Genomic DNA, 72,089 nt, shown 5'->3' on the forward strand with positions numbered 1-72,089 from the left:
ACCTTGAAAGGTGTAACTGTTCTGAAACCTCCTGATATGGTAGCTTTTGTAAGAGCTCTTACCTCTGGACATCTAGGCTGCTACGTACAGTGGAGCTACATTATTTCTACCCATTAGAGTTAAATTGATTTCCCACTGTTGAACAATTCTGTTATCTGTAAGTTGCAGTTCAGTTCATCTTATGTGGGGCATTGCGTATATCTGGGGTTGGGAGAAGTGGGTTTAAAATTATGCTGTAGCATGTTCTTGCTCTCATTACACTTGAAGTTGAAAATTCTACACTAAACCCTCTTCACCTCACCTTGTCTGCAGCACTGAAACGCGATGATTCTTCGGAGTTGTTGGAGACAATGCGGAGGAGTTGGAGAACTGCCAATATAAAATGATAGAAAAGAAATGGATAGGGTGCAATGTAGATGCACAAGGATGTTGCCAGGAATGATAGTTACGGCTATGTAGAGAGTCTTCAGTGGGTGTTATTTCTGCTGGAGCTGAGGAGATTAAGGGGTGATGTGACTGAGGTCGTCAAGATTATGAAGGGTTCTGATCATGTAAATAGCGATCGATTGTTTCTACTGTTCAGTGAGGCGTTAACAAGAGCACAAGAATTTAAGATGCTGAAAAAAATAAAGGGCATTTAAAATAGATTTCTTTGCACAGAGGATGATTAGAATGCAGAATTCTTTACACAAGGCAGAATCCATAAATTCTTTAAAAAGGGATTTTGGATGTTTCTTGAAAAAATGTGTGTGGGAGTGAGCAGGGAAGAATTGCCGGCTTCTGTGCTGCAATATTCTGTGATACCCTCATCCATGCTTTTGTTACCGCTAGACTTGAATAGCCCAACGCACTCCTGGCTGGCCTCCCACATTCTACCCTACGTAAACTTGAGGTCATCCAAAACTCGCTACCCATGTCCTAACTCGCACCAAGTCCCGTTCACCCATCACCCCTGTGCTCGCTGACCTACATTGGCTCCCGGTTAAGCAACGCCTCGATTTCAAAATTCTCATCCTTGCTTTCAAATTCCTCCATGGCCTCGTCCCTCCCTATCTCTGTAATCTCCTTCAGCCCCACAACCCCCCGAGGTAGCTGCGCTCCTCTAATTCTGCCCTCTTGAACATTCCTGATTATAATCGCTCAACCATTGGTGGCCGTGCCTTCTGTTGCCTAGGCACTAAGCTCTGGAATTCCCTACCTAAACCTCTCTACCTCTCTTTCCTCCTTTAAGACGCTCCTTAAAACCTACCTCTTTGACCAAGCTTTTGGTCACCTGCCCTAATTTCTCTTTATGTGGCTCGGTGTCAAATTTTTTGTCTTATAATATTCCTGTGAAGCGCCTTGGGACGTTTTACTATGTTAAAGGTGCTGTATAAATACAAGTTGTTGTTGTTGATATTGGCTCTGAATTTCCTGGTAAGTTTTGGTGTAACTATGCCCACAAGTTTAGTGGCAGTAGTACCCTCAGTTAACCGATATCGATGTAATTAAACAGTTTCAGCTTTGAACCTGTTGTCGTCTTCAAAATCCATGTCCATCTTTCCTGCAACTCCATGATTGTATCTCTCCAATCAGGTTACCAGTCCCAAAATGTCCTTAAGCAATGTCACATATGACTTCCTCTGTTACTGTGACCTTGATACATTAACCCTCCTCATTCCCCTTGGCTTCTCTGCAGCCTCTGACATGGTCAACCACATCATTCTCCTCCAATGCCTCTGCTCTGTTGTCCAGCTCAGTGCGACTACCCTCACTTGGTTTCACTGTTACCTATCCGATCGTAGCACCAGAGTTTTTCCAGAAAAGGCTTCTCTTCCTGCTCCGACACCATTACTTCTGGAGTCTCGCAAGGATCTATCCTTGGACCCTCTCCTCCTTTTCCTCATCTACTTGCTGCTCCTTAGTAAAATCATCTGTAGATGAGGTCGGCTTCCACCTGTATGCCGATGACACTCAATTCTACCTCTCCCCTACCTTTCTCCACCCTTCCACTTCCTCTGTGTTGTCAGTTGGAAAGTTTTGCAATTTCCTCCAGCTAAATATTGGTAAGAATAAAGCCATCATCTTCAGACCTGGCCACAAACTGTATACCCTTGCCGCCAATTTTATCATCCTCCTCCAGCCACTATCTCAGACCCACACCTGGCTGTTGACAACCATGACCCTGAGTTGCACTTCCAACCCCATATCCTCACTGTCACAAAGACCTTTTACTTCCATCTCTCGCTACCTCTGCCTGAGCTCATCTGCTGCTGAAACTCTCATCCATGCATTTGTGACCTCCAGATGTGGCTATTCCAGTGCTCTCCTGGCTGACTTTCCATCCTCCGCCCTCCATAAACCATAATTTTTTCGTGGTTTTTCCCCCATCCTATCTACATAGTGTCCTCTTGCCCTATAACCACCTTCCCCAACTCTGTTCCTCTGAGTCTGGCTGTTGTGCATCCCTCCCTCCCTTCACTTCACTATTGCCAGCTGTGCCTTCTGCTGCTTAGGCCCCACACTCTGGAATTCCTTCCCTAAACCCCTCCACCTCTCCTCATTTAAGACCCTTACTATTTCTCTCTTTGGCTCAGCATTCGTTATTTCTTTACTCCTGTGAAGCACTTTGGGATGGATTCTGTATTGAAGGTATTATAGAAATGAAAGGTGTTAATGTTGTGAGTTCTTGTTATTCATTCTCTGTACTGTTTCTGACAATCTTTCTTGATTGTCCTTTATGTTGGAACCATAGGTCAACATTTCTGACCACTAATTTTAGCAAAAAAATAGACAGGAGCAAAATGTGCCTTAATGTAGTTTGACAGTAATAAGGGACTATCGGCACAGGCATGATGAGCCAAATGGCCTCCTTCTGTGCTGTATCATTCTGAGATTATTAACCTTCGCTTGCTATTGCTTTGGGGATTCCTACCCTACCAAAGATGAATTAATGAACATTTTTGATAAGTGAGAGAAAAAGGCAATTGTTAATTATTTTTTTTAATGCTGTAGTCAGGGCATTATTGATGACCTTGTGCAGTATTCTGCAGCTGTATTGTCAAACTGAAATGTGAGTATTTCACTCCAGAAGTTAATGAGCTTAACAAAGGGGACAATTTTACAGTTTCACAGTAGCCTGCTGCTCCACCAGCCTTTGTTTGTTAGCAGGCCCATTGAGCTCTATATCCCAATATAATTTAGGAGGGTCACTCAACATACACCAGCTGTCCCCTCGTTAACCACCACAGCACGGTGGCATAGTGGTTAGCACTGTTGCCTCACAGCGCCAGGGACCCGGGTTCGAATCCGGCTTCGGGTGACTGTCTGTGTGGAGTTTGCACATTCTCCCCGTGTTTGCGTGGGTTTCCTCCGGGTGCTCCGGTTTCCTCCCACAGTCCAAAGATGTGCAGGTTAGGTTGATTGGCTATGATAAATTAACCCTTAGTGTTAGGGGGATTAAAATGTGTGGGGTTATGGAGATAGGGTGGGATATGTGTTGGTGTAGGGGTTACGGGGATCGGGTGGGATATGTGTCGGTGCAGGCTCGATGGGCCGAAATGGCCTCTATCTGCACTGTGGGGTTTCTGTGATTCTGTGTGATTCTGTGATCTGCTATTGTTTCCTCCCGTGTGTTTGCCTCACCCAGTGATTCCTCTGAACACACTACTTCTCTGGAGGTATGCGTGTCAGTGTGTTTCAAAGTGTGGGTGATGGCTGCTCTCCCTCTTCAGATTCCATAGTGGATGTTACATTATTACTACAAGTTCTTGTTATGAACTTGTGCATAATAACTGTGTGTTAATGGGCTGTATTTTCCGATCGGAGGCTTCCCGCATGAGGAGACCTCTGATCTGGAAAAAATGTACGCACTTACCTGACTGCTCCCGAGGTGCGTGTAGTTCCGATCCTGGGCCTCTCCAACTCCAAGTGCGCAGGGCCAATGTATCCCAGGGGCGCATGCGGTTCGCAAGCATCCCTGTGATCACGTGGGCCATGGGGAGCCAGTCAAAGAAGGGAATCTCCCTTCATACACTTGACAGGTAGACCTGTCAAATATATGAATGGAGATCAATGAAAAAATATAGTAACATTTTAAAAAAATTTAAAAAAAAATCACCTTTTTAAAATTAGTTGACATTACAATAAATTAAATATTTTAAACAAAAGTTTTTAAAAACTTTTTTCAACTCTTATCCTGGTAAAAGCAAGCCTTACGCCTGCTTTTACCAGGCGTAAGAATTGTAAGGGTTTTCTGCGGATGGAGGGTCTCCAGAAAGAGCATTCTTGACAGATCGGAAATTCCGGTTTTCAGCGCATGCGCTGTGCATGCCTGAAACCGGTATTTCCGATGTCCCTATGGGTGGGTACACAGCGCGTACCCACCCGTAGGGATCGGAATATCCGGGCCAATGTGTGTGTGGAACAAAACCATGCAAATCACAGAATACCTGAATAATATGGTATTAAACCAACAATTCTGTTTCCAATCTTTCCCTCTTGACCAGATCCACAATAGCTAGCTGATATTGAGGTAGGGGTTTGTGATCTGGGATGCACCATCTGTTCATGATGTGCCCTCTGATCATGTGGAAGTTTTGCCTTTAAACATATGGGCCCGTCATTTCCGATAGGAAGCTTCCTGCGGCAGATGCCTCCTATTGGAAAAAAAATCTACGGACTTCCCTGAGGGCTGACGCAATCTGGACATTTCTGCTCCTGGGCCTCTCCACAGTTGAAATGTACAGGGCCCACATAGCCCAGGGGTGCATGTGGTTCGCAAGCGTCCCTGTGATCACCTGGGCCAGGCGAGCCAATGAAAGAAGGGAATCTCCCATCATACTTTTGAGATAGAACTGCCAAAAGTATGAATGGGGATCACTGAAAAAAGACACTAAAACATTAAATACATTTTTTTTTAAATCATGTTTGTAAAATGATTTAAAATTACATTAAATATTTTAAACAAAAATTTAAATTTTTGAAAAAAATAATTAAGCTTTTCTACGGGGCTAAAAATAAACTTACCTTTTTCAAAAGTATTTAAAAATTATAGATGAGTGAAACTTTTTAAAAACTTTTTAAAACTTATGCTGGTAAAAGCAGACTTTACGCCTGCTTTTACCAGGCATAAGATTTCTAAAGGTTTTCAGCGGGCGGAGGTTCCGCAGAAAGCGGAACTATCCGCCCGCAGAGGCCCTTCTCCAGGGCAGGCGTGCGATCTGTCAAGAGCATTCTTGACAGATCGGAAATGCCGGTTTTCAGCGCACCCGTAGGCATCGGAAAATACGGGCCATTATTGCGACATGGCAGTTTGGCACATGGAAACTCCTTCTACAGTACACACTCTCTTACAGTACATATTGTGTCATCATGGATAATGCAATTTGCATAAACTGATTATTTTTACTTCAACTTGCTGCACTGTTATTTTACAATTACAACAACTTGGCTCATGAGTGGCACCTTTACCTCTGAGTCAGAAAGTTCTTCATTCAAGCCCCACACCAGAGACTTAAGGACATAATCTAGGCTGACCATTTAATGCAGTACTGCCAATATTTATGCCTTAACCACCGCCACTGCCAAAAGAGATTAACTGGACATTACTATTTGTGGAACCTTGCTATTTGGAAATTGACTACTGAGTTTGACTAGCTAACAACATTTCAAGATAATTTGTTGGCCGTGAAGCATTTGCGACATCCTATGGACGACAAATATGCTATAAAAATGAAACACTTTTTCTTTAATATTCATGCCTTATCTTTATGCTGTTTGAACTTCTTTCTCATTTCCTGTCAGGCCCTTTTGAGTAGCTGGCATAAAGTTCATTATCTCTGTCACATGGTTGCCTCCTCCTTCATTTATTTTGAAAGCTATTCCCCATCACTACAAATGTCTTTATGATTCTGCATTGCAAAAGTCGGCTGAGTTTGTAGGACCCGCTCCGTGAAAGTTTGTTATTCATTCTTAGGATGTGGTAATTGCTGGCAAGACCAGCATTTATTGTTCAACCCTACTTGCCCTGAGAAGGTGGTGGTGGGCCACCTTCTTTAACCGCAGTAGTTTGATAAAGCTGAGTGCTTTGTTTGGTCACTTCAGAGGGAAATAAGAGTCAACCACATTGGTGTGGAACTGGAGTCACATATAGGCCAGACTAGGTAAAGTTTCCTTCCCTAAAGGACATTAGTGAACCAGTTGGGTTTTTATGACGGTAAGTGCTAAATTGCCCAGGTGTGTCCTGTCCATAAAAAGCTGGACAAATCCAATCCAGCCAATTACCGCCCCATCAGCCTACTCTCAATCATCAGCAAAGTGATGGAAGGTGTGATATCCGAGTGGTAAGGTCAGAAACTGAGAGAAGCGAGATATTAGGAATAAACCCAACTGTTTATTTACACGGTGTAGCAGAGAGACATAGCTCTTACTAGCTGGAAGCCAGGCACATAATTCTTACTGCATGAGCCAAGATGGAGGATGAACCTCTGAGTCATACCCATAATGCAATGCCACATTACCGTATAAACTGGTGTACCAGGACATTGAATACATGACCCATTACCTTAAATACTGGTGAATGTGAACCCTTAATATTTGGCTCCATCTGGTGGATAACTTAAACATTACATCCCAGATTACTATAGAAGGTGTCATCAACAGTGCTATCAAGCGGCACTTATTCACCAATAATCTGCTCACTGGGCTCTAGACCTCATTACAGCCTTGGTCCAAACATGGACAAAAACGCTGAATTCTATAGGTGAGATGAAAGTGATTGCCCTTAACATCAAGGCAGCATTTGACCGAGTGTGGCATCAAAGAGCCCTAGTAAAATTGAAGTCAATGGGAATCGGGGAAAACTCTCCACTGGCTGGAGTCATACTTAGCACAAAGCAAGATGGTTGTGGCTGTTGGAGGCCAACCATCTCAGCCTCAGGACATAGCTGCAGGTGTCCCTCAGGGCAATGTTCTTGGCCCAACCATCTTCAGCTGCTTCATCAATCACCTTCCCTCCATCATAAGGTCAGAAGTTTGGATGTTTGCTGATGATTGCGCAGTGTTCAGTTCCATTCGCAGCTCCTCAGATAATGAAGCAGTTTGTACCCGCATGCAGCAAGACCTGGACAACATTCAGGCTTGGGCTGATAAGTGGCAAGTAACATTCATGCCACAGAAGTGCCAGGCAATGACTATCTCCAGCAAGAGAGAGTCTAGCCACCTCTTGTTGACATTCAATGGGATTACCATCACTGAATCCCCCATCATCAACATCCTGGGGGTTGGCATTGACCAGAAACAAAACTGGACCAGCCACATGACTACTTTGGCTACAAGAGCAGTTCAGAGGCTGGGTATTATGTGTCGAGTGACTCACCTCTTGAGTCCCCAAAGCCTTTCCACCATTTACAAGGCACAAGTCAGGAGTGTGATGGAATACTCTCCACTTGCCTGGATGAATGCAGCTCCAACAACACTCAAGAAGCTCAACGCCATCCAGGACAAAGCAGCCCGCTTGATTGGCCTCCCATCCACTACCTTAAGCATTCACTCCCTCCACCAGCAGCGCACCATGGCTGCAGTATGTACCATCTACAAGATTCACTGCAGCAACTTGCCAAGGCTTCTTCGACAGCACCTCCCAAACCCGTGACCTCTACCACCTAGAAGGGCAAGGACTGCAGGTGCATGGGAACACCATCACCTCCAAGTTCCCCTCCAAGTCACACACCATCCTGACTTGGAAATAGATCGCCGTTTCTTCATTGTCGCTGGGTCAACATCCTGGAACTCCCTCCCTAACAGCACTGTGGGAGTACCTTCACCACACGGACTGCAGCGGTTCATGAAGGCAGCTCACTACCACCTTATCGAGGACAATTAGGGATGGGCAATAAACGCTGGCCTTGTCAGCGATGCCCACATCCCATGAATGAATAAAAAAAGCCAATCTATCACTTTTACTGATACCAGCTTTTTATTTCCAGATTATTTAACTCAAATTCTTTAAATTTAAAAAAACCTTTAAATTCTCAAACTGCCAGAGTCGGATTTAAACTCGCATTCTCTGGATTATTAGCCCAGGCCGCTAGATTAGTTGTCTACTAGCATAACCACTACACTATACCCATGACTTTCTCTGCTGGCATTCAGACATTTTCCATTACAGTTGCACATTCCACATATTTATACTCCAATGTGATTTGGTGCTATTTTTCATAATCAGTAACAAAATCGCATTGCACATTAAAATATGCATTCTGGTTCTGTTAGCAATTTGTTAATTGAACGATCACAGCCATTTTGTTAGTTTTTCAAAAATTAATGCGATGATTACCATGTCCAATGCTTACAACATTGAGCTATGATTCAGCTGCATTCAAGTGTGTGGTGGATGACACCCATTTTGAGATGTATGATATTGAAAAGGAAAGCTCTTACTCTGATCTCTCTCTATTGATGAGTTTTATGGACGCACATAATCATCTATGTTACGTGCAATTTTGGATTTTGATGCATCCCTTATGTACAATATTTAGTTTTCCTCTGTAGAAAATGTTAAACATAAAACATTTTGAAAAGAAAATTAGATCATGGAGAGTTAAAGTCAAGTGGACAAATTGAAAGTATACGGAGAAATTGCATGCATCTGCTAATTCATTGGCTGCCTTAAGCGTTTTTTGATCCTAATTTAAATTTCATTTCAGGCTCTGAGTCCTTTTTTTAAGTAATAAAATTATATTCATTTTCTTCTCTGGATATATTTTTCTAGACTTTCATGCCAAAATCAAATTAAAACTGTAAAAAGTACAGTTATGCAGCAGGGAAACAAATATTCCAGTATGCTCTGCTTGTGCCAACTTGTACCTTTTTGATATAGGATAAGTGGTTGGCAGGAAACTACATGGCAAAATTTAATTGACATCATGATTGCTATGAAATTAAATTGGGGCTGCAAGATCAGTGCAGCTATTTCTTATTTTTAATGAATATCTTGTCTTTATTTTCTTTGGCCATTTTGCAGTCAGCATGTGGATCACAAATAGCAGTGTTGAGGCACAGGTACAGAGGGCACCACAATGGCAAATGGCCAATATGCTGTGCTACTGAGTTATGTGGCATGGATTCATTCCTGTGATTCTCCACATTGTTAATTACTGGTCTAGGATCTGCTATTGTAATGCTGAGTGGCAGTCTGATATTGCTTGACAAGATGGGAAAATAAGAGGGAGGGAGTCACCTTTGAGCCACTCCTGCTGCCTCCATTGCAATGCAGGCAATGCCTGGGGGTGGATTGGCTGCGTACAGCCCATCTGCCATCTCTGCCATCTCTGCCGGGGATGGCATGCAGCCTGCAGAGAGAAAAAAAAACATTTTAGAACTGAACAAAAAAAATTTGAAGGCTAGTACTGTACTGGTAATAGTGTTGTGGAAGCTAAGGGGTATTTTTTTTAACTTGCTGATTACAGGGAAATATGTTACATAATTCTGCAAGGATTGCTGCTGATCTTGATTGGAACTAATGACACTAAATCTGTCAGAACTAAACAAATGAACCTGATGGTATTGCTGGTAATTATGCATGAATATGCTGCATGGCTATAATTTTTTTTTACAGCTCTGCAACCACAACACATCTTGTACAAACAAAAGCAACTCGAAAATAGTAACAAAAGTAAAATTGACTGAAATAAGGAATAACACATGCCAGGGCCTCATTTTGTGATGTAATGCAACATCAGATAACAATGAGTGAAGCTGCCAGGTTTGGTGGTTCAGCTCAGTTTGATGAAAACTGGTTCCAGTCACTAAAACCATCTCCTGCTGTCGCAGAACATCTCTGCCATCTGTCTGCTGCCTGTGTTCGGCTTTGAGTCCCATCTGTGGTCTTGCTGTCCCACTCTCATCACAGCCATCTGCAGCCAGCGTTAGTCCCCCGTGTATTGTTGACAGCTTGTCTCCCAAGTCAAATCAATGGATTGCCCCATAGGAATGAATGTTGATTCAGATTGTTCATGTTTTAATATTGGGCCAATTCAGATGATTTGGATTCAGATCCACTAAACTAATTATATATGCCATGCTTGTGTACTATGAGCAGAAAAATGTCCTTGTGGGGAAAAATGCCTTGGCAGTGGTACATCAAATGTTTTTGTGCCGCAGTGTTTTAACTTTTAGCTGCTTATGTTTGAAAAAGGTTGACAATATGACCAGTAGCTCTTCTAAAAATATTTTAATTTTGTGGTGTGCCCATCCAATCAGTCTGATTTCCATGGTGGTTGGAAACTACAGGGCCAATTTTAACCCCCCTTCCCCCCCCGGCAATGCCCGACAATTATGTGGCGGGGGGGGGGGGGGCGTTAAAATAGAGGCAGCGGCCCAGTAATTCGGGTCGGTGGCTTGCCGCGCGTGCAAGCCCCGTATATGCACTTACCCGACGTGCTGACATTTCACCTCCAGGGACGCCTGGAATTCGTGTTTGAAAAAGAAGAATCCCGGGCAGCGTCTGACGTCACGCCGCCCAGGAGTGCAGCCAGCGCGAAGCCTGGAGCGCGCTGTGCAAGTGAGACACGCCCCTTGAGGTCTCAGTTTAATAGGACACGCCCCCAATGTTTCTCACAAGCTGCAAAGCATTTTTACATGCAAAGCAGCATTTTAAATAGGTTTTTGGTATTTTTATGAAGCTTTTGGTAACTTTTATAAACTTTTAAAAACGCTTACATTATTTTGAAGAATCTGAAGTAGTTTTAAACAGAATTAAAGCAATTTAAAGACTTTTAAAAGCCCTAAAATAATTTTTTTTATTCCATTTATTTATTTACCAATGTCGTCGTCATACGTGTCTTCACACTGTTCCCTGTGGGGAACTGTATGAAGTGGTGGAAGGATTTATGGCCGTGATTAACACTCATTCCGTGACCGTAACCATCTTTGAACCAGCCATTAGGGTGGTTAGTCCTATGGCGGGAGGGTTTTACGGGCTCCCACAAGCTATACAAGGAGGGGTGGCCACCCACACCCACGGACGCAAATATCCCACTGGATGTCAACCCAGAATTTAGAGCCGGAGCTCCGACTCCACTTGCCGGGACTGTCTGGAGCGGGGTTCGAAACCCTACCCCGTCTGGCCCAGCGGCGGGGATCCTACCGCTACGCCAAAGGCCCAATCCGATTAGCAACGTGAAATGGCTGGAATGAGCACAATTCACGGCATTAAAAGAACTCACAATTGAACTGATGATGACCTCAGCAATCTCCTCAAGGAGGTGGAGGCGCAGCGCCTGCTCATCATTGGTAATGAGAAGTCAAAGGCGCCGCAAAAAGGACAGATGATAGCTTGGTCTTTCAATTGGCAGCATAGGGCTCCAGTCACGGGGAGGGAAAAGGCGCAGGAAACGTATGGGTGTCACCTTTTGCGCGGAGTGGGCCTTTTGCGTAGCGGTAAGCATCCCCGCCGCTGGGCCAGAAGGAGTAGGGTTTTGAACCCCGCTCCAGACAGTCCCGGCAAGTGGAGTCGGAGCTCCAACTATAAATTCTGGGTGGACATCCAGCGGGATACTTGCGTCCGCGGGTGTGGGTGGCCCCCCCACCTCAGATGGGTTGTGGGAGCCCGTAAAACCCTCACGCCATAGGACTAACCACCCTAATGGCTGGTATGAAGATGGTTATGGTCACGGAAGGAGTGTTAAGGTGGCCAGAAATCCTTCCACCACTTCATACAGTTCCCGAAAGGGAACAGTGTGAGGATACGTACGACGATGACCTGTTGCGCAATGCACCTCCTTGGACCCTCAGTTGCAGATGCGAGGGGGCAAATCGTGCAATTGTTAAATTTTTCATTTTATTGACATGTAAAATGTTGGCCCAGTAATTCCCTTCCAAACGCGCGAATACGGTCGGGGTACTTACGCGTCTGTCCGGAGGAAATGCCGGTTTTCAGCATGCACAGCGCATGCGGGGAAAACCGGCATTTCCTGTCCTCTGAACGAAGGGGTTCAGAGGCAGAACGCGTGCGACTGTACAGGCAGCGCGTGCGCAGTAAAATTCGCAGCTTTCATTCATGCTTTCAGTGAGGTCAAGTCCTTACAACTTACACATGTAAAAAGCATGAGTACAGTTGCTCCAGAGGCTGCGGTTGTTTGGGAAAGGGAGGAAAGGTATTTTAAGAAATGCTGAGGTAAGTTTTAAAGTTTATTTTTGTTTTTTAAAATGGGTTTTCAGTACTGTAGGTAGAAGGATCAATTGTGGCTATGTGAATTGAATTTGCTGTGTTTATTAAATGTGAAAATGACTCCAACATTTTTAAGAAAGAAACTTTTCATCAGTAATATATTCTTTTAAGTAATTATGTATGTATGTCTGTATATATTCCTTTGCGTGTATGTATATATTCCTTTACTTATGTGTATGAATGTATGTATTTAATTATGACTTTCAGAGAAAGTAACTTATTGGAAAATCATAATTAAAAACATACATTCATACACATATGTAAAGGAATATAAAACATACATACATATACGTAAAGGAATATATGCGGACATACATACATAATTACTTATTACTGATGAAAAGTTTCTTTCTTAAAAGTGTTGGAAATGTTACATTACTCATTTTAGAACACTCATTCTCACATTCAATTCACACAGCCACAATTGCTCCTTCTACCTACCGTACTGAAAACCCGTTTAAAAAAAAAAAATTTAAACTTTAAAACTAACCTCAGCATTTCTTAAAATAACTTTCCTCACTTTCCCAAACAAAAATATTGCCTTTCAGAAGCTCCACGATAAAATATATCTTCCTCCGCAGCCTTGGAACAACTTTACACATGCTTTTTTCAAGTGTAACTTGTAAGGACTTACCCTCACTGAATCCATGAATGAAATCGACGAAGTTCACTGCGCACGCGCTGCCTGTGCAGTCGCACGTGCTGTGCCTCTGAACCCCTTCGTTCAGAGGACCGGAAATGCCGGCGTTCTCCGCATGCACGGTGTTTCCTGAACGCCGGCATTTCATCCGGCCAGATGCGTGAGTACCCAGACCATACTCACGCATTTGGACCCGAATTACTGGGCCGCCTCTGGGTTTGCGCTGCACTGGCACCGATTGCCAATTTAACAGGCATGTTTCGGGCACCACAGGTAGGCGAGGGCCTTCTAAAGTCGGGGTCCGATGTCGCAAATAAAATTCCAACATAATTTTAACACAGTCACGCCCAATACAGGAGGCCCTAGAGAAACCTGATGGCAAGCTGGAGCAGGCCTGAAGAGGGCTGGGAAGGTAAGTTTAAAAAATAAAGTTTTTGGGGGATTTCTTTGTGAGCCAAGAGGAACAGAAGCATTCCTCTGAGCCCTACAAGGAAACCTTGAGCTTCCCCAGCCCCAGGCCTCCCCCTTAACCCTCCCCCTCCCCTGCCCCCGATCGCACCAGGAGTCCCTCGGCACACTTAACCTCAGTGCCAGCGACTGTTCCTGTGGGTCCTTGGGCACCTGAAACCCCATTCTTGTCCGCCGGTCAGATACTGATTCCCGATGAGATTGGGCGGGAGATTGACCTGAGAGATGGTAATGAGACCTGGGGCTAGATTTTCAGTCGCTTGCGCCAGCAGTTAGCACCTTAAGAGAAGTGATTTTCGGGCGCTATGCGTGTAGCGCCCGGGCGCAGCGCAGGTTGCGCCCCACCCCAAATTAAGTTGCCCGTTAGCGCCGGCGCAAAGTTTAGCGCCCGCCCGGATGCGCGCGCAGAAAATGACGTCACACCCTCGTGCAACGCCCTTTGTGCGCCCCGATTCCAAACTTCAGTCGGACCGCCCCATTGTGCGGCTGGCGGCCGGAGCGTTTGGAAAAAGGAACGCAACACAACCAGCGCGGGCCCCGGGGGGCGCAAATTAAAGGGGACATACTCTCCAGTATAAAGGCCAGCCTTTTTTCAGAAAACACTCTTGTGCAACGCATTTCTGGAGACACAACAAGGAGGATAGCTAACTGGTTTCAAGCAGCAAGAGCCAGGTATTTTTGGACTCAGGCCAGAGAGCTGCAAGTGGCCTTTTGGAAATTAGAGTGTTTGCCAGGATTTGATGGGGGTTGTATGGGGTGCCAACGCAGAGCTGCAGCTCCATGTCCGTAGGGCTCGCAGACGCATTGTGAGAGGAGCAGCCCTGGCTAGAGGCAGAGGGGGCTACAGGCGTCGGCCACGTAGGCCTTACCCAGTCAGGCTATACCGCCAGCAGCGCTCCTACCTAAACATGAGTGCCGCGCGATGTGTTAAAAGGCTCCGATTCCGAAAGGAGGTGATTGCAGAGATCTGCCACCTGCTTCGCCGAGAGCTGCGGCCAAAGCTCAGGTGCAGGACGTCTCTGTCGGTGGAAGTGAAGGTGACGGTGGCATTGAACTTCTATGCCACCGGCTCCTTCCAATACGCTGCTGGGGACATAGCAAACATCTCCCAGTACGGCGCGCATCGCTGCATCCGCCAGGTGACCGAAGCACTGTTCAGAAGGAGAAGCCAATTCATCTCCTTCCTCATGGCCCTGGAGAGCCAGCATCAGCGCGCATTGGGATTTTCCAGACTCGGGGAATTCCCCTTGGTGCAGGGCGCCATTGACTGTACGCATGTGGCTTTGCGGGCCCCTCTGGAGCATGGCGAGCAGTATTGCAACAGGAAGGGCTACCATTCTCTGAATCTGCAGCTGGTCTGTGACCACAAGCAGCGCATCATGGCAGTCAATGCCAGCTTCCCAGGCAGCAGCCACGATGCCTTTATCCTGCGGCAGAGTACTGTGCATGACATGTTCCAGGCACAGCCTCCCCCAAGAGGATGGCTACTCGGGGACAAAGGCTATCCTTTGTGCACCTGGCTCATGACCCCGCTCCACGCGCCCAGGACCGCTGCTGAAGAGGCCTACAACGAGAGCCATCAAACCACCCGCAACATCATCGAGCTAACTATTGGGGTCCTCAAGCAGCGGTTCTGCTGCCTTGATCGCTCCGGAGGAGCTCTCCAGTATTCGCCGGACCGGGTCTCCCAATTTGTGGTGGTTTGCTGCATGCTACACAACCTGGCTATCCGCAGGACTCAGGCACTGCCACCTGATGTTGGACCAGCACCTCAGGAGGAGGAGCATGAGGAGGAGGAGGAGGAGGAGCAGGAGTACGTTCCCAGGAGGGAGCGACCAGGGCCAAGGGCCGCACGACGCCACCTTATTACACGGTACTTCTAAGCCCCCTGTCAGGGAATGGCCAGGGGCCATGAGGGAAGATGAATGCAGCCGCTCCGCAAGCCCTCAGCCGGCGAAGCCAACAAACACTAAGAAGAACAACCATGGAGACTGCATGAATAAAGATAATTTTTTATTACACAAAAATGAAAAGCCCTTCCCACATGAATCCCCAAAAACAATAAACGGGCCCCACAAAAAGCCCAACAAACGACTCACTCCCACAAACTGGGGAGGAGTCACTCCACCTTTCTTCAAACCGGGCCTCAACGTCGGCCTAACGCAAAAAATAAGCCCTCCAACAACACAACCATGGGCAAAATAAAGATGGCCACCGCCATATAAAAGGAAAGCTGCCCACACCCTCTACTGAGTGGCCCGCGAGGGCGAGACCTTGCCCAGCCTTTTGCCTCCCCTGCCCGGCCTGCTGCTCCTTCGCAAGCTCTGCCCAGTGGCTGCTGCGAGGCTGGGGGAAGGCGCCTGAGGCTCAGATGCCCTTCCGCCAGATGCCGCTGGGGGGCGGCCTACACGGCGTTTGGGCCTCGAGGGGCCGTCTGCTGAGTGGCGCACCTGAGCCTGGCCACCATCAGCTGCAGCCGCTTGCCGTCGACGCCCCAGAGGGGGAATGGCGGCGACGGATGGCGCAATGTGGGCCAGCTGGCGTCTGGGATGCACTGGCTGGTGCTATGGCGCGGTGGCACTCGGCCGGGCCCGCACTGCAGGATCCGCAACAATCAGCCGAGGGGCGGCTTGCTGGGATGGTCCAGCGCGGCGGCTGCCCTGGCGATGCCTGCCTGAGACAGCGCGTGTGGCAGCAGTGAGTGCCCCTGTGGTCCTGGTGTGCGCGCGCATCACAGCCGCCAGGGTCTTGACGGCATCAGTCAGCATGCGGCCACTCGCGGCAGTTGCTGCCCCGAACTCGCGCACACTGGTCGCCAGCGACTCGATGGCCTCAGGCATACGCCCCACCACGCTCATGAGCTCCGTGTGGCGCCGGTCCGAATCCTCGGCCATCTTATCCAGCTTCCGCACCTCCTCCGAGGTGAAGGTGTCCGGACTGGAGTCGCGACTCTCCCGCTGGGGAGGAGGGGGCCGAACTAGGGGACCCTTGCCGCGTTGGTGGCGGTGAGTGTGCCGAACAGCAGCACTCCCCTCTGATCCTTCCCCCCTTTGGGGGGAAGGCCGCGGGCCACGCGCACGGCTCCTGGGTGGCTGGACACCACTGGTCCCAGAAGCTGCATTGCCCTGCGACAGTTCCTCCAGGCACTCGTCCAGTGAGGAGGTGTCAAGCATTTCCTCCTCTCCTGCGGGACGTGACTGTTCCCCCGAAGGTCCAGCTTGCTCCTCCTCCTCCTCCTCGTCGGAGGTGCTGTCACTGGCAGCTTCAGGGTCCTGGTCGTCACCAGCTGAAAGCAGGAATGCACAAGAGTAGCTTCAGAGTGAGGAGACGGCGTCAGCGAGGGAGTTAGGACTGGTGGCATTCAGCGCATTGGTGGGACAGTGGCAAAGGAGGTAGCTCGGATGGGCCAGTGCGACGCGAGAGGGCAAAAAGGCGAGGTCCTTACCATTGCCGGGCAGTGGAGGGTCGGATACTCCGCACACTGTGGGGACGATCACACGGGCTCCCATGAGCACACACACGCGCTCCTCCAGCCGAGTGAGCTTCTGCAGCTTGGCGCGGCCACCCCTGGCACGCGCCTGGCGATTAAACGCTACTTTAGCCTGCAAGAGAAAGGACGGGCTGTAAGTGCGCAGTGAAGCCCTGATGTAGTGTGCACTGCCTCCCATGGTGGAATAGCGTGGACAGAGTGAAGCCCTGATGTAGTGTGCACTGCCTCCCATGGTGGAATAGCGTGGACAGAGTGAAGCCCTGATGTAGTGTGCACTGCCTCCCATGGTGGAATAGCGTGGACAGAGTGAAGCCCTGATGTAGTGTGCACTGCCTCCCATGGTGGAATAGCGTGGACAGAGTGAAGCCCTGATGTAGTGTGCACTGCCTCCCATGGTGGAATAGCTTGGACAAAGTGTAGAGTGCCGAATGGACATGTGATGCTCATGACTGTCCCAATGCTGCTGGCTGAGGGCTGGCCAATAGGACTTTCAGCTCCCTTTGCCCATCATGTCAGGTGTACATGCAAGAATGAGGAGGAGACTGGAAAGGCTACTCACCTTCACAATCCTGGTCAGATCGTTGTATTTTTTACGACATTGTTTGTGGGTCCTGGGGGCATCGCCGGTGAACGTCACCCTCTGGGCGATCTGCTTCCAGGCTTTGGTGTAGTCGTGGTGGGTTGGCTTCCTCCCACTCTCTGGGAACAAGATCTTGCGCCTCACCTCCAGAGCTGTGACCATTATGTCCAGATCACCCTCTGAGAAGCGCAGGGCACGCTGACGGGCCTTCTCTGGCGTTGCCATGACTCCCTGGGGCTGAGCAGCAGTGTTGAGGCCTCTTTGCAAGGCTGCAGTGTGCAGGGCGTGGCAGCAGACCAATTCGTCCCTTCCCCCTTTAAGAGCTGGTCGGCGCCACGGGGTCTGCTGTTAGTCCAAAAATGACTGCACCCGCGCTGCGCCCCGCCTGGGCGCTATCCCTCTGGACCGCCGGCTTAGCGCCTAAAGATAGGAGTGGAACGCCTCTTTTAGCGCTCCACCAATCTCTTAGGGCGAAGCCACTGAATTTCCGGCAACGGGGCGTTACTTTGGGGCGGGCGCTAACTTCGGGCGGGCGCTAAGGTTAGCGCCCCAAAACTGTCTATACTGAAAATCTAGCCCCTGGTAGTTAAATTGCCTGAGACCTAACTCCAGCGCGGTCACGCGAGCTTGACGCACACCCCCCCATCTTCCCCCACGCTGAACTCGCACTCCGAGTTGAAATGATCTGGGGATAAGAATTGCTTTGGTCACTATTGCATTGATGATATAAAGATGTTCATGAAGATTTCCTCTGTTGGGTACTTTTAGAAATATTGTAAATGCATTTTTTGCAATGTGTTTATGATTCCACTTGAAATACAGAAGAAATCATCATAATATCTATTTACAATGATGCTACACATCGAGCCCATACACTGCTTACCCGGAGGTCAATCCATCAGAAACATCCGTTTTCTTGTCATTTTTGTTTCCTGAATTGAGAGATTTAGACCACCTGGCTTACGGTCAGGTTTAACCCTGAAAATGTTTACCTCAACACTAGCCCATTTACTCTGCATCAATAACCTATTCTCAGCTCTGGGTCTACTTCACTGCAAAATACTGTAGTTTTCTCCTGGATGTAACATAAGACATGGAAACACCAACATGCCCTTTCTGTTCAGGAATGATTTTTTTTTTTAACATTAATCCTTTGACCATCTACATTTTGTATTGTAGTCCAGTGTGTTTTCTAATCCACAGGAGAGTTTCAATTATCCGCAACACCTCCCAATCCAGCAGATGAAAATATTACCACCTTGATAGCTGTGAATAGCCTACTTAAATAAAATTCAGGTCCCAGTATACAGCTTAAGTTCTACAAGAATTACTACTTCAGAAAGGAAAATGGAGAACTACATTCTCTATTTAATTTAACAAAAATATACCATTTAAAAATAGTTTCTTTTCCAGATCATGTGAACATGTATTTTTCAGGCAAGAAAGTGAAACTTATTCCAATCTTAATTTTCCTTTCTTGTAACATGGAAAAGTCACCACCTTATACAAATATATGTATTGAAGGTTGTACAGTGCATAATGTGGGCAGCAGCTTGAACTCAGATTGCAATTCTGGAGCTTGTGATTATATTACCAGCCCTTGGTGGTTAATGGTACCCAGTGAAATATGAATAGCCTGAAGCACTTTCCATGATTTCTCAAGGAGTTATAAATACCTTGGCAAAACTGCAACTTAAACAGTGGAAATATTTTCAATGCAATCTTCAAAAGTATTCCTTAATAGGTTGTCACACTGTCTATGCTGCTTCCACAATTCAAACTTTTCACTTTTTCATTTTAGATTCATTATTTTCTTTATAATTAGCAGTCAATAATAGTGTATCCAGAATTGAGTTCACTGGGCTCACAATTTAGTATTAGAGGTGTGTTTAGTGAAGAAATATAGGCAATATTGTCTAATAACATAATTCAAGCAACAGGAGCTGTTTTCCACAGTTTCCACCTTTGCATGGTCACGTGCAATTCAAGCACTGTAACATAAAATAGATTTTCTTTTTATTTTGGCAACATGTTGCAAAGGGGAATGCTGACAAACTTATTCTTAACGTAACTTTTCATTCTTTTACCGTGTACTAAGTACACCAGAATTATTATAATACACTGACGATGAAGTGGCCTGAGGTAGTACAGGATGTTTAAGGGACCAGTTCCTTTCTGTTGATGCACTTCTCAAAAAAAATGTGAAAAAAGTTGTGAAATAACACTTTAAAAGCCTTACTACTTTGGCATCTATCATCTATAATGTTTTTTGACATTAGTTTACTGAGAGTAATAGCATAGCACCACTTCTGAAAGGGGGACTGGTACCATGGGTTCAAAGCAAAGATAGCTCCTGAAGTTTTAATTGGTACTGCTTCCTGTCGTACACTGATAAACTCCAACCCCTCCAAATACCATAGTAGCATACTGCAAAAGTTCTGTGATATTAATATCATATGAACAGGTCAAGGCTTTTTTTTTGGCTTTTAAACAGATTTATTTGCAAGAAGAAGCTAAACATAATTTGACTACTTGTGCAACAGTCTCCTGTATTGATTTCTTTGTGGGTTCAATGATGAGACATTTATGAAAGAGAATGAATTTTAATCTAAAGTCTGTTCAACTCTTTATACAGCATTCAGGAGACACCATTACGCTAGTGATGCATCTAGAACTAAACTGAAACTAAACTAACTAGACTGCCTTGCTTGCCTCGGTCACATGACCTCTGCTGGTCAGGCACAAGCAATCAATCAGGCAACTATGCTGGTAAGGCATGATAATCAAACAGGCAAATAACATCACTATTTGCTGATATCATTACATCTCCTTTTCTTAAAGCAAAAGTATTTTACTTTTAACTAACAACATGTTTTCTTTGTATTAATCTGCATTTTAACTGTAACACTTAATGAACTTACATTATCATTATCATGATCAAGGTTTTTTAACCTTGCTTTGTGTGTTCACATGAAATATATCAATACACTAGAACTTGAAGAAAGAATAAGATAACATTACTTCCTTCTATAACAATAGTCTTTAAATTTGCTCAATGAGTCTCTCAGGAGGCTTCACGTGTCTTGAGGATTTTCTGATTGATTGTCCTTGAATCTGAGTTGTTGCCTCAGATGATGATTTCTCAGCTGTGTGATCAGGTTGTTCAACAGTATCAGTCTCTTGACCTGCTGTGTGATCAGGTTGTTCAACAGTATCAGTCTTTTGACCTGCTGTGGCTGGTCCCATGAGAAGATCTCGACGATTTCTTCTCAGGACAGCACCCCCATCTGTCTGAATGGTGTATGATCTTGGTTGAACTTCACTCAGGACAGTTCCCTTCTGAGTCCATGTGTTTGTTTTGTCTTTGAACCTTACTTGGTCACCAGTGTGGAGTTCAGGTAGGTTTTGTGTTCCTCTGTCATAGTAGTACTTTTGCTTTTCTTTCTGTTCTTTGAAATTCCTCACTTTCTCCCCCTCTTTTGTTTTCAGGAGGTTCTCCGGGATGGGTAGGTTTGACCTTAGCAGACGTCCCATCAGGAGTTGGGCTGGTGACATACCACACTCGAGCGGCGTTGTGCGGTATACAAGCATGCTCTGGTAGAAGTCAGTTCCACTGTCTTTTGCCTTGTACATCAGTCTTTTCACTGTGTTTGCGGGCTCTCCTGGGTCAACAGCTCTGGACAACATGTCTGCTGTATACATCAGCTTACCCGGTGTGTACGCAACATTCAGTTCATCATAGACTGTCTCTCCTTCGCTTTCCACAACGAGGACTCTCTTTACCAGGTTCAGTCTTTCACAGGCTTTTAAACCTAGTATGGCTTGCACATCCTTTGGCACCACGATTAATGCTAGCGTGTGCTCTCTGTCCTTGTGTGTTACTTTGACAATGCATCTTCCTTTCACTGGTATATCAGTACCTGTGTATCCTGTCACTTTCACTTTGATTCCATGTCTGGGTCTAATTTTCTTAAAATCAGTCTCTGATATCACATTAACTTGTGCTCCAGTATCCAATTTAAATGGAATATGTATGTCATTCACTTTTAGTGTCAACATCCAGTCTCTTTCTTCTTTTTTGTTTTCAGACACAACATCTACATTGAACTCCTCTATCTCGCTTTCATCTACTGTATGGACCTTGCTTTGTTGCATTTGGTTCTTACAGCAACGGGCATAATGGTTGTTCTTGTTGCAACTATTGCATGTTTTACCATATGCTGGACACTTTCTTGGTGGATGCTGTGTACCGCATCGACTACATGACTTTCGATTGTCCCTTTCATTTTCGTTCGCTGGCCACGCCTCTTTTTTCACATTGGCGCTCTTTTTGTTAAACGGTTTGTGTCCGTTCTTACTCACTGCATCCACGTTGCAGCTACTGTCACTGAACAGCTCCTTTGCCTGCAACTTCACAGTCTCTGTAGCCCTACACAGTGCTATGGCTTTTCCCAGGTCTAGATCTTGCTCTCTTAGCAGTCTTTCCCTTAGACCATTATCTGGAATACCACACACCAGTCTGTCTTTTATCAGCGAGTCTGTCAGTCCCCCAAATTCACACGATTTGCTTCTGTTTCTCAGTTCAGTCACATACTGATCAATAGTCTCACCCGTTTTCTGTACACATGTGAAAAATCTGTGCCTCTCAAACGTCACGTTACATTTAGGTATACAGTAGGCCTCAAACTGTTCCATTATTTTATCTAGCTTCATTTTGTCTCCATTAGCAGCAAATGTGAAGTTATTATACACCTCCAGCGCTTCATCACCCACGACATGTAAGAACAGTGATGATTTCTTTTTATTACTTTTCTCATCAGCTCCGATTGCCGCTAAATACAACTCTAAACGTTGTTTGAATCTCCTCCAATTTTCAGCCACATTACCTGTCAACTGAAGCGTCGCCGGTGGGAGTAAACCTTCCATTTTTTCACTTCGTTAGCTATTCTCCAATGGTAAGCAACGATGTTCTCTTTTGGCTTGCTAATTTGTGGAGAGCTGATTTAACTTCAGATGTTTTCTCTTCATCTCTTTCAATCACTTCTGACACCATGTATTGATTTCTTTGTGGGTTCAATGATGAGACATTTATGAAAGAGAATGAGTTTTAATCTAAAGTCTGTTCAACTCTTTATACAGCATTCAGGAGACACCATTATGCTAGTGATGCATCTAGAACGAAACTGAAACTAAACTAACTAAACTGCCTTGCTTGTCTCGGTCACATGACCTCTGCTGGTCAGGCACAAGCAATCAATCAGGCAACTATGCTGGTAAGGCATGATAATCAAACAGGCAAATAACATCACTATTTGCTGATATCATTACATCTCCCACAAGGATCGAGCAACTTTTTGAGTAAACTGTAAGTGTTCCAGTCTTAAGCTGACTAACTGATAAAGTAGACTCATTCACAACGGCAAATTGGGTAGGGACAGGTAAAAATCTCTCCACATGAGTACACAGTGCAGTATCTAATATAAACTTACCATCCTGACCACTCAGTAAACATTTAGTTTCCTGGTTTTGGCCATATTTTAGAAAAGGGGACCAAATTTCATCTGAGCTGCAGTGTATTTCATTTAGAAAAGAGCACGCATTTGGTTGTTGAAGAATTTAAATGGTGAGGGAATGGGGATCCTGCACTACTGTGTGAAATGCACGGAGGAGTCTGCCCTTTTACTATAGGAAGTAACCTGTCTATTCAAAACATGTTCTGCTCTCTATTGACTATATAATATCACTGTCTTATTTGAATGATTAAAGAAAACAGCCTCATTCCTGAAATCATTGTAGATTAACACAATCCTGCATTTTATAGTTTGCTTTAGAGATGCCAGTTAAAATATGAATTAGCAAATGGTGTCATTCTGGATGTACCTGAAACAGCAGCTTTAGCCAATATATTTATTGATTGTGTGATTTCCTGGAAATTAACACAGATTTTCACTCAATAAAATCTGCCGTGATTATAGTCATCCTTCGGTGAGGTCACCTTATAGTATACACAGAGTGCACTGGTTGTTGCCATCAGAATGTAATACAATCACCCCACAAATTCCACAGTGTATGTTAATTTGAAGAGAAATGCAGTGGAGAACAAGAGTGATTTTAAGACTGCAAATCAAGATGAGGGATGGAGTGTTAAGTAATGGGACAGTTTCTACTTCAGGCACCCAGTGTCGATTTGAAATATTACCAGACCATGTACAGCTTGTTTCGACGCAGAATAAAGCTCCCTTCACTCCGCCCTAATAATATCCTCAGACGTGTACTCGCTACTGCAGTCTTGCAACATTTTTGCATTTGCCACACCTCAGAGTGCGATTCACAATTTGTGCCAAATTAGGAGTAGTTTTGTGATGCTGACCACATGCCCAAGAACTGGATTGGGACTGGCAAACTCATTTCATTTCGGAGTCTGTAACAGCTAGCCAAAGGCTTGAATCCCAGCATTCTGGGCTGGATTAAAAATCCAGACACAACTAACATAAGGCTGTATGTTCAACCCACTGCACTCCATGTACTATATTTAAAGTGGCAAGCATCCAAACACTTTCATAATGTCGTCGGAGGTGAAACCCTATTTTCTCATCTTGTTGCGTCACAATTTTTTTTTGATGTGTAGGATCTGAACTCCTGACATAGAAACATAGAAAAATAGGAGCAGATGTAGGCCATTCAGCCCTTCGAGCCTGTTCCGCATCCCCCCGCATTGACAAAACAATCCAGATAAAGTGAGCTGCTGTAAAAATCAGATTAGAATGGGGGCTTTTGCTGCAGTTTCTAATAACAGATTGTACCACAGACAGGACCTTCGGAAAGAAGAGGTAACATGTTTGTGGTAGGTAAATGAGTGGGTAGATTTGGAAACAAAAATAAGAACTCGAGCCAATAAGGCAAAAATCAGGCAGAAATCTAACTGCTAAACAAAAACATTGTGCAAGCTCGTCAAGTTTTTGGGATATCTCAGCATGTTAGTCATTATGAATCATCTATTTCAAAGGCTTTGTTACCTCTATGGTTATCAAAGAGGAAGTGCAAGGTTGCATTTATCATTAACTGTTTGAAATTTTCACCCAATTCCTGTAGCTGTGCATAAGATAAATTGCCCACCTTATGTAGGCAACTGATGCAAGTGCCTACTAACTGCTGCTTGAGGAGGTGGCATATGTTCTGAAGGAATGAGGTTAATTGAGCACCCAGGAAACATGGCAGGACTCGAGGAGAAGCCATCATACACAATAGACCCAAGGGAGGGGTAGGAACTCGATTTGTTTGGCAGCACGATAACAACTCCTTCTAGAATCGTGCTTCAGTGTATTGCGATTTCAATCCCCTGAGAAACAAAATAAGTAGAAGTGAATGGCTTATTTCTTAAAGGGAAAGGGGAAAATCTGTCATATATTTGACTTCCTCAGTGCCCTGGTTTTATGACGCTGTATTTTATTAGAAAAAATTGTACCATGAGAGAATGTTGCACGATAATTTTTGTGCCAAATTTACACTTGAAAATAGGATTCAGTTGGGAGCATTTCCACTGAGAGTAATCCAGAATGGAAGTCTGTTAGCATAGCACTGTATCCACTCCACTCCAATCAATTACTGCAGCTGGCACACATCGCAAACTCCAATATGCATCATTACTGTATGTGCTAAAGCTGTTTAATAGATACTTTTCTGACAACAACAACTTATAACACATTTAACGTAATAAAATGTCTCAAGGCGCTTAACAAGAGCGATATCAATCAAAAAAAAAATGTTGACACCAAGCCACAGGAGATATCAGGTCAAATGACCAAACGCCTGATCAAAGAGGTAGGTTTAAATGAGCATCTTAACAGAAGGGAGAGGTGGAGAGGTTTAGGGAGGGAATTCCAGAGTTTAGGGCCAAGGCAGCTGAAAGCACAGCCATCTATATTGGAGCAATTAAAATCGGGGATGTGCAAACGGCCAGAATTGGAAAAGCGCAGAAATCTTGAAGGTTTGTATTACTGGTGGAGGTTACAGAGATAGGGAGGGGCAAGGATGAGGATTTTAAAATTGAGGTGTTGTCGAAACGGGAGCCAATGAAGGTCAGCGAGCACAGGGGTGATGGGCGAACGAGTTTTGGAGTGAGTTAAGATATGGGCAGCAAAGTTTTGGATGAGCACAAGTTAATGTAGGGTGGGAAGATGAGAGGCCGGAAGGAGAGCATTGAAATAGTCTAGAGGTAACAAAGGCATGGATGAGGGTTTCAGCAGCAGATGAGCTAAGGCAGGGGCAGAGTCTAGTGATGTTACAGAGGTGGAGGTAAGCAGTCTTGTTGATGGAGCGGATATGTGATATGTAAGAAAATATATAATACATGTATTCATTATATATTTATTATATATATATATATATAAATAAATGATATAAAGAAATGGCTGAGCGCAATGGATACAGTGCAGGCTATGGGTCCCTGACAACATCCAGGCTGTCATGCTGAAGACTTGTGCTCCAGAACTAGCCAAGCTGTTTCAGTACAGCTACAAGACTGGCATCTACCCGACAATGTGGAAAATTGCCCAGGTATAGTATATCCTGTCCACAAAAAGCAGGATAAATCCAATTAGGCCAATTACCACCCCATCAGTCTACTCTCAATCATCAGCAAAGTGATGGAAGATATCATCAACAGTGCCATCAAGCGGCACTTACTCACCAATAACCTGCTCATCGATGCTCAGTTTGGGTTCTGCCAGGACCATTTGGTTCCAGACCTCATTATAGCCTTGGTCCAAACATGGACAAAATAGCTCAATTCCAGAGGTGAGGTGAAAGTGACTGCCCTTGACATCAAGGCAGCATTTGACCGAGTGTGGCATCAAGGAGCCCTAATAAAATTGAAGTCAATGGGAATCAGGGAAAACTCTCCACTGGCTAGAGTCATACCTAGCACAAAAGAAGATGGTTGTGGTTGTTGGAAGCCAATCATTCCAGCCCCAGGACATCGCTGCAGGACATCCTCAGGGCAGTGTCCAAGGCCCAGCCATCTTCAGCTGCTTCATCAACAACCTTCACTCTGTCATAAGGTCAGACGTGGGGATGTTTGCTGATGATTGCACAGTGTTTAGTTCCATTTGTAACTTCTTGGATAATTGAAGCAGTCCATGCCCACATGCAGTATGACTTGGACGACCTTCAGGCATGGCCTGATAAGTGGCAAGTAATATTCGCACCACACAAGTGCCAGGCCGTGACCACCTTCAACAAGATAGAGTCCAACCACTGCCCCATGACATTCAACGGCATTACCATTGCCAGATCCTCCACCATCAATATCCTGGAGGTCACCATTGACCGGAAACTTAACTGGACCAGCCACATAAATACTTTGGCTGCAAGAGCAGGTCAAAGGTTGGGTATTCTGCGGCGAGTGTCTCACCTCCTGACTCCCCAAAGCCTTTCCACCATTTACAAGGCACAAGTCAGGAGTGTGATGGAATACTCTCCACTTGCCTGGATGAGTGCAGCTCCAACAACACTCAAGAAACTCGATGCCATCCAGGACAAAGCAGCCCACTTGACCAGCATCCCACCTGCTACCTTGAACATTCACTCACTCCACCAGCAGCACACCGTAGCTGCAGTGTGTACCATCTACACGATGCGCTGCAGCAACTTGCCAAGCCTTCTTTGGCAGCACCTCCCAAACCCACGACTTCTTCCACCTGGAAGGACAAGGGCAGCAGGCATATGGGGACACCACCGCCTCCAAGTTCCTCTCCAAGAATTCTTGGGCACAGAACTCTGAAAATGCATTCAGGAGAACTATTTTAGCCAGTACGTAGCAAGCCCAACAAGGGAGGGGCGGCTCTGGACTTAGTTTTAGGGCAGCAGGAAGGGGTATCACTGAGAGAGCATTTTTATGTTGGTGTTCATAATTCAGTTAAATTTAGCGTAATTATGGAAAAGGACAAAGGTACGTCAGGAGTAAAAGCTCTCAGTTGGGGAAAGGCCAATTTTACTAAGCTGAGATGTGATTTAGCAAAAGTGGACTGGAAACAGCTACTTGAAGGTAAATCAGTGTCAGAGAAGTGGGAGGCATTCAAGGAGGAGATAGTAAGGCTGGATGTCGAGGAGCTTACAGTGTAGGATAAGGCTTGTGTCAGATACCGAGAGCTAAATACTGCAGAAAGCCTAGAGGAGTATAGAAAGTGCAGTGGTGCAATTAAAAAGGAAATTAGGAAAGCAAAGAGAGGACTTGAAAAAATATTGGCAAGTAAAATCAAGGAAAACCCAAAGATATTTCATAAATACATAAAGAGCAAGAGGATAACTAAAGAAAGAGTAGGGCCTATTAGAGACCAAAAAGGAAGCTTGTGTGTGGAGGCAGAAAATGTGGGTATGGTTCTTAATGAATACTTTGTGACTGTCTTCACAAAAGACGGAGACGATGCAGACATTGTAGCTAAGGAGGAGGAGTGTGAAATATTAGATGAGATAAAAATAGTGAGAGAGGAAGTATTAAGGGGTTTAGCATCTTTAAAAGTAGGTAAATTGCCAGGCCCGGAGGAAATGTATCCCAGGCTGCTGAGAAGCAAGGGAAGAAATAGTGGAGGCTCTGACCATCATTTTTCAATCCTCTCTGGCTACAGGTGTGGTGCTGGAGGACTGCTAACGTTGTATTGTTTAAAAAGGGAGAAAGGGATAGACCGAGTAATTACAGGCCAGCCAGCCTAACCTCGGTGGTGGGCAAATTGTTGGAAAAAATTCTGAGGGGCAGTATTAATCGTCATTTAGACAGGCACAGATTAATCAAGGACAGTCAGCATGGATTTGTTAAGGGAAGGTTGTGTCTGACTAACTTAATTGTATTTTTTGAGGAGGTAACAAGGAGGGTTGATGAGGATAGTGTGTTTGATGTAGTCTATATGGACTTTAGCAAGACTTTTGACATGGCAGACTGGCCAGAAAAGTAAAAGCACATGGGATCCAAGGGAAAGTGGCAAGTTAGATCCAAAATTGGCTCAGTGGCAGGAAACAAAGGGTAATGGTCGACCATTTTTTTTCTGACCAAAACGCTGTTTCCAGTGGGGTTCTGCAGGACTCAGTACTAGGTCCCTTGCATTTTGTGGTATACATCAATAATTTAGACTTCAATGTAGGGGGCATGATTCAGAAGTTTGCAGATGATACAAAAATTGGCCGTGTGATTGATAGTGAGGAAGAAAGCTGTAGACAGCAGGAAGATATCAATGGATTGGTCAGATGGGCAGAAAAGTGGCAAATGGAATTCACCCCAGAGAAGTGTGAGGTAATGCATTTGTGGCAGGTTAACAAGGCAAAGGAATACACAATAAATGGTAGGATACTGAGAAGTGTAGAGGAACAGGGGGACTTTGGAGTGCGTGTCCACAGATCCCTGAAGGTAGCAGAACAGGTAGATAAGATGGTTAAGAAGGCATACGGGATACTTTCCTTTTTTAGCTGAGGCAGAGAATATAAGAACAGGGAGGTTATCCTTGAACTGTACAAAACGCTAGTTAGGCTAAAGCTAGAGTACTGTGTATAGCTCTGGTCACCACATTACAGGAAAGATGTGATTGCACTGGTGAGGGTACAGAGGAGATTTACAAGGATGTTGCCAGGACAGAGAATTTTAGCTATGAGGAAAGATTCAATAGGCTAGGGTTGTTTTCTTTGGAACAGAGGAGATTGAGGTGTATATGTTATGAGGGGCCTAGATAGAGTGGATAGGAAGGACCCATTTCCATCAACAGAGAGGTCAATAACCAGGGGGCATAGATTTAAAGTAATTGGTAGAAGGATTAGAGGGGAGTTGAGGAAAACTTTCTTCACCCAGAGGGTAGTGGGGGACTGGAACTCACTGCCTGAAAGGATGGTAGAGGCAGAAACGCTCATCACATTTAAAAAGTACTTGGATATGCACTTGAAGTTCCGTAACCTACAAGGCTACGGTCTAAGATCTGAAAAGTGGGATTAGGCTAGATAGCTCTTTTTCGGCCGGCGTGGACACAATGGGCTGAATGTCCTCCTTCTGTGGCAGAAATTTATATGATTTTATGAAGTCACACACTTGGAAATATATTGCCGTTCCTTCATCATCGCCAGGTCAAAATCCTGGAACTCCCTTCCTAAAAGCACGATGGGAGTATCTCCACCACATCGGTTCAAGAAGGCGGCTCACCATCACCTTCTTGAGAGCATTTAGGGATGGGCAATAAATATAGAAACATAGAAGATAGGAGCAGGAGTAGGCCATTCGGCCCCTCGAGCCTGCTCTGCCATTCGATGAGATCATGGCTGATCATCCAAACTCAGTACCCCGTACCTGCCTTCTCCCCATATCCCTTGATACCTTTAGCTCTAAGAAATATATCTAACTCCTTCTTGAATATATTTAAAGACTTGGCCTCAACCGCCTTCTGTGGTAGAGAATTCCACAGGTTCACCACTCTCTGGGTGAAGAAATTCTTCCTCATCTCTGTCCTAAATGGCTTACCCCTTATCCTTAGACTATGACCCCTGGTTCTGGACTCCCCGACCATCGGGAACATCCTTCCTGCATCTAGTTTGTCCAGACCTGTCAGAATTTTATAAGTTTCGATGAGATCCCCTCTCATTCTTCTAAACTCCAGCGAGTATAAGCCCAATCGACCCAATCTCTCCTCATACGTCATTGCTGCCATCCCAGGTATCAGCCTTGTGAATCTTCGCTGAACTCCTTCCATGGCAAGAACATCCTTCCTCAGATAATGCTGGTCTTGCCAGCGACGCCCAGATCCCATTAATGAATAAAAACAAATATACTGGAGGTATGTAAGAAACTCAGATGTGCGGTTCTCTATCAGTCGGCTGCATTCACTAGTGTCAATAGCTCAACGTTTAGTGAGCCAATTCCATGTGCTGCTGTATGCTCCAGGATGGTCTGCAGTGCTGTGAAGCCATCAATCCTGGCTAGAAAAAAAGAACTTGCACTTATATAGCACCTTTCACATCCTCATTTCCAAGCCTTTCACAGCCAATGAGTTACTTTTGAAGTGCAGTCGCTTTTTTGTAAGCAAATGCAGTGGACAGTTTGCGCACAACAAACAACAACAATGAGATAACTGACCAGTTAATCTGTGTTGGTTGAGGGATACATGTTGGCCATGACACCAGGAGAGCTCCCCTGCTCTTTGAGTAGTCCCGTTGGATCTTCCACATCCACCCTGAACAAGCACACAGGACAGCACTCCCTCAGTGCAGCACTGAAGTGCCAGGTTAGATTTGCGTTGAACTCTTACAGTCCATCTGCACACTTGGGGACCGCAAAGCCTTGGCTCTGCCACCAAACACCTCAGCTCTTCATGTCCCTATGGGGAGAGAGTAAAGACTCCATATCGGGCAAATAGCTACTCGACTTGAGTGAGTTTCTTGGTAGCTCAGTTTGGAGACTTAAGTATGGATTTATGAGCATCAGACAGTCATCTGACCGAAATATTAAGGGGGCCGGGGTGAGGGTGTAGGCCGATGGTTGGGTACGGTTCGTCTCCCCCAACAGCAGCTGGTGGTGATGTTCTGTGCAAAATAGTATAATGGTGCCACCTGGTGGGTAAAAACAATACTACACCAGCAAAAATAAATCAAGATATATATATTTTATCTATTTAGAAATTACAAAACAAAACAAAATGGGATTGCACCTCGTCAACAGAACCTTCCTCTGAGAATACTGCTCACAGTGTGTGGAAATCCCACCTCATCACACTTTGACAGCATTGTGAGAGCATTGGAAGGTCCTAGTTTTACTGTCTTAGCTTGCACACCACATGGGTAAAAAACTTGAGGGTGGGCACCTATGGGGAACATGCCCCAGCATTAGTTGGTGCATATTTTGATGGGGTGGCGGGGGTTGGGATGGCAGCTAGGGAGACACTAGGGGGAAAATACTCCTAATTCTTTGTAAGCGTTTGACGTTGAGATCTATTGATAGTTGCATTTGCTTTTTAAAGGGGTCGCATCCTGTGTAATCTCCTCTTTTATCTCCCAGTTTATGAATCTATCCTGAAAGGAAGCATTTCACTTTCATTTAATAACTCTAAAGAGAGGCGTATGTAAGCCTCAAGGCTAATGTCAGGTCTTAATGTTTTAAATGTTATGTTTTGATATAATATCTTCGGTGCCTTGCAACAATAATGTCGTAGAGGAACAGACTATAGTGTTTGAAGGAGTTTCCGGGAGGCACACAAACACTCAGCTTGATATCTGTCAGCACATGCTTGTTCGTTAAGTACAAGAATACTCTTGCCAAGTAGTACTTGAATCAATGCCATACTCGTGGGTCTGTATTTTATGTGCCAGACTGACATTGGATCTCTGTTAAAGCCCATCAGCTTAGAAATGAGAAATCATATTTCAAAACATGTACTGCAGTATGGCAGAGTGAGCATAACCTACAATTCCAGTGACTAATAGAAAGTCAGGCACACATGATTCTAAGTGGTCATGCATCTTTGAAAGGCTTAGGTAAAAGTCGTAAGAAAGTCTGGAGCTAGAAAAAAGCCATTTGGCCCAACAATAGAGATGTTAACAGCACTGCTCAATTTTTTCAGTGGAGGGGAGGGGCTTAATGCTCAAGGAAGAAGAAGTCTTTCTGCTGTAATGCAAAAATGGAGCATTGCTATTAATATTAATATTAAGCTTCAATCATCTTTTTCATCAGATATTAATGATGAATCGTGAATCAATTACCTCTCCGGAGTCTGTTCAATGTGTCCAGTATCCTGTGGAGAGAAAACAATATTTTCTAGCCTCTAATCTTGTTGAGTCTTGTGAATGTTCTTCTTTGTCATTCAGTTTTAGTGCAGGTGTGAGTTATGGCTGGTCTTACTTTAAATACATGACAAACATTTTTAATGATGTTTTCTCCACGGTGCCTTTCCCCGCCTCCTCCTCCTCCCCCCCCCCCCCCCACCCCGGTCACACACTATTGGGCATATCTATCTTTGATTGCAAATATCAGAGAAAGAAAGTTGCCGCTGATGTCGTAAGATGTGCAGAATTACCCCTCGCCCCATCCAACAGGTTATAGAGTTCAGACTCGAGACTTATGCGAAATGACACCAGACACACAGGTTCTATCTTTAACCTTTTATTGTTCCTAAGACAGATTCAAAACCCCAACCACTATTCGAGCAGTCCACCAATAATGTTACAGGAAATCATACATACAACCACCCGCCGATGATCAGTCCAGCGTTGATTGTAGGTCCTCGTAGGCGAGATGACTGGCCAGGCCCCTCCTTCCGACTGCAGTGCTGATATTCTTTCGCCACTGTGTTTTATACAGTTTTCCTTGCCTTTCTCAGTCAATCAATCATTCAGCAATGGTGAAATGTTCCTTTAATATTCGACCTGAGCTGTTTGAGCTGTCAAACGTTCACACTCTCACACCCTGTGTGGCTATCCATTAGTTGTCTTTATCACAGCCCAAAATTGTTCATTCACTCCTAAAGTTTACAAAAGTGGCAGAAAACCACTTGGTTACAGTTCATGTGTGACGTCGTACTCTGCATTTCAAAACTTCAAAGGTTTGACTTCTCCCCTTTAGCCACCAAAAAGATCATTAGAGGTGCGATGTCTGCAAAATATAAGAGGGTTTGTTTATCTCTGTTGTCTATGACTACCCCATGCAGTCACAACCATGTTTGCTGCCTTCCAGTAAAGCACATCAAAGCAAATTCCATGTTCCCTTATCAGTGAACGACTGTTTGTTATATTCACCAACTTTATTTCACTTTGAAAAACTTTTTTGCCTGGCAAAGCTTTTCAAGAAATATTAAAAATGAAGGGTCTGTGTAGACCTACAATGTTTTCACTATCGTTATCACATGGAAAAAAATCTACCTCTCTGCGGATGACACCAAATTTGGGGGGGAATAGTTAATACTGAGGACTCCCAACAATTTACAGGAGGACATTAATAAACTTGCAGAATGGGCATATAATTGGCAAATGAAGTTCAACACAGATAAATGTGAGGTATTACATTTTGGTAGGAAGAATAGGGAGGTCACTTATCACTTGGAGGGTGCGAGTCTAGGTGGGGTAGAGGAACAAAGGGATCTCGGAGTACAAATACACAAATCACTAAATGTTGTGACACAGGTTAACAAGGCCATAAAAAAAAGCAAACCAAGCACTAGGGTTTATTTCTAGAGGTATAGAATTGAAAAGTAGGGATGTTATGCTAAACTTGTATCGAACCTTGGTTAGACCACACTTAGAGTATTGCGTACAATTCTGGTCGCCATATTATAAAAAGGATATAGAGGCATTGGAGAGGATGCAGAGAAGATTTACAAGGCTGATACCAGAAATGCGAGGGTATACCTATCATAGAGTCATAGAGTTATACAGCACAGAAAGAGGCCCTTCGGCCCATCGCGTCCGCGCCGGCCATCAACCCCTGTCTAATCGAATCCCATTTTCCAGCATTTGGTCCGTAGCCTTGTATGCTATGGCAGTTCAAGTGCTCATCCAAATGCTTCTTGAATGTTGTGAGGGTTCCTGCCTCTACCACCCTTTCAGGCAGTGAGTTCCAGATTCCAACCACCCTCTGGGTGAAAAAGTTTTTCCTCAAATCCCCTCTAAAACTCCTGCCCCTTACCTTGAATCTATGCCCCCTTGTTATTGACCCCTCTACTAAGGGGAAAAGTTCCTTACTATCTACCCTATCTATGCCCCTCATAATTTTGTACACCTCAATCAGGTCCCCCCTCAGCCTTCTCTGCTCCAAGGAAAACAACCCCAGCCTGTCCAGTCTTTCTTCATAGCTGAAGCGCTCCAGCCCAGGTAACATCCTGGTAAATCTCCTCTGCACCCTCTCCAAAGCAATCACATCCTTCCTTTAGTGTGGCGACCAGAACTGCACACAGTACTCCAGCTGTGGCTTTACCAGCGTTTTGTACAGCTCCATCATAACCTCCCTGCTCTTATATTCTATGCCTCGGCTAATGAAGGCAAGTATCCCATATGCCTTTTTAACCACCTTATCCACCTGTTCTGCTGCCTTCAGGGATCTATGTACATGCACACCAAGGTCCCTCTGATCCTCTGTCTTTCCTAGGGTCTTACCATTCATTGTGTATTCCCTTGCCTTGTTAGTCCGTCCAAAATGCATCACCTCACACTTTTCAGGGTAGGATTAACAGGCTGGGTCTCTGTTTGCCTGAAAAAAGAAGCCTGGGGGGTGACCTAATTGAGGTCCTTAAAATTATGAAAGGTTTTGATAGAGTGGATACAGAGAGAGTGTTTCCACTTGTGGGGAAGAGCATAACTAAAGGTTATCAATATAAGATAGTCACCAAGAAATTAAATAGGGAATTCAGAAGAAACTTCTTTACCCAGAGAGTGGTGAGAATGTGGAACTCACTACCACAGGGAGTAGTTGCGGCAAATAGTATAGATTTAAGGGGAGGCTAGATAAGCACATGAAGGAAGAAGGGAATAGAGTTAAATGAGGAAAGACGGGAGGAGGCTCGAGTGGAGCATAAACGCTGGCATGGACTGGTTGGGCTGAATGGCCTTTTCTGTGCCGTATATCCTATGTAATCCAATGTATACGTGGACTGGGAACTGCCAATGGGTAGCGTGCCCTAATACCTCTGCCACTACCACTGAGGTAAATCAGAAAGCAGTGATTAGGATATGATGATCTAGAGTTTAAAAAACCTGAAGATTAGAAGAGGACGGGGGTCAGGAAATCCACAGTATTGAGTTATTGGTGAAAAATGAAGTAGTGAACTGTGCAATGAATCTGGATTTCAACATAGTGGTATGTAGGGAAGAGTAAGAGGCCTAGAAATTGGGTTGGTAGCGCCGGCGCTGAGCGCCTAAAGAGACCTAGAATTGGGGCGAAGCCCTATGTTGGGGCGGACGCTATGAAGATAGCGCCAACTCAGATATTGACTATACATTTAGCGCCTGCGCTAAGTGTTTGCGCACGCCCGCGAGCGCAAGCAGCTCATGACGTCATTTCAGTGTGCAACGCCTTTTAGGAGCGCCTGAGCGCATATTGGGTGGCGCCCGGAGCCTTAGTGCCCAGCGCTATTAGTGACAGTTCGAGGGAGGGCTAACAGGCCCTTCTCGGAGTAGGGCGTCGCTATTTAAAGGGGACAGCTCTAGTGCAGAATCTTCTGCCACTTGGCCTGCTCATTGCGATCGCTGCTAGAGAGAGTTGGCGAGCTAATGTGGAGCAGAGTTCTGGGAATTTAGCTTTACAGTACTTGGGACCTTCAACCCTGTCCGAAGCACTTGCAGCACTACACCTAAAAGCCTTTTGACCAACTGGCATCGGAATGGGAGCTTGTTTGGAGGGCGACGGCCTCATCGCCCAACACTGTGAAGGGGCAGAGAGACGGCGGGAGAGAGGGCTGGGATTGGCCAGAATGAGGAGGGGCAATGGAGGTCGGCCAATCTGACGGGATGCTGCGAGGGTCTTTAGGCAGCAGGTGACAAGCCTTGACATGTCGGAGGAGCAGTGTTTGCGAAGGCTCTGAATCTGGAGGGACATTGTTACTGATCTGTGCCACCTGCTTGGCCAGGATCTGCAGCCGCGTGAACGCTGCAGAACCTCTCTGTCCGTGATGGCTAAACTGACTGCTGACCTCCATTTTTATGCCAACGGATCCTTTCAGTCAGCCATTGGGGACAATGCGACTGTCGCTCAGGCTGCAGTCCGCTGTTGCATCCGGCAAGTGACTGATGCCCTTTATAGGCGACCGCGTCAATTCATTACCTTCCCTTGCACAAGCAGGTGGAGGAGGAGGAGTATGAGGAGGAGCAGGAGGAGGAGGAGGAAGAGCAGGCGGAGGAGGAGGAGGAAGATGGAAGGGCTGCTGAAAGTGGAAGGTCCATACGTCAGAGGCTCCTCTGGACTCGTCTCGACACCCCTGTGGCGGAATGATGAGAGTCTTAACTCATGCGCACTTTGGATGTTTGAGGGCCTCTGAATGCCAGCATCACTGAAAGTAGTCACATGTACCAAGCAACATTGAAACTTCTGTTTATTGACACAAAAGTCTTTCATTACAGCTAAACAACGTAATGTGAGCAGAAACCATGACGTTCAACAAAACTGTGAACTGCTCGGCAAAGCCGCAAAACTCAACAAACCTTCTGCAAATATAACAGCAGGTGAGGGTGTCCTTGAATTTGGACAAACAAACGTCTCAGCACCTCCCTCTACAACTGGCCCCTTGAGGGAGAACGACTTCTCTTTCGCGCCCGGCCCCTTCCCTCCCTGCTGCTCCTACGTAATTGAACCCCAGTGGTGGGCTCAAGGCTGGGGGACGCTTGCTGACTGTCTGGAAGCGCAGAAGCCCCTGAGGGACGGGCTGGCCGACCTCTGGGCTTGGAGGGTGCGGACGCAGGATGCTTGCTGTGACCATGGCTGGAAGCAGTGTGGGCTGCAGGTGGTGGCAGCTGCAATGCAGGCGTCCCAGCGCTGGCATGTGCAGTGGTCTCCTGCCGAGAGAGGACACCTGCACCATGGTCGGACTACACACTGGCTATCTGAGGGGAGCGGCTCGGCTCATCCGCCACAATCGCATGCTCCACTGATTCCTGGCCTTGTACGGGAGTGGAAGGGCCCGGGGTGATCCTATCTGATGCAGAGAGGGTGGCTGCAGTGAGAGATCGCGTTGCGTCAATCTGGGTGTGGAGGAGCCCAGCAAGTGACTGCGTGGCAACAGTGAGGACCTGTGTGCCAGGTGCCAGTGCTTCGGAGAAGGCCAGGACAGTTCTTCCCATGGCTTTGGACAAGGCAAGTGCGGACCGCTCCACTGCCTCGGACAAGCCCTGCACAGACCTTTCCAGGGATTGTCCGAAGCCCTGAACAGTCCTTTCCATTGCCGATTCAAAGCCGTGGACAGTCCTCTCCATTGTTGGGCCGAAGCCCTGGATAGTCCTGTCCATTGTGGCCCCGAAGCCCTGGATAGACCTGTCCATTGTTTCCCCAAACACCTGGAGAGTCCTCTCCATTGTTGCCCCAAAGCCTTGCAGAGTCCTCTCCATTGTTGCCCCAAAGTCCAACATACTCCTAGCCAATGAATCTATTGACTCAGGCATCTTCTCCACTGCAGCCATCAGCTCCGTGTGTCTGACCCGGGCCTGTTTGCTCATCTCAGCCAGGCGACGGACCTCATCTGCACTCTGTGCAGCAGTCATGACGACCTGCCTTGCCCTGCGGGGAGACGGTGGCCGAACTTGCCTATCCCCCGTGCGTTGCTGCATGCCGCTTGGTCCGGCAACTGGTTCATCCTCAGAGCCACCCCCCCTCCCCTCCAGGGGACTACTATCCCCAGTCTGCAGATGTGTCAGCTCCCTGGATTCTGCAATGGCTGGTCCGGATTCCTCCTGGTCCTCGCCTCCATTGGCACTGGCAGCTTCAGCGTGTTGAGCCCGAGTTGGTGCTGCTTCATCTGAAAGTGGGAGGTGGAAGAGTGGCTTTAGCAAAAGGACAGCTTTGCTGAAAGGCATGCCAGATTGTGGCAAGGCTCTGACATGGCTGCACACTGAGGATGCATGCTGGTGGGGGGACCAAATGGAAGGCAACAGGTGAAAAAGGTGAGAGTCTTACCCTCGCTGTCGGTAATGGGGTCGGCAGATGCAATGGTCACAGGACCAGACAGACGTCCTCCAAGTATCTGGTGCACTCTCTCCTCCAGATTCGTGAGAGTGACCACTTGTGCAGGTCCGCCACCGGTTCGACGCTGCTCCTTTCGAATCATCGCCAGCTTGGACTGCAGGGGAAAGAAGGGGAGGTTCTGTCACACGATGCCTTGAGACCGCATCGCATGCCCCCCATGGTGCAAGAGCCCTTACATGAGGCCTTGAGACCGCATCGCATGCCCCCCATGGTGCAAGAGCCCTTACATGAGGCCTTGAGACTGCATCGCATGCCCCCCATGGAGCAAGAGCCCTTACATGAGGCCTTGAGACCGCATCGCATGCCCCCCATGGTGCAAGAGCCCTTACATGAGGCCTTGAGACCGCATTGCATGCCCCCCATGGTGCAAGAGCCCTTACATGAGGCCTTGAGACGGCATCACATGCCCCCATGGTGCAAGAGCCCTTACATGAGGCCTTGAGACATCTGTCCATGTGTGTGCCCAGAAAGGGCCATGGGTGCATACTGACAGATGGCCATTGGCGCATCATTGCAGCAGGGTGCCCGAAGTCAGCTGCAGATGGAGGGAAGCACAAGTTTGGTAAACCATCACTCACCCTAACGATTCGTGTGAGGTCGTTGAATTTCTTCCTGCACTGAACAGGGGTCCTGGTCGCCATGCTGCTGGAGTTGACCCTCACAGCAACCTCCCTCCAAGATCGTCGATAAGCCTTCTGATTCGGCCTCTTGCCATTATCCGGATACAGGACCTCTCGATGGTGTTCAACTGCAGCCACCAAGTGGTCCAGAGCCTCAGTGCTGAAGCGCTCTGCTCTCTGCCTAACCTTCTCCATGATGAACAAGTTTTTACCGCCAGACAAGGGTGAGCGCCGAATCTGAGGCCTACAGGGCGTTGGGTGCTGAAGCTCAGGCTGACTGACCCACCCCTTTAAGAGCCGGCCGACGCCTGCAGGTCTCGTGCTTTCCCGTAATTGAGTTCACCTGCGCTGCGCCCGTCCGCATCGATATTGAGTAGCGCCTGACCTTTTGCGCCTTAAGAGCACCATGCAATGGCTGATTTAGCGCCTCAATCCCCTTTGGGGGTGATGCAACCCAATATCGCGCCAGGCGGCGATAAGTTTCGTCTGGCTATAAACTTTGCGCATCGCCAGCTCTAACGCCTCAAGCGGGGCTATACCCAATTTCTAGGCGAGAGTGTGTAGGATGATGCATTTGCATTTAGAAGGAACAAGAGTGGAAAGTTCATAAGAGTATCAATAAAATATAAAATGATGAAAGGAAGAAACGCAGCAGCCAATTTTCGACACTTCTCCGTGGGTTCCAATAATCTCCCACCAATACTGTGGCAGGAGATCAGAAAAACTTCCTTTGAGATCTAGGGTCCACTTTTTTTCCTGTATATTATCCATGAGTATGAGAGATGTTAGAGGTACCATCTTAGATATGGGAGTGATATTCAAGTATTTGATGGACTTGGATTTTGTAGCGAGGCAAAGTTGTTGAAGGGGGTGTGGTGTATGTAACCTGTACCACCTTAAGAGAACTACCTTAAGAAGATGGACTACTTTCTCTTGCTACTGTATATTGTAGTACCGGTGGTGACCACACCGGTATATAAGCTCTGTGTAGTAATTTGTAAAGCAGTTCAGCCCTGACCTTCAAGTAGTAAAGACCTGTTTAAGTTTTTCCTGTTGTCTGTGTCCAGTTATTTAAAATAAGTATATCTGGAACACACAGACTCAACAGTGGCGATGAGTCAATCTTACCCAGCGGCAATTGCATCCAAGGCAGCGTCGTCCCCAGAACGGGCATCGAGAAGAGGCATCCGCCCTCATCATCCTGCTGAGCACCGCATTCGCACGGGAGGCATCGAGAACCCGGGTTGGAATTGCTGACCATGAAGTCCACCATCAGCGACAGGCAGTGATCATCCTTCTTCCACGGCGGTGGGTAAGCCGATCTAGCGACACGGGCAGAAAGTCGGCCGCGTTGTCAGTGGAGAAGGGGGGCGAGACCGGAGGAAAAAGGGCGGAGAACTCGACCGCAGCCGGTGTAAAGGGCCGGGCTGCAATCGGAATAGACGCGCAGCAAGAAAGGAAGCACTAATACCCACGAGGACAGCGGGGAGTAAAAGCAGCAGCGTCGGGGGAAATTAAGGACCGCTGGGAGGCGAGAACGGCAACAGCGCGGTAATCGCCATTGTAGCCAGCGGGGGAAGAAGCCAAGCGCGGGAAGCCGCCATTTTAGTCGGCGCAGGAAGAAGACAAGCGCGGGAAAAGCTGCCAAGCGCGGGGTAGCCACCATTTTGGAAAAAAAAATAAAAATAAAATACTTAAAGAAACTTACAAGGATGCCTAAAAACGGTAACATCACTGCTTTTGATAGCGATGTCGAAGATTGGGCCACTTATGTGGAGCGTATTGAAGTTTATTGTACAGCAAATGAGATACCGGCTGAAAAGAAAGCACTAACCCTATTAAACTCGGCGGATAAGACTTTCGCGAATATTGTTACTATCCTGCAAGAGCATTTAAACCCCACGCCGCTGCTGATAGCGGAACGATTTAAATTTTACAGAAGAACGCAGCTGAAAGAGGAAAGCAACGCTGAATTCTTAATTGAACTGCGCAAGCTATCAAAGTACTGTCAGTTTGGTACAGGACTAGCAGATGCTCTGAGAGATAGGTTCGTGTGTGGACTATTAAAAGAAGGAACTCAGAAGCGACTGCTAGAGGAAAAGGACCTTACGCTAGATAAAGCTGTCACCATTGCAGCATCGCACGAGGCGGCAGCACGAGGCACCGCGGAAATGCAGCTAAGGCCATCGGAACTCAGCACCAATCAAATGGCATTGGGTGCAGTAAAGTGCTATCGTTGCGGAAGGACAACGCACGACCAGAACCAGTGCTGGTTCAAAGATCAAGAATGCAGAAAATGTGGCAGACTCGGTCACATAGCGAAAGTATGCCGGTCAGGAAAGAAGACCAGCAACAAAAAGTCACCACAGAAGAAGTACAAAAAAGTACACAAGGTGACAGAGAACAGCTCGGATGAACAGAAGACGGATTCAGACTCCAGCAGTAAGGAACTGGGTTGTCTAAGAATACATAATGTGGGTAACACAGCAGACCACCAAACTATTTGGGTTACACTCCAGATAGCAGGAGTCCAAGTGAAGATGGAATTGGACACGGGATCGGCATTGACGGTCATGAATAAGCAAGATTACAAAAGGTTATTCTCACACATTCCCCTAAGGGATATGGAGATTGTATTAAAAACATACACGGGGCAAAGAGTGTACCCCATCTGAAAGATAAAAGTAAAGGTGGTCCACAAGGGTAAAGAAAGCAAAGGAATGGACTTGTATGTGTTACCTGAGGGAGGTCCACCACTACTGGGACGGGAATGGATCAGGAGAATAAATATGGACTGGCATTCCTTAAAAGCACTAACTGTAGATTCCGGTAAAAAGGACGATGTCAAACCTAAACGACTGTCCAGAATATTGGACGATGCTAAGGAGGTGTTCCAACAGGGACTGGGAACACTGAAAGGAATTACGGCAAACATCAAGGTTGAAGAACATGCAAACCCGAAATTTTTCAAAGCCAGACCGGTACCTTATGCGATACGACCTGCTGTGGAAGCTGAGCTGGAATGGCTAGAACGTTCAGGAGTACTGTCAAAGGTGGACTGGAGCGAATGGGCCACGCCCATTGTTCCCGTCATGAAGCGTTCATTGAGCAACAAGCCGGGGGAACCGGGGAAGGTTCGCATGTGTGGCGATTTCAAGATCACTGTTAATCCGGTTCTTCACACGGTGCAATATCCGCTTCCGTGGATTGAGGATATCTTAGCTTCATTGTCTGGCGGGAAACACTTCACCAAGATAGACCTGGCGCAGGCGTACTTACAGATGGAAGTTGATGAAGCGTCACGCCAGTATCTCACGATCAACATGCATAAGGGCTTATATTGGTATAATAGACTGGTTTTTGGAGTGGCATCGGCTCCAGCGATTTGGCAAAGGGCCATGGAGCAGGTATTACAGGGAATTCCTGGCACACAATGCTATCTGGACGACATTCTTATTACAGGAGATGATGATGAGGAACACCTTGCTAATTTGGAACAGGTGCTCACCAGATTGAAAGAGTATGGACTTCGAGTTAATCGCCAGAAATGTGAGTTCTTTCAGAAGCGAATCTCGTACTGTGGTCACGTCATTGACCAGGAGGGGCTTCACAAGTCACCTGACAAGATCGAAGCTGTTGTGAAGGCTCCCGCTCCGGAAAATGTATCCCAGTTGAGGTCGTTCCTTTGGTTGATTAACTATTACCATAAGTTTCTGCCAAATTTATCCACGGTGCTACACCCGCTGAACGCTCTTTTACAAAAGGGAGTGCCATGGAAGTGGAGCGAGGACTGTAAGCGGGCTTTTCACAAAAGCAAGGCATTGATCACCTCTAAGGAAGTGTTGGCTCACTTTAACCCAACGCTGCCTATTCGTTTAGCTTGTGATGCTTCTCCATATGGTATTGGGGCAGTGCTATCCCATAAGTTGCCAAATGGCTTGGAAAGACCAGTCGCGTTCGCATCCAGATCATTGACCTCCGCTGAGCGCAACTATGCTCAGATAGATAGGGAGGCTCTCAGCCTCGTGTGGGGAGTAAAAAAAATTAATCATTACCTGCAAGGCCAAAAGTTTACGCTGCTGACAGACCACCAGCCGTTGGTTTCCATTTTTAACCCTAAGAAGGGTGTTTCGGTGATGACAGCGCAGAGGCTCCAGAGATGGTCCCTTTTCCTAGGGGCACATCAATATGAGATCGAATTCAAAGGTACAAAGCAACATGGTAATGCTGATGGGCTGTCGCGCCTGCCACTACCTACAGCGGAAGAGGCACCGACAGTTGACCCTGTTGAGTTATTTCACTCGACCATCATCGAATGTTTGCCAGTCACCAATGCGAGTATTGAGAGAGAGACCAGGAACGACCCGACACTGTCTCGGGTCTACGAATTGACAGTGAAGGGATGGCCAGCACATGGCGAACCACTGTTACCGGCATTCTCAGCCAGACGAGAACAGCTGTCCGTTTGTCAAGGAACATTGATGTATGGAACAAGGGTGATTATTCCTCCTAAATTAAGGGAGAGAGTTCTAAAGGAACTGCATGAAGGTCATCTGGGGGGAGTCAAGATGAAAAGCCTTGCTAGGGCTTATGTGTGGTGGCCAGGTATCGACAAACAAATAGAGGATCTGACTAAAAGCTGCTCAGGGTGCCAAAAAGTTCAAAATGCACCTCCAATTGCACCGCTGCATCCATGGGAATGGCCTTCAACCCCATGGCAGCGTGTACATATCAACTTTGCAGGTCCATTCATGGATTCCATGTTTTTGATAGCGGTAGACGCACATTCTAAATGGTCAGAAGTGATTAAGATGGCGACCACTACCTCGGAAAAGACGATCGCAGTTCTAAGAACCATATTTGCAAGAAATGGATTGCCAGAACAGATATGTTCAGACAACGGACCGCAGTTCGTGTCAGAAGAATTCCAGAAATTCATGAAGAAGAATGGGGTGAAACACTATGCATCTGCCCCATATCATCCGGCTACAAATGGGTTGGCCGAGAGATTTGTACAAACGTTCAAAAAGGCGATAAAGGCCATGAGCGAAGACCATATTCCACTACAACACAAGGTGGACAATTTCCTAATGGCATATCGAAACGCCACACATGCAGTGACAAATCAAAGTCCTGCCATGATGTTTTATAACAGGAGGTTGCGGTCCAGGTTGGATTTGTTAAAACCAAATGTGCGTAGGGAAGTCGAAAACAAACAGTTCCAGCATGTAAATAACAAGACCACTCGGAGTTTCGAAATAGGACAACCAGTGTTAGCCCGGGACTATAAGAATGAGAAATGGCAATCTGGAACAATTCGTGCCAGACAAGGACCCCTGATGTACACGGTAGAGATTGGTGAAAACGTAATACGACGTCATGCTGACCAACTTGTAGAATCGAGAACAAGGGTCGAACCCATGGCTACGGCAGAGACACCAGTGGAAGAAATTATTGAACCTGTAGCATCTACCTCAAACGCGAACGTACATGAGGATGTTCAATCCATAAGAGATCAATTAGAGGAGTCACCCCAGCAACCAGAATCAGAGACCCCTGAAAGGCGTTATCCAACTCGGATCAGGAGGCCTCCTCAGAGACTGAATCTTTGAACAGTTGCATGAAAGTTGTATATATGTTATCCATGATATGTTTAAATTGGGGTGTACACTGTTAAGCTAAAAAGGGAGGAATTGTGGTGTATGTAACCTGTACCACCTTAAGAGAACTACCTTAAGAAGATGGACTACTTTCTCTTGCTACGGTATATAAGTAGTAATTTGTAAAGCAGTTCAGCCCTGACCTTCAAGTAGTAAAGACCTGTTTAAGTTTTTCCTGTTGTCTGTGTCCAGTTATTTAAAATAAGTATATCTGGAACACACAGACTCAACAGGGGGAACGACTGATTAGCTGGAACGAGGACACTGAGCTTCCTGGAGTCAGTTTTCTCGTTGGAAGAGATACAGGAACTCTATTTAGGGTCAAAGAGCTGGTCGCTTTTATTTAGATTTTGTAAGAGACTCAAAGAAACTGCAGCAGAAATCTTCTGCTGGGTGATTTATTGATGTGAGCACTTCAGGCACCAAAACAAGATTAACAGTCATTCATTTCAATACTAATTATGGAGTCTTGTAGTGTGCAAAATGGCTGCCATACAGCTATTTCTATAAGGTGCTTTAAGTCTGTTAATTTGATTTTTGGAAATGGACTTGGGGATATTGTAACAGAAGAGTTTTGATAAATGAAATATTTCTCTCATAGAAATTAATGCAGTACTTTCACATTTTTCTGGCAATTCATATTCACGAACATGCTAGTGCATTATTAATTACTCCAGTCTATTTGTGTTGTAATTTAGTGTGGTTAGTTTAGTCTGTAAAACTTTAAATAAATAACTGTTACAAGCCAATTAACTGAGGTAATTTAATATAATGTAAAGTAAAACCGTGCAGGTTTTTTCAATCATGGATTAAAGTGCTGTTCATTGTTTTTCTGTGTGTATTCTTGGCAGTTTGAACCTGAAGTTTCTTGTCAATGGCAGAGTGATATCACAGAAATGCATTCTCAATGAAAACATGTCCGACAAACCTGTTAATAAATGTGAGGGAACGCTCAGTTTCCAGGTGCTGCGAAGTGGAAATGGGGCAGAGGCTCAGGTCTCTGCCCACATTTTGTTGTCCTGGGGAATGCCCAATTCAGCGTAATCGGGCCTGTGATTGATGGATCAGATTGCAAATGAAGTGAGAGGGGGGTTCTCAGCTTCCAGGCTCACCTTCCCTTAATTTCACACTGGGTTCCACTGGTTTCACTGCAGAAAGGCACTCAAAGAAACCTCGTGGTGGGGCTTCTGCCAAAACCTTCCATAAACAAAAGGGCCTGTATGCATCCCAGAAGCATCCTGAGCTATTTTATCATACCTGCCCTCCAACTCCACCCCCACCCCCAGTAGCTAGAAGGCTGTAATGGCATTGGCCATCTTCTGTTCCTCCCCACCCTCCAATCTCTGTGAAAGGCCCCGGTGAGAATTGGCCTGTGAGGGCCTGGAAATTCTGAGTGTGCTCGTTCCCATCATGGGTGCAGGTTGCTTCTGGCACAGCAGGGTCCGGAGAAGACAAATCAGACGCTGGCACAAGCCCTTAAAGAACAACAAGCTCCCCCAAAGGTGGTGTTGAGCCATTCAGACTGAGAAGATCCCAGGTTAATCATCAATTTGTAATGAGTTAACTCATTTCTGCCAGAAAGACAGTTGGGGAGCTCCCACTAGCCACTTCGCTCCTGGTCCAAAGAAATGGAAAATCGAGATAATCGCTCTGCTCCTGATTGCTATACCGTGTCCACTGCTGGAACGTAAATATGTGTGAACTGTGAGAAAATTTGGAGATTTCTGTGTTTTATGCAGATGGACCGAGCAGGCTGTTTCAGAAAAAAGCCTCAGCTAGCTATAGTTCTAAGATATGCTTATTGTTCCTATGGTAGGGTTTGCCCATACACATAACTGACCTGACCGAACAGAGTATTCAGTGAGGGTTGGCATTCGTTCTCTTTGGTTGTGTCTATGATTTTGTTCATAAATTAATGAAATTAATAAACAAAGTTAGTTTTAGTGGCTGTAGCAACTCAAGTTAGTGTGCGCAAATTGATGGACCATGGAACAGAATAATTCAATTACTTCAATTGCTGAAACGTTAACACAAGTTATTTGCAGGAATACAATCATAATGAGGCACGAACATCCCCTTTACAAGAGGTAACTCCAAAGGTCTAGCTTCAACATGAAATCATTTCTCATGACATGAATCACTTCGCAGACTACTTATGTCATTGGTTGGGATTAGAGATCTTAGCCTGTGGGTTAACTGGGAAGTGCTTCAATGTTGACAGCCCTGAATTGTGATGCTCTACAGTGAGGTATCTTCTGCATTTTTGAAGAAGACAGGAGAATGTGGGGAGCATCCCATGTGATCTTGGTGCACCAAATACCATAACTGGGAGTAATTGTTAATCCTGTGACACACCCTCTTGCTCATGGTGCAAATAAGGTGTGAATTTCTGTTCATAGAACACCTTTTGCCTGCAAGCACAAAACAAAAGGCTTGGAAAGAATGCTGAACCTATTGTAAAGTCTGTGGGTTGTTTAGTTAATTAATACACAGACTACCAGAGTAACTTAAAACAGGACTTTACTATTCGAAGGTCAGGGCGAATCTGCCCAATAAATCCTGACACAGCACTTATATACCGGTGTGGTCACCGTCGGTATTACAGTATACAGAAGCCAACAAAGTAGTGCAACACCTAAAGTAGTTCTCTTAAAGGTGGACGGTTACATACAATAGTTCTCTTAAAGGTAGACGGGTACATACACTACAATCCTCCCTTTTTAGCTTACAACATACTGATTCCCCATTAAACATACATTATAACATATATACAACTTTATGCAAGACAGTTCACAGATTCAGTCTCTCTGGAGGTTTCCGGACTCTGTCCGGATAACGCCTCGGTGGTGTCGTAACTCCCGGCGGGGTGGTAGGTGCTTCTGGCAAGGTCGATTCGGCTTGAAGGACAGTGTCAGGTTCATCTGATTCCAGTATTACCAGATCGGAGGTAGGTGTTCTGGGTATCTCTGTCTCAACATTAACCGTGTAAGGTGGTGGAGTAGGTTGGCCATTTGTGGCTGACCCTATGATCTGGTCAACATGGCGCCTTATTATACTGTCCCCAATGTCCACCGTATACATCAACGGCCCTAGCCTTTTTCCAATAGTTCCAGGCTGCCATTTCTCGGTACGGTAGTCCCGGGCCAAAACTTGTTGACCTATCTGAAAAGATCTAGTTGGCCTTTCATTCATGCCCTGGAATTGCCGGTTCTCTACGTCCCTTCTGACGTTTGGCTTAAGCAAATCCAGCCGGCATCTTAGTCGTCTATTAAAAAACATCATGGCGGGAGTTTGATTTGTGACCGCATGTGTTGCATTCCTGTACGCCAACAAGAAGCTATCCACCTTATGTTGTAAGTTAATGGCTTCATTACCCATGGCCTTTATGGCCGCCTTGAAGTTCTGGACAAACCTTTCAGCCAATCCATTGGAGGCGGGATGGTATGGGGCTGACGTGTAGTGCTTAACCCCATTGCTCTTTAAGAATTTCTTGAATTCTTCGGACACAAATTGCGGTCCATTATCAGAACAGATCTGTTCCGGCAGCCCATTCCTAGCAAACATGGTCCTTAACACTGTGATGGTTTTTTCCGTGGTGGTGGTGGACATCTTTATTACCTCCGGCCACTTGGAGTGTGCATCCACCGCTATTAGAAACATTGAGTCCATAAATGGACCAGCAAAGTCGATGTGTACCCTTTGCCAAGGAGATGAGGGCCACTCCCATGGATGCAGAGGAGCCTGTGGTGGCGCGTTTTGGACCTTCTGGCATCCTAGACAGCTCTTAGTGATTTCTTCGATGTCCCCATCAATGCCTGGCCACCACACGAACGCTCTTGCTAGGTTCTTCATTTTCACTCCACCCAGATGTCCCTCGTGCAGCTCCTTTAACACCTTCTGTTGAAGTTTGGGTGGAATCACCACTCTAGATCCACACATCAGGGTTCCTCGACACACTGACAGCTGTTCTTTTCTCTGCGAAAATGCTGGCAGCGTTGGTTCGCCCTGTGCTGGCCATCCCTCCACCGTTAAATCATAGACTCGTGAGAGAGTCGGGTCATTTCTTGTTTCGTTTTCGATCATCGAATTTGTTACTGGTAGACATTCCACTATGGATGAGTGGAACATCTCTACCGGGTCCACTGTAGTCGCTTCTTCTACTATCGGCAATGGCAAGCGCGATAACCCATCAGCATTTCCATGCTGTTTGGACCTTTTGTATTCGATGTCATATTGGTGTGCCCCAAGTAACACGGACCACCTCTGTAACCTTTGCGCTGTCATGGTGGAAACGGCCTTGTTAGGGTTGAATATGGACACGAACGGCTGGTGGTCTGTCAGTAATGTGAACTTCTTGCCCTGCAGGTAATGATTGAATTTCTTTACGCCCCACACAAGGCTTGAGGGCCTCCCTATCTATTTGAGCATAATTTCGCTCCGCGGAGGTCAATGATCGGGACGCGAATGCCACTGGCCTTTCCGAGCCATTTGGTAACTTGTGTGAAAGTACTGCTCCAATTCCATAGGGGGAAGCATCACAAGCTAGACGAAGAGGTAACGTTGGGTTGAAATGAGCCAACACTTCTTCAGAGGTAATCAACGCCTTGCTTCTGCGAAAGGCCTTTTTACATTCCTCACTCCACTTCCATGGTACTTCTTTCCGCAACAGAGCATTCAGCGGATGCAGCACCGTGGATAGATTCGGCAGAAACTTGTGATAATAATTAATCAACCCCAAGAATGATCTTAACTGTGATACGTTTTCCAGAGCGGGGGCCTTCACGACAGCTTCTATCTTGTCAGGTGACTTGTGCAGCCCCTCTCGGTCAATGACATGACCGCAGTACGAGATCCATTTTTGGAAGAACTCACATTTCTTGCGATTAACTCGAAGGCCATATTCCTTCAACCTAGTGAGCACCAGTTTCAAATTTGTGAGGTGTTCTTCCTCGTCTTCTCCCGTAATCAGGATATCGTCTAAGTAACACTGCGTGCTTGGAATTCCTTGTAATACCTGCTCCATGGCCCTCTGCCAAATTGCTGGAGCCGAAGCTACCCCAAAAACCAGTCTATTATAACGATACAAGCCTCTGTGTGTGTTGATGGTGAGGTACTGACGCGACTCTTCCTCGACTTCCATTTGTAAGTATGCCTGTGCCAGGTCTATCTTGGTGAAGTGTTTCCCTCCAGCCAACGAAGCAAAGATGTCTTCAATCCGCGGAAGCGGGTATTGTACCGTGTGAAGCACCGGATTCACTGTGATCTTGAAGTCTCCGCAGATGCGGACCTTCCCCGGTCCCCCTGGCTTGTTACTTGGTGAAGACTTCATGACGGGAACAATGGGCGTGGCCCACTCACTCCAGTCCACTTTTGACAGTACCCCTGATCGTTCAAGTTCTTCCAGTTCTGCCTCCACAGCAGGTCGTATCGCGTAAGGTACCGATCTGGCTTTGAAAAATTTTGGGCTTGCGTGTTCTGCAATCTTAACCTTTGCTTTAATTCCTCACAGTGTTCCCAGTCCTTGCTGGAATACCTCTTTAGCTTCGTCCAATATTCTGGACACCGTTCAGGTTTGACATCTTCCTTTCCGGAACCTACCGTCATGGTGTTTAGTGAATGCCAGTCTATCTTTATTTTCCTGATCCACTCCCATCCCAGAAGTGGTGGACCTCCCTCAGGCAACACATACAGGTCCATCCTTTGGTGATCTTTGTCCTTGTATCTCACCTTGACTTCTATCTTTCCGATGGGGTATACTTTGTGCCCCGTGTATGTCTGCAATACTAGTTCCGTATCCCGTAGGGGAATATGCTTGAATAACTTTTTATAATCATGCTTATTCATGACCGTCAACGCCGATCCGGTGTCCACTTCCATTTTCACTTGGACTTTTGCAATCTGTAGTGTGATCCAGATAGCTTGTCGGTCAGCTTCATTACTCACATTGTGAATTCTCAGACTATCCAGTTCCTTGCAGTTGGAGTGTGAGTCCGAATTCTGTTCTTCCGGACTCTTCCTAGTCACCTCATGTACCTTCCTGTACCTCTTTTGTGGTGACTCATTATTGTTGGTCTTCTTTCCTGACCGGCATACCTTAGCTATGTGACCGAGCTTGCCACATTTCCTACATTCCTGGTTTTTAAACCAGCATTGGTTCTGGTCGTGTGTTGTCTTCCCACAACGATAGCATTTCGTTGTACCCGAAGTAATTTGCTGCACACTGAGTGCCGCTGCCTTTAGCTGCATTTCCGCCGTTCCTTTCGCTGCGGCTTCGTTCGATGCAGCAATAAGGACAGCCTTATCAAGTGTAAGATCGTTCTCTTCGAGCAGTCGTTTTTGTGTTTCTTCCTTCGACATTCCGCACACGAATTTGTCTCTGAGTGCCTCTGCCAGATTTTCCCTAAACTGACAGTGTTTCGCTAGCCTACGCAGTTCAATCAGGTACTCCGCGTTGCTTTCCTCTTTCCGTTGCGTTCTCGCGTAAAATTTGGATCGTTCCACTAACATCAGTGGTGCGGGGTTAAAATGATCCTTCAGGACAGCAACAATATCATTGAAAGTCTGATCCGCCGGTTTAGCTGGTGCTAGTAGATGCTTCAAGAGCCCGTATGTCTTCGCGCCCATCGAGTTTAGCAAGGTTATAGCTTTGTCATCTTCTTCTATTTTATTGGCCTCACCATAGATCTCAATGCATTCCACATACGTGGCCCAGTCTTCTACCTCGGAATTAAAATCGTTGATGTTACCACGCTTAGGCATCTTCCTCTCTTCCTGATAACACCACGGATTATTTCTTTAAATTTTCTTTTTTTTTTCTTCAAGATGGCGGTTCCCGCGAAAATGGCAGTTTCCCGCGCTTATCTTCTCTCCCCGCCCACTTCAATGGCGGTTCCCCGCTTCTGTCTTCTTCTCCGCCTAATGGCGGCTTCCCGCGTTTCTTCCCCTGGCGGGAGGGGTACACTTTTCCCACGGACGACGGCCGCTGGCTTTCAGGTTCACAGCCTGCGCGTCGGCTTCAGTGCTTTCCCTTTTCTCGGCAGGGCAACCGGCGCTGGGTACACCCCGTTGACGGCGAACAGTTTCAGCCGCTGGGCTGGCTCTCGCTCAGTTCCCCTTGCTCGGGCTCTGTCTCTCTCCCGCTCGCTCGGCTCTACCGGCGCTGGGTACACCCCGTTGACGGCGAACAGTTTCAGCCGCTGGACTGGCTCTCGCTCAGTCTCCCTTGGTCGGCTCTGCCTCTCCCGCTCACTCGGCTCCCAATCGCGCCTCCCAGCCCTCTCGCAGTCCGGTGCTTCCCTCCCCGGCTGCGGCTGAGTTTTTATATCTTCCCGCGCCTACGCTCCCGGTCGCAGCGCTTCGTGGCTTCGGTCACTGCCCGGCCTTTTTCACCGGTCGCGGTCTAGCTGTCTCACGACGCCGTTGCGTCCCCAGCCTGTCTGTACCGCGGCTTCCTTGCTCCACGCTGCCCCAGTCTCAGCGCCTCTGGGCCTGACTTCTGTCCGGCTCCTTTCCCCCTCGACCGTGGTCGAGTGCACCGCCCTTATCCTCCGGTTATTCTTTTTACTTTTCCCTTACTCACAGTCACCGTGGCCGGCTTGCCTCTCGTGCTGATCGGTTCACTCCTCACCATGGCAGAAGGGACAGTCAGTGCCTGTTGCTGATGGAAGTCTTTGTCTCTGAATTCTTCCTCCTTTCCAGCTCTGCAGACTCGAGTTTTCTCCCAGCAGAATGACGAGGGCGGTTGCCTCTTCTCGACGCTCGTTAACTGCCTCGGAAGTATTGTTGCCGCAGGGTACGATCGGACTCGTCGCCACTGTAAAGTCTGTGGGTTGTTTAGTTAATTAATACACAGACTACCAGAGTAACTTAAAACAGGACTTTACTATTCGAAGGTCAGGGCGAATCTGCCCAATAAATCCTGACACAGCACTTATATACCGGTGTGGTCACCGTCGGTATTACAGTATACAGAAGCCAACAAAGTAGTGCAACACCTAAAGTAGTTCTCTTAAAGGTGGACGGTTACATACACTACACCTATAACAATTGATTTTCTCCTGTTGGAAAGTGCGCAATCTGGACATTGGGTGAGGACAGCATTGGGCTCGGTTATGGTGCACACCATGGTTAAATAGCCGGGGAGGAAAGGAAAGTGAAGGGAGAAACGGACACAAAAAATTGATCATTTTTACATTGAAGAGATTTGAATTAATGTACATAGAATCTGTTTATTTTGAGAATTGTTGCTTTTCATCTCATCAATAGTTGCAACAGGTTTGACGGTAAGAGGTTCTTTTAAGCAGACTTGTACATAATAAGATTTACAAGTACTTTATAAATGGTAAAAAGCTAAAAACAGTGGAGGTCTAAAGAGACTTGGGGGTTCAGGTACATAGATCATTAAAATATCTTGAACAGGTACAGAAAATAATCAAAAAGGCTAATGGAATGCTGGCCTTTATATCTCGAGGACTAGAATACAAGGGGGTAGAAGTTATGCTGCAGCTATACAAAAACTTGGTTAGACCACACCTGGAGTACTGTGAGCAGTTCTGGGGGCCACACCTTAGGAAGGATACTGGCTTTGGAGGGAGTGCAGCGTAGATTTATCAGAATGATACCCAGACTCCAGGGGTTAAATTACGAGGAGAGATTACACAAACTATGGTCGTATTCCCTAGAATTTAGAAGGTTAAGGGGTGATTTGATTGAGGTTTTCAAGATATTAAGGGGAACAGATTGGGTAGATAGAGAGAAACTATTTCTGCTGGTTGGGGATTCTATGACTAGGGGGCATAGTCTAAAAATTAGAGCCAGACCTTTCAGAAGTAAGATTAGGAAACACTTCTACACACAAAGGGTGGTAGAAGTTTGGAACGCTCTTCCACAAATGGCAATTGATGCGAGATCAAGTGTTAAATTTAAATCGGAGATTGATAGATTTTTGTTAACCAAAGGTATGAAGAGGTATGGGGCAAAGGCGGGTATATGGAGTTAGGTCGCAGATCAGCCACAACCTCGTTGAGTGGCAGAACAGGTTTGAGGGGCTAAATGGCCTACTCCTGTTCCTCTGTTCCTAAAGCAGACAGTAATGGGGAAAGAGTTGTTTCTATCAGGAATTCACTTGTATCAAATTTACATTTAAATGGAGTTAACTGCAATAACCTGTTTTCTAAAATTACAAATTTAATTTTTAGCTCAAACTATTAAAATAACATACTTGAAACAACCTGTAATCATAAAAAACAGAGGAAAGTCAATTAAAACATTGAATTGTTGGCCTTTACACGGTGGGTGTCGCATACACTGGAGATTTAAAGGAACTTCTTTGGCATAACAGCAGGCCATACATTAATAGCAGTGAAGAATCCCTGTATAGTTGTTCTCCATGGGAGTGTGATGAAAAGCATATAAGAAATTAGATAGTGGTCAAAATTAAGTGTTGTACATTCAAAAATTCTGGCAAACAGATATTCGACACGTCAGAAAGTCTCATTTTCCTTTCAGAAATGTTCTGTCCCCATAATGGAACTTCTGTAAACATGCTTGTGACAATCATTTCAGGAGAGTTGATTGTTTCCATTACATGGTGTGTGATGAAAAGGCTGAGGCTGTACCTGGCTTCTGTGAGTAGCCATTGTCTACCAGCTCTCGCTAGTGCCAGATGAGTGCTAACTGTATTGAATAGGAACAAATGCAAGCAACCTACTATCATTCTTTGCTCAAGGGAGCTGTATGTGGTACAGTATGCCATCCAACTAGGTGGTGACTCTGGTTATTTATTTACCATTGGGTTATAGACACAGGCCTTTCATCTCTAGACCCGTGGTTCAAATCCAGCCCAGATTGATGGAATGAAAGCCTTCTCCACCTGCTGCCTGTAAGGATCCTATTTGAAATGAATTTGGACAGTCTCAATCCCATTGCTTTAGTGTTTGGAACTGCAGCACATTTCTTCCCCTAATTTGGCACTAATTAACAATGTCAATTAGAGAGGATGGTTGACATGGGAATTGGAAAAAATGTCCCTCTGGTGTAATAGGGATATTTACAGGGATATGTAGAGGGAGCTTTCCTCTGCATCTAGCAGCACTATATTGATCAGAGTGTTTGGTTTGTGCCTAAATTGAAAATGTTCCAACCCTCATAAATAAAAACAGAAAATGCTGGAAATACTCAGCAGGTCAGGCAACATCTGTGTAGAGAGAAACAGAGCTAGCATTTCAGGTCGATGGCCTTTTGTCAGTTCTAACAAAAGGTCATCGACCTGAAACGTTAAATCTGTTTCTCTCGCCACAAATGCTGCCTGACCTGTTGAGTATTTTCAGCATTTTCTGTTTTTATTTCAGATTTCGAGCATCTGCAGTATTTTGCTTTAGTAACATCTCTCCCCTTGATTAGGAAATGTAAAAAAAACTTCTCAAAAAGTACTTTTTAAACATAGAGGAGTAGAATTTCCATGACATTTATTTGCCTATTCTGTCGGTTGATTGGGAAATACTTGTGGAAATTCTACCCCCAAATACCTTCAGCACTATACTGAGCTCTTCCTACTAAAATCAATAACTCCTGTTTTTGCCACCATGCAACTTTAAGGGAGGGAAACTACAGAATGGTGAATAGAATTGATTTAATGAGCTATGCTTCATATCCTGTGCCTTGAGTAACTTGCACATCCGAAGCAGTCTTTAATTTTTTGTAGCTGAACAAACCCTTAAAGAACATTTATTTGTGTTGTGTCTGTATGGAGCTAATTTCAATTTACTAGAAAGGGAAAGATGGGAATAAAATACCAGTGTGAATTAGCCTGATTATAAAGATCTGAATAGTTAATTGGGCCACAAATATCTGGTGCAAATGGCAACAAGGGACAAGGTCTTCAGATGATGCCAGGAATGTGCTGGCATAGCATTGCACTGAAACTGATCAAGCAGCTGGTTCTTAATTGTGCTAAATTTATACAATTCATACTTGAATATGCAACATCAAACTTTTTTGGTATTTATTCAGTTGCTGATTATTAGCAGATTCCAAACATGTTTGCCAAAATTATTTTTCGCCAAATAAATCGCTCACCCAGTGGCTTAGTTGATAATGTATCACATGGTATGGCACTGACCAGAAAGTCCCAGATATGATTCCTAGTCTGTACTGAATTCACTAATTTCACCCAGGGCAACAGTTCAGTTGCTACACTTGGGGTAGAGAGGGCAAGAGTCATCCAAGGGTTTCTTCTGCTGATTGCTATTGAGTAACCTCTGCTGGAAACGATTCATACACGCCCTTCCACAAACGAGTAGCTCGCTGGCACTCACTCTCTGGCCAATCACCTGAACAATTTCCCTTGCCTGAGGTCCAGCAGCTTCCTGGTACATATCTAAAAAAAAAAATGATCAGCGTTGAGTCCTAAAAGTCCAGATGGGCAGAAGAATGTAAGTGGGATTATTGTTGTTCTCCATTCTTTCAAAGGTTGGTCATGCCATGGTGTCAGTCATTTCACTGTGTAATGCTCTTGCTTCTGGACAATGTATTGTGGTTTATGTCTCACTAACAAGATCTCAACATTCATGGCGCCCATGCCACTATAGTTGCATCTTTGGTGCCCGCCCATTGATGAGGCCGGACAGTCTGGCAGAAGAATGGCTGGCAAGGGGTTGGGGGTCCCCCGGAAATATATCTAAGCTGCCCCCTGGGTCACATTTAAATGATTTTTAAAAAATTCATACTGTTCTTTGGGGTTCCTGGATCCCCTAATGGGCCACACTTGGCTGGCCGATACACCTTACCAGGCATGCCACTCCTGATAAAATGCCGGGCCACTCTGAGAGTTTGAGGCATGTTAACTCTGGTTTTAGGGAGATCCCACCCTCGTCCCTGCCCCCTCCTGTGTCATGACCTTGTTTGGGGTGGGTGTTAGCTCTCCCTCCAACAAGCTGTCCAGGATCCCTCCACATTAAGACCAGGACCCAGTAATTTGTGGCCCTTCCAGCGCACTCCGATGGAGTTCGGACAGATCCCGAAAGTATTAAAAGATTAGAAAAATAATATCTTTTCACAGCAGTTGGTTGAAAGATGGAATTCTTTGTCATAAACTGTTTTTGAAGCATAGTCCATAACTTTGAACAGTAAATTAGTTGCTTGCCGTAGAGGAATATTGTAGGGTATGTGGATGGATCGGAAGAATGGGATTAGGCTTGGTGGCTCTTGGGGGAAAAAAAATCAGCACTAACATCATAGGCCAAATGGCCTGATTCTGTGCTGAACATTCTGTGACTGAGAGCAGCAATGCAGTTCATTCATGGTAACAATGCTTTGGAACCATTTTCACGTAAACGAGAAAAAATGTAATTATCTATCACTGTCCCTATTACCACTGGTTTACAAATTATACTGTAGAACTCATACTGAAGTCATCATATCTCAGTCAGTGAAACTGGTTCAGGTGCAGACAGTTTTATGGGATTCTAGACATTAATGGAAAGCACAAGTCTAATTCAGATGTACTTTATTGGGCTAACACCCACCCCAATAAACTTAAATAAAGGCAATTACAAAGGTATGAAGACAGAGTTGGCTAAAGTGGACTGGGAAAATAGATTTAAAGGTAAGACAATAGCTAAGCAGTAGCAGACATTTAAGGAGATATTTCATAACTCCCAACAAAGATATATTCCAGTGAGAAAGAAAGATTCTACGAGAAGGATGAAACATCCGTGCCTAACTAAGTAAGTTAAGGATGGTATCAAATTGAAAGAAAAGGCATACAATGTTGTGAAGATTAGTGGTAGGCCAGAAGATTGGGAAATTTTTAGAAACCAGCAAAGGATGACTAAAAAAATAATAGAGGGAAAAAATAGATTATGAGAGTAAACTAGCAAGAAATATAAAAACAGACAGTAAGAGCTTCTACAGGTATATAAAAAGGAAGAGAGTAGCTGAAGTAAACGTTGGTCCCTTAGAGGATAAGACTGGGGAATTAATAATGGGAAATCGGGAAATGGCAGAGACTTCGAACAAATATTTTGTATCTGTCTTCACGGTAGAAGATGCTAAAAGTAACCCAATAATAGTAGATAATCAAGGGGCAAAAGGGAGGGAGGAACTTAAAACAATCAGTATCACTAGAGAAAAAGTACTAGGCCAACTAATGTGACGAAAGGCTGACAAGTCCCCTGGACCTGATGGCCTGCATCCTAGGGTCATAAAAGAAGTGGAAAGTTCCATTCTGGAAAGGTCCCAGCAGATTGGAAAACTGCAAATGTAACGCCCCTATTCAAGAAAGGAGGGAGACAGACAGCAGGAATCTATAGGCCAGTTAGCCTAACATCTGTCATTGGGAAAATGTTAGAATCCATTATTAAGGGAGTAGTAGCAGGACATTTAGAAAATCATAATACAATCAAGCAGAGTCAACATAGTTTTATGAAAGGGAAATCGTGTTTGACAAATTTATTAGAGTTCTTTGAGGATGTAACAAGCAGGGTGGATAAAGTGGAACCAGTAGATGTAGCATATTTGGATTTCCAAAAGGCATTCGATAAGGTGCCACATAAAAGGTTACTGCACAAGATAAGAGCTCACGGGGTTGGGGGTAATATATTAGCATGGATAGAGGATTGACTAACTAACAGAAAACAGAGAATCAGGATAAATGGGTCATTTTCAGGTTGGCAAACTATAACTGGTGGGGTGCCACAGGGATCAGTGCTGGGGCCTCAACTATTTACAATCTATATTAATGACTTGGATGAAGGGACTGAGTTTACTGTAGCCAGATTTGCTGACTATACAAAGATAAGTGGGAAAGCAAGTTGTGAGGAGGACACAGAGTCTGCAAAGGGATATAGATAGGTTAAGTGAGTGGGCAAAAATTTGGCAGATGTGGGAAAATGTGAGGTTATCCACTTTGTAGGAAGAATAGAAAAGCAAAATATTATTTAAATGGCGAGAGATTACAGAATGCTGCGGTACAGAAGGATCTGGGTGTCCTCGTACATGAAACATAAAAAGTTAACATGCAGGTACAGCAAGTAATTAGGAAGGCAAATGGAATGCTGGCATTTATTGCAAGGGGGTTGGAGTATAAAAGTAGGGAAGTCTTGCTACAGGGCATTGGTGAGACCACACCTGGAGTACTGTGTACAGTTTTGGTCTCCTTATTTAAGGAGGGATATATTTGAATTGGAGGCAGTTAAGAGAAGGTTCACGAGGTTGATTCCTGGGATGAAGGGGTTGTCTTATGAAGAAAGGATGAGCAGGTTGGGCCTATACTCATTGGAGTTTAGAAGAATGAGAGGTGATCTTATTGAAACATATAAGATTCTGAGGGGGCTTGACAGGGTCGATGCTGAGAGGATGTTTCTCCTCATGGGGGAATCTAGAACTAGGGGGGCATAGTTTCAGAGTAAGGGGTCGCCCATTTAAGACAGAGATAAGGAGGAATTTCTTCTCTGAGGGTCATGAATATTTGGAATTCCCTACCCAGAGAGCTGTGGAGGCTGGGTCATTGAATATATTCAAGGAGGAGAAAGACTTATGTTTGAGCTACAGGGGAGTCAAGGATTATGGGGAGTGGGTAGGAAAGTGGAGTTGAGGCCAAGATCAGATCAGCCATGATCTTATTGAATGGCGGAGCAGGCTCGAGGGGCCGAATGGCCTACTCCCGCTCCTATTTCTTATGTAGATTTTACGCTAAATGTTTAGCAGTATCAATATGGAAAACTTCATGTAAAAGCTTTTACTTGAGAACTGTTCTTTTAACATTTAAAACATCTTGATTTTTACAGCCTATGCTAGCCACTCTACTGCCATTTTTGACATTGTTGAATCACACTAAACCTTCACAGCTCTAGTGAAAAAATCCCAAATTTCTCCAGTCTCTTTTCATAACTGTAACTCCTCATCTTCGGTAACACTTTAGTGAATCTACAGTACAATGCACACTAGGCCAGAAGGAGCAGGCTAGTCAGTTGAGATTCTTCTTCATGAAGGGAGCTATGTAGGGCCACATCTACATGCAGTACAGTGTGCTCTTGTACATTTTGCTGCTGATCTGCATCTGCCAATCCCTTTTCCTATGGAGTGAGGTCCATTGACAAGCAAGCTCAACAGTTCAGAGTTGAATCGACACCTGATACATGGATTTCACTGCTACAATAACGCTGTAAGCTGTTAGACATTATATAAACTCCCTAGTTTGTCAGGGGGCTGGGAACCTAAGTGTGGGCCCAGAACAGAGAGAAACAAAGCTGGAAGTGCAAGTTAGAAAAGTAGTCAGCAAAACTAATAGGGAGCAGAAACAAAGGCCAACAGTAAAGAGGGTCAAAATGCAGAAAAATGTGAAGGCACTTTATCTAAATGCACGTAGCATTCACAACAAGGTGGATGAATTAATGGCACTAATAGAAGTAAATGGGTATGATGTAATTGCCATTACAGAGACATGGTTGCCGGGTAACCAAAGCTGGGAACTGAATGTTCCAGGGTACTCAACATTTAGGAAGGACAGACAAAAAGGAAAAGGAGGTGGCATAACGCTGTTAATAGGGATCAGATCGGTACGGTAGAGAGAAAAGATTTTGGCTTGGCAGATCGTGATATAGAACTGGAATCAGTTTGGGTGGAGCTAAGAAACAGCAAAGGAAAACATTGGTGGAAGTTGTGTACAGGCCACCAAACAGTAGTGGTAATGTCGGGCACAGTATCAATCAAGAAATTAGAAGTGCATGTAACAAGGGCAATACGGTAATCATGGGGGGCTTTAACCTACATATTTACTGGGCAAATCAAATTACCACTAATGGTGTGGAGGACGAATTCCTGGAATGCATGTGAGATGGTTTCCTGGATCAGTTTGTGGAGGAACCAACCAGTGTTCAGGCTATCCTGGATCTAGTACTGTGTAATCAGAAAGGGATAATCAATAATCTTGTGGTAAAGGGGCCTTTAGGGACAAGTGACCATAATATGATTTAATTTTACATTAAGTTTGAGAGTGAGGTAGTCCAATCTGAAGCTAAGGTCTTCACTCTAAACAGAGGAAACTACAAGGGTATGAGGGACAAGTTGGCCATGGTAGATTGGGAGACTACACTAAAAGGTATGAAGGTGGACATACAATAGCTAACATTCAAGGAAATAATGCATAATTTGCAACAAACATATATTCCTCTTGGGCATAAAAACCCAAAAGGAAAAGTGATCTAACCATGGCTAACAAAATAAATTAAAGCTAGTATTAAATCAAAGGAGGAAGCTTATACAGTTGCCAGAAAAAGCGGTCAGCCTGAGGATTGGGATTTTTTAGAAATCAGCAAAGGGGGACCAAGAAATTGATAAAGAAAGGGAAAATGGAATATGAGCACAAAATAGCGAAAAATATAAAAACGGATTGTAAAAGCTTCTATAGGTATGTGAAAAGGAAAAGACTGGCAAAGGTAAATGTAGGTCCTTTACAGTCAGACACGGGAGAATTTATAATGGGGAATGAGAAAATGACAGAGAAATTAAATAAATACTTTGTTTCTGTCTTCACAGAGGAAGACACAAAAAAACTCCCAGAAATACGAGAAAACCAAGGGTGTGGTGGGAATGAGGAACTTAAAGAAATTATTATTAGTAAAAAAACAGTACTAGCAAAATTAATGGGACTAAAAGTCAATAAACCCCAAGGACCGGATGACCTACATCCTAGGGTTTTGAAAGAGGTGGCCATTGGGATAGTGGACGCATTGGTTGTCATCTTCCAAAATTCTATAGATTCTTGAACGGTTCCTGCAGATTGGAGGATAGAAAATGTCACCCCGCTATTTAAGAAAGGAGGGAGAGAGAAAACGGGGAACTACAGACCTGTTAGCCTCACATCAGTAGTTGGGAAAATGCTGGAATCTATTATAAAGGATGCAATAACTGGGCACTGAGAAACTAATAGTAAGATTGGGCAGAGTCAACATGGATTTATGAAAGGGAAATCCTGTTTGACAAACCTATTGGAGTTCTTTGAGGATGTAACTAGTGGAGTAGACAAAGGGGAACTGGTAGATGTGTATCTGGATTTTCAGAAGGCCTTCGATAAGGTCCCACACAAGATGTTGGTGAAGAAAATTAGGGCACATGGAATTGGGGGTAATATACTAGCATGGATTGAGAATTGGTTAACAGACAGAAAACAAAGTGTAGGGATAAATGGGTCTTTTTCAGGATGGCAGGCTGTGACTAGTGGGGTACTGCAAGGATCGGTGCTTGGGCCCCAGCTATTCACAATCTATATCAATGATTTGGATGAGGGGACTAAATGTAACATTTCCAAATTTGCTGATGATACAAAGCTAGGTGGCATTGTCAGTTGTGAAGAGGCTTCAAGGGGATCTCGACAGGCTCAGTGAGTGGGCGAGAACATGGCAGATGGAATATAATGTGGATAAATGTGAAGTTATCCACTTTGGTAGAAAAAACAAAAAGGCAGAGTATTTCCTAAATGGTGAAAGATTGGGGAATGCAGATGCTCAAAGGGACCTGGGTGTCCTTGTACATGAGTCACTGAAAGTGAATGTGCAGGTGCAGCAAACCATTAGGAAGGCAAATGGTATGCTGGCCTTCATGACAAGAGGATTTGAGTACAGGAGTAAAGAAGTCTTACTCCAATTATATAGGGCCTTGGTGAGACCACACCTAGAGTACTGTGTACAAGTTTGGTCTCCTTACCTAAGGAAGGATATACTTGCCACAGAGGGAGTGCAACGAGGGTTCATGAGATTGATTCCTGGGATGCCGGGACTATTGTATGAGAAGAGATTGAGTAAACTCGGCCTGTATTCTCTTGAATTCAGAAGAATGAGAGGGGCTCTCATTGAAGCATACAAAATTATTACAGGGCTTGATAGGGTGGATGCTGGGAGACTATTTTCCTTGGCTGGGGAGTATTATAATTATTATTATTAATTATTATACAATTATTATTATTATAGAACCAGGGGCCACAGCCTCAGGATAAAGGGTAGACCATTCAGGACTGAGATGAGAAGAAATCTCTTCACACAGAGGGTGGTGAATCTTTGGCATTCTCTACCCCAGAGGGCTGTGGAGGCTCAGTGATTGGTTATATTCAAAACAGAAGTCGATAGATTTCTGACTGGTAAGGGCATCAAGGGATATGGCGATAGGGCCGGTGAATGGAGTTGAGGCAGAAGATCAGCCATTGAATGGCGGAGCAGGCTCGAATTGCCGAATAGCCTACTCCAGCTCCTATTTCTTATGTTCTTATTCTTCATGCTCCACATCGACTATTTTTTAAGATATTTCTTCCAGTAGGACTTCAGCATGTGAGCTGTTGGAAGGTGATGCCTCCAGAAAAACTTGTTTTGGATTAAATCCTGAAATGGAAACCATACTAAATGCACCAGAGTTGGGAATTGAATCCATTTTGTAATATTATTAGATACATATTGGCAAAGAATTAATCAAGAATCTTGGGGGGAAAAAATTCTGTTTATCTAATCCACCAAAGTAGTTATGTTGTAAGCACATGAACTACTCTACTTTGTTCCCCTTCTCTTCTGAATTTGGTGTTATCTCTGAATTTTCACATTATTTTGTTTTAAATGTGTTTTCTGTCAGATACAGAATGGCTAGCTTGTGCGGTCATTAAAATAGCTCAAACACGGGCTTTAGAATGATAGCTAGAAACAAAATAACATTTTAAAAAGAACTGAAGCCTACTTTCTTCCTAGAAATTCCAAAGGAGAAAGAAGTGCTTTATTTTGCTTGATGTGTAATTGACAGCACAAGCAAAATCGCATAAATTGTATATAGTTTCAGGAAACAAAGGTCAATTATTATAAGGAACATGTGATTTTTAAGCAATGCAAAAGATACAAAAGTGTAATTACATCAAAGGGTGGCTGCTATTAATTCTCAGAAATGATTCTTTGCGGTGTTCAAGATCACCATACTGAAAAGTTAATTGGAAGAAAATATTTTTAAGGGAATTCTTACTTTTTCTTTTCTTGGAAGAACCTTGTTTACATGAAAATGGTGTAGCACATTATTTTTCAGAGATTTCCTCCGAGTTCCACTAAGTAATTCCAGAGGTTCTTTGATGTGCAGGCAGTGGTATTATCTACAATGTAATGTATGACGAGCATTGTCATTTATATGCACTGAAGCGATTGTGTTATTGGCAGTCAAAAAGGTTAATATTTGAAATTTGAAACCATGTGAATTGTGGCTAGAGAGTAAAGGGATTTACATAGATTAGCCATGGGAGACGGTCTAATTGACTGGACATAGGCAATCTGCATGAATTAACGAGTAACATTTATTGGGAATTAAGCATGTTTTATCCAGTCACACAGAAATACCCAATCAAAGATTGTAACCACCTGCTGGCTTGAACACTCTGTTTCTGTCTAAAATTCTGCACTTTAATGAATGGTTCACAACTGTAAAACATGCTCAATTACTGATGTATTACCTAATTGTGATTCATTCTGACAATAACCATATGGGATCCACACTTCAGGCAGTTATTGGTACACTTTAGTGATGTTGCATATTAATCCACTGAACATTTGACACACTGGATAAAATCTTGTTCGCATGGTGAAGAGAATAGATTTTCGTGATATTCACTGGAACAAGCATTTGGTTATAATGATAAACCATTAAAATCAGTTTTTGCCAATCTTTCACTGATAAGATCCTGGTTCTTTCCAGGTGGACCAACAAAACTTATTTTTACCTGACTTGAATTTGCAAAAGAACAAAATCTCCCTGGTATTAGTGGATCCAATGCCTGTACATGTTTTTACACACATATTAATGCAACATTCATGATATTACTTGTGTAACATGCTTGTATCATGGAACCCGAATTTCACTGCAAAATTCTGAAAGGGAGGTAACTTGATATAGGTTCTTTAAGCACTTAGAAGAGTTTGAGAGAGAGCTTAAGTGTTGTCTGATGCTTATCACACCTAACCTGTGATGCCAATAGGAATATTAAGGTGGTATGCAAAAAAGCATTGTGACCAACTTCAGTAGAATTACACATTTAATAGCCAACATTCTAATTACTGTCCAGCTAAGTATCAGCCTCATGTACACCACTGATCACCATCCAAGAGACTTAGTTAAGCAAAATAAGAGCATTTATTGTTTATAATGAAGCTTGTAACAAGAAAGAATTGAAAAGGTGTATCAAGATGTATGTCTGTAAGGGGTTTTTGGTCGCGGAGGTTTCTCTCTCTAGAGGCCTCTCTCTCTTGCACAGTAAAACCTTGAGTGGTTCGACCCACTCGCCCCTTAGATTCTATACTCTGGACTTTGGGGCAGGAACTACAATGTAGAGAAAACTCTTGTAGACCAAGTTTGATGAAAACGAAATGAAATTTTATTGCATATGGAAAAATAAATCACATGCAAGCAGATAAGAGAGTACATGGGAGGGAAAAACACAAACAAATCATAACAACACAATACTAACTAAGGCAAATACAGGCATCTTATACTCTACAAAGATCATCATGAAATAAGGAAACACACGGAATATCGAGGGACAACAACTCATGTTAATTGTACCCTTAAATCCACCCCCTTACACCTATCTAGATCTGATTTGTGAAGGGCCAGAAACATGCTCACCAATCCAACTAGGAAGTGCAAGGTTTTGAAACCGTCTGCGTTTGATCCTTTCAGGCATTCCGTCTCCACGTGGATCGTGGAGCCCCAGCGAGCTGCACCACACCTCTCTCCTGAGGTGGGGGTCAGGGGCGGCTGGACACCGGCTGGTTCTGGATGTCGGCAGGGTCGGGGATCGTCGGCTCGACCCCGGTCAGAGGAGCATTGGGCTGGCTCCCATCATTTCTTTTGTTTATTATTCTTCCTCCTCCGGTGGTGAAGAGGAGTTTGCTGATCTTCTCCCAAAGCGACTCCTCTTCACCCACTGCCACTCGGTCGTGTATCTCTGCCCCTGTAACTGTCTCCAACTGTAACTCGAGTGTCTGTACAACTCCAACTCCTCCAGTTATACTTTCCCCCAGAAGCTTCCACTTCCCGCCCAAAATCAGGTTAGTCTTTGTTGAACTTTTGGCGGGCTGGGAGCACAGCGGGGTAGTTATTATATTTTTTTAATGTTTTAGATGGCCGGTAAAGGCCCATCTCTGGTCTGGAATGACCTTCATTGTTTTTAATGTCCTGCTGATCTCGTTATCTAGTCCTGGGTGCTGTTCTTATGAATGTGAAATTGCCCCCTTTTGTCTGGGTCAACATTTTGATGGCCTCTGTCTCCAGGCCGATCTTGACTGGATCTGCATCTAATCCATATGTATATGTGTGGGTCTGGTTTCGTTCTCTCTCAAACGGCTTCCAGAACTTACTGTGGGTTGAATCCACAAAGCTGTCTGAGGTTTTGCAGGAACCATTTTAAAATGTCCCAATAAGCCGGTCACATGGTATGACGGCCATTTTGTATACCCCTTTTTCTGGGCTTCTTTTAAAACAGTCTTTTAAATCATGGCCTCTTCTGCCATTTGACCCTTATTAATACAAAGTCCAATTTTGCGAATCCTACACGCCCCCCTGATACTGTAACTAGCTTGAAGTATCATAATTCTGGGTGAGCAAAATTTTCTGACTTTCCACAATCTAACCATCCCCAGTATTTACCTATCTGTGACCCCACAACACATGCATTTCCCATTTCAGAAAAATCTAGTGTACATTAAGCACCTATAGATGGCAATACCTTGGAGTTAAAATCTAACAACTTACTTCCAGCCGTGGAGGGGGGCCTTATACCCCTACATCACCTAGTGCATACACATTACCCTTTTAATAATAACAACACATCTAATAAGACTTCAATAATAAAATAAAGTACACACAAAAAATTAAAAAATGCACATGAATGCATATCAAAAATAATACGGAGGAGGGAGGGAAAACTTTATCTTTATACAAAGCAGCAAAATCTAAACGGGTGTCTTCTTCTACCCGCACATAATGCTCCCTCCATTCCCCTCTATTCTCATACTTTTGCGAATGTTTGACCCTTTTACAGTGTACAAACAGTAAATAAACTACAATGACAACCTGGCACACTACAGGAATGTGGGAGGCTATCCTAATCCATGAAGGGACTTCTATATTAGTGAACAGGTCCCACCACGGTGGGGTCACTATGTCCAATATGTCTGCCCCTATCTCTAAAGTTTTCTGCTCCAGTGTGTAGAAGTGTTTCTGTGAAACAACAACGGCTTTTAATATCTTGGTGAGGTGTTCAGGGAGAGGGGGAATGATATATCCAAAATGTGCAACGAATCGCTGCAGATCGGCGAAATTCTCTTTCAGAGTGATGTGGACAGTGGAAGGTTCAGGAATGGGGACAATTCGCTCTTGGGCCACTTGAACTTCTGCCCTGGGCTTGAAACAGAAGCTGCTGTCACTAACCGGACACCAACCATGCTGTCCATGCTGGTAGTGGGGCGCTGCAGTGGTGACACAGTATGTCCCACCTCCTATATATGCCACCTGCGGGGGCACATGGCCTTGTGCCATTACCTCCATGGTGCAATTTATAGGCTTCGCGCCAGCAGTTCTGAACCCGCACTGTGGTTTTGAATGGGCATTCAAGTGCTGGGGACACAGGATGATGTGTGCTCCCCAGCTCCGGCACCCCGAGAGGTCGGTACCCGTCATTGCATGCTCCCATCGAATGACGTAAGGTGGGACCCCTGTGTAGCGAATGTGCGCACCCCCCTGAATGACTCCAATGTTCTCCACCCTGTATACCGGGGCGGGTTTAGCTGTCTTTCCCATCACCGGCATCCTTACCACTATACCCATAATGGTGTGATTAGACCGTCCACAGTCCACTGGGACTGGGTAGGCCTCTGAAGCTAGACTGAGCTGCCACGGACTCAATGCATTCTCAAAAGGGTGGAGGGCTGCGAGGTGCTTGTTGCTAATCCAGGAGGGGACTAAACCTTGCTTTAAATCCTCCAGATTACTGTGGCCCTCGCCCAGTAACCATGCCCCGTATAGCACACAAGCTTCGTTCTGCGCAGCCTGATCGGACGTGTTCCGATCCTCCCTGATGAGAGCATTTACCATTTTGGCGTGTTTCTCCAGCTCAGCTATTATCTCTTTTAAGTGTAGTGTCATGGCCTGATCCTCATGTAACTCAGAACCCACTACCTTGTTCTCGTCAGTCAGTATCTTTCTTAACTGTTTTTAAACCATTGATCTGGGTTTGCAGCTCCACATCATCCAGTGTGTTGATGACAGAAGTTCCTGTATTAAAAGCTGTGAAAATATCATTTACTGCACCCCTTCTTTGTCTCCCTACTCTGTCCAAGACCTCCTGTGGTGTGGTGTACAATTCGGCTCTGTCGACATCGGCAAAGTCGAATTCGTAAAACTATTTAAACATGTTTGTTAACAGGACCTGGTATAATTGCTCTGTTTCCCTGGGGCACCACTCTGGCAATCGTACCTCGGTGAGGTTTAAAATCACCGAAGCCACCGCGTAGTGGACCCCTTGGTACAGTACCTGACCTGTGGGTACCAATACCAATCCGGTCCCGGGTCCCTTTGTCGTGGTGGGGCACCCTTCCTTGAGGGCTTTAGCTACTGGAATTGTGGGCAGGGGCTTGCGGGGTCGGGTGATGAGCTCAGTGGCGTTTACTGGAATCTGAGAGTATGGGACTCCGCACGCCCGTGTGCTGACGTCCCACCTCATTCCTTGTCCAGCATCCTGCCACTGTCTTTGGAAAAAGATGGAGACGCCTGTGGGACAAGCGCGTTCTGAACCCCACATACAGATGTAGATCCCCTCATCTGGTTCCCACCATTTGTCCCAACAGACACTCAACCCCCCATGAGTTCCCGTAATCGTCCGATGGGTGTTGTTACCCAATCTCTCCCACTCCACAGTGGAGTTTTTCATGGTGCTGCTCAACTTGCGCAGCCACCACCAACAATCCAAAGGTACATGTCCTTGACAGTTCAAGCAAATCTCCTTTCCCACGGGGACGTTGATCCTGGGTGCAATGATTCGCACCCTGGGGCACATCAGAGACGTTTCTCTGTATGCGAACCCCGTCTGGCTGGAGTATTCAGTGGAGTTCGACCCCAGCCAGCCTGGCCACCTTCCTTCATGGAAGTAGACAGCAGTCTCTTCAGCGTCCCGTGGGCCAGTTCCATCAGCCGCAATGGGGCCTCTGTCCCCAGAGCACCCATATATGGTGGAGTCCTTAGTGCGGCCCCGATAGGCCCAGCTCCACCCGATCGTCACGAACGCGACGACGATCCCTCTCATCTTTCTCCTGGTTCCTGCAGCAAATCACACAATATAGCCAGGCTCCCGAGAGATTCTGGCTTAGGTGACGGCGTGATCGGGTCTTTCGACCTCGATCCAAAACAACACACACACTGGGCGGATTTAAAACTACTTAAATCTAATCATTTTAATATTTACACACCTTAAACTTAAACTTAAACTTGACTTATGTACAGCGCCGCCCATCCCCGGGCGGCTTGCCTAATCCATGATTGGACTGCAGCTCGCCGCTCCCTGTGGCGGGGCTGCAGTGACCTGTGGCTTCGGTTCCCCGCAGCCTTTTGCTGTTAATCGGGGACTGCGTTTTGTCAAGGATTTCTCAAGTCGGCGTTTACTGGGAACGGGGGACTCGGGCCAAGGTTTTACTGGCTGAGGCGTTCGAGTCGACCTGCAAAAAGGTACTTTGGGCGTGGCTCCCTTAGCGAGTGGACCTTCGGGTGGGACCTTAGCTCTCTCAGTCCGTGGCTCTTCCATGACTCTGGGTTTCGGCTCCCTTCCCTCAGGCTCCGCCCCTTTGGGATTCGGGCAGGCTCCCTTGGCGAGTGGACCTTCGGGTGGGACTTTAGCTCTCACAGCCCGTGGCTCTTCCACGACTGCGGGCTTCAGCTCCCTCCCCTCAGGCTCCGCCCCTTCGGGATTTGGGCCTGTGGCAGACGGCTCCTCCTCACCTGTCCCTACAGGTGGAGGATCTCCGCCCCCAATTTCTACCTCCCCACGCTCGAGTCGAGGGCGGGACCTCCGTCCTCCGACTCCACCTCCTCCAGAATCGTGTCAAGGGCGGGAGCTTGTTGTTCGGGCCCCTCCTCGTCCGAGTCCCAGGCCATCGGGGAAAGCTCCCCCCAGGTGGGCGGGACAGCTTCTCCTTCCAAGCAGGCTACAACGCCAGCTTGTGTGGTCTGTGACTCATCGCGCGCCTCAGGCTGAGGACCTTTACCCTCAGACCTGGCTTCGGCTGCTGATGCTCTTGCACCCGATTTAAACAGTTTGCACTGATTGATGTGAAACCATTTAGTGCGCCGGGGCAACGTCACTGCGTATACCATGGGGCTGGCCTTGTCTACAATGCTGTAGGGCCCCATGTACAGTGGTTCTAAACTCCCTACTCGGGCATAGTTTCTCACCTTGACCTGATCTCCAACTTCCCACTCAATTGTCTTCTGGGGTTCAAGCAGCAATCGGTTGCCCTGATGCTGCCTCCCCATGTTCCCAGCCGCTTGCCCATAGATCTGTCTCAGGCGCTCAAAGAGGTTCCGGGCAAACTTGTCCCAATTCACCTCTCGGAGCTGCCCCTCAGTGAGCACCGGGGCTAGTACATGGGTCGGGGTTCGCATGACTCTTCCAGTCATTAATTTGTGCGGGGAGTACCCCGTACTTTTAGACTGGCTAGCCCGGATCCCCATGAGGACTAGAGGCAAGGCCTCTGCCCATTTCTGGGGCGAGTCCCTCGTCTCCTTCCTCAGCTTTTCCTTTAAGGTGCGGTTCATGTGCTCCACAACACCAGATGACTGCGGGTTGTGGGCCACGTGCCACTTCGTTTCAATGCCTAAGAGCATGAGGGTGTCCTGCATCACTTGGCCAGTGAAATGAGCCCCTTGGTCAGACTCCACAAATCGTGGTAGTCCCCACTGCGAGAACACCTCCCTGACCAAGATCCTAGCAGTACTAAGTGCCGTGGCTGTTCGGCATGGGAAGGCTTCCACCCACTTGGTGAACACATCCACCAGGACAAGGCAGTACTTATAGCCTCCCTGGGCGGTGGGCAGGGGCCCAATGTAGTCGACCTGTATCGACTGCCATGGTCCCTCTACTCTCCTGATGTGCCCCATGGACACCTTTTCTGGGGGTCTGGGTTGTTTGCAGCGCACACTAGGCAATTGGCGCAGAACTCGCAGACATCGTCCCGAAGTCCCGGCCACCACCCCGCCTGTTCCGCCCGTTGCCAGGTGACCTCAGGCCCGCGGTGTCCTGCTCCTGGACCCTCGTGGGCCAGTTGAAGGAATTCCCTCCGGTGCTGTTGCGGCACAACCCACTGTTCCTCTCGGAACAGCATGCCTTCCTTGATGGAGAGGGCTGCTGTACCGTATGGACCCTCTACTTCCTTGCCCTCAGTGATGGCCTTGAGGACTGTGTTTAGGGCGGGATCTAGGGTTTGGACGGTCTTGAGGTCTGGGGGCAGTGTTACCCCTGTGGTTCCCTGAGTCCCATCCCTGCCTTGGATCACTGCCACGGGTTTGGACCCATAGGGATCCCAAAAGGTACCGGTGCGGGCACCCTCCCTGGCTAGCGTATCCGCTTGCTGATTACCCTCGCCGCGGGGTTCCATGGAGGAATGGGCCTTTACCTTGTGGATAAAGACTTCCCCTTTCTCTCCCACCGCAGCTAAGATCTTTTCTAACAGGGGCTTCACGGTTAAGGGTCGCCCGTCCGCAGAGGTATATCCGCAGCGGGACTAGATGGCTAGGTACTCCGTACACGAGTTGCATGTGAACATGCTGTCCGAGCAAATCGTGTATGGGGTGGGGAAGATCTCGGGGTGTGTAACGGCGTACACTACCGCAGCCAGTTCAGCCTGCTGGGCGCTCATGGTGCTGGGGAGCTTAATCGCCAGGGCAATGTCTGCCGTGGGGTCATAAACTTCACACCCTATGAGTCGTTCGCCAGCTGATACCGTGCTGGAACCGTCCACGTAGATCTCGCGGCCCGTGGGATGTATCCCGGCCCATAAACCTACATCCACCTCCCATACCCCTTCTACAGAACACCGATGGGCTGTTACGGGATATACCATGTTGGCCGCGAGCTTGGGCTCACAGAGACCCTTCACCTTCAGCTCCATCTGTGAAAGGAGGAGGGTCCAGCGCGCAATGCATGCACTGCTTACTGTCCCATCCTTAATCCTTCCATCTAGAAGCATTCGGGGAGGTGTGTGATGGGTGAGGAGAGTGATGGGAGAGGTGCCTGTGAAGATCAGAGACCTTTTCACAGCCCAATGCATGGCCAGGAGATGCCGCTCGCAATTGGAAAAGCTCCTTTCCACATCAGTGAGCACCCTGGAGGAATAGACCACTGGCCTCAGCTTGCCGTGTCGCTCTTGAAGCAGTACAGCGCTCAAGCTATCCCCGCTAGCCGCCACCTCCAGGAAAAACTCCTCTCCCCCATCTATGGTCCCCAGGGCTGGCGCGGTCTGCAAGTCTCTCTTGAGTTTTTCAAATGCTGCCTGGCAACCCTCATCCCAGGACCAGTCCACTCCCTTGTGTAGGAGTCAGAGCAGTGGGGCTGCTGTGGCTGCATAGTCCTCAGTAAAATCTCTGCAGTACCCGGTCAGTCCCAGAAAGGACCTCACACCCGTTACGGTGTTGGGGATCGGCAGATCTTGCACCGATTCCCGCCTGGCCTTATC

The sequence above is a fragment of the Somniosus microcephalus genome, chromosome 14 (assembly GCF_052327205.1).
Source record: "Somniosus microcephalus isolate GS21.2 chromosome 14, FLI_Smic_1.0, whole genome shotgun sequence".
In the NCBI taxonomy this organism is placed as follows: domain Eukaryota; kingdom Metazoa; phylum Chordata; class Chondrichthyes; order Squaliformes; family Somniosidae; genus Somniosus; species Somniosus microcephalus.